Here is a 72089-nt window from a genome sequence, read left to right as displayed (position 1 = left end):
CTCCAGTGGAACGCGAGTCGACTCCGATGGTTGGTAGGTCGACTCCGAAGAAAGCAAGAGTCGACTCTCAGCGGAACACAAGGAAAAAGTCAGAGAGCATTTTTTGGGACTCTGAGATTCGAGTCGACTCCCGCATTGCACGAGTCGACTCCGAGACTCCGCGACCATCAACAGACAGAAAACCAAGTTACTGCCTCTGAGATTCGAGTCGACTCCCAGACAGCTCGAGTCGACTCCAAGGCAGCGCTACACCAAGATGGCAGAAGGTTGTGTTTCACAAACTGAGAGCCGAGTCGACTCCAAGGAAGTTCGAGTCGACTCCAAGACTGGACGAGCCAAAAGACAGAGGATCGGGAGTTCGGGGTCTGAGATTCGAGTCGACTCCCAGGACAGTCGAGTCGACTCGAGAGGACAAAATTCAAAATTGGATCCACGGACTTCAGTGGATGAGCCGACTCCGAAATTGCCAAGTCAGCTCCAGAAGTTGGCGAGTCGACTCCGGGTTAAGACGAGTCGACTCCCAGTCGAGGATGCACCATAATTCAAATTTGGAACAGTGGCCGAGTCGTCTCCAGTAAAGCACGAGTCGACTCCTGCAACAGGCGAGTCGACTCCTGATCGCGCGAGTCGACTCCGATCCCAACGGTAATATTGTCAGGAAGTGCAGACTGTGTCCAACGGCTCTATTTTTGTCTCTAACGGCTAGATTCTTGTTTCCACGCCATCTAAAGCTATAAAAACAAGAGGAGAGCTAGGGGAGAAGGCATGGAAGTGGGAGAGATCATCTAGGAAAGAGATCTCAAAGAGATTACAAAGGAAATCTCCCACAAGCACAAAAGGGCCATCCAAAACGAAATAGAGAGAAGAAGAGCATCCAAGTGAATCCGAAAGCTTCCTCTCCATCCGCGTGCTGCCTCGGGGATCCTCTACTTCATGCCAAATCAGAGGAGGATCAAGTAAAGAAGAAGCCGAGCTCCTCCATCTTCAAAACTCGTTTGAGGGCTTCTCTTTACTCTATTTGTTTATATTGTCATATCTGCTTGTTTAAGAAGCTTTGATTTGTTTTTATTCTTTGTTTTAATATCTTGTAACTTGATTCAATCAAGGGATTGAATCAAGGGGTTAAAGGTTTGTTGGTGAGCCAAAGGGAAAACCAACGGTGTAAGGTTTGTTGGTGAGCCAAAGGGAAAACCAACGGAGATAGGTTTGTTGGTGAGCCAAAGGGGAAAACCAACGGAGATAGGTTTGTTGGTGAGCCGAGGGTAAAACCAACGTGTAAGGGTTTGATTGTGAGCCCGGGAAAACAATCGGGGTTGGTTCTAGTCGGTGAGCCTGGGAAAACCGACCGAGTTCGTTGTGCGCTCGTAAAAACAACAAGTTGGGTTGTGAGCTTGTAAAACAACCGGCTGTAATCGGTAGGATTATAGTGAAATTCCCAAGAGGTCTTGGGGAGTGGATGTAGGTGCTGGGGTGCACCGAACCACTATATGTCCTTTGTGTTTGTAATGCCTCTAGTTATTGTCTAACTAACACACTTACTTACTTAGATAAATTGCTTGCTTAATTCTTATCCGCACATCCTTTAGTTGCAAGCATATTTAATCAAGTCGAAGTCTATACATCAAACCCTTGCTAAGTTTAACTTTCACTGTGCATCTATACAACTTAGCATAGTTACTCATAAAGTTTTAGAAGTAGCATAAAAGTTTTAAAAGACCCAATTCACCCCCCCTCTTGGGTTGTATCTACTGGGCAACACTCAGCGTATCAGCCCATTCCAAGCTTCACGCAATGAAGGTCCCAACCGAAGCCATGCAGTCCCCATGTCCAGCTCGTCTTCGTTCCTTCCGGCCGATTCGAGCAAACACATGTATGAGCTCAAGTCAAGCCAGCATCTTCATGTGATGGAGCTCATCCCGCGTTCCAGCCGCAGCCAAATCCTTCCATGATCTGATTCCTCCCGCAGTGCATCACGGCCGTCCATCCTCCAAGTGATCCGCAGCATCCCAGCTCCAAGCCGTGATCGGAATCCCAGCGGCCATCGTCCGGATCCACCTCCCAAGTGTCCAGCCCGCATCTCCTCTGACCCAGCAATCTCCCAACGCCCATGAAGTCGTGATCGGCTCCTCCCAGCATCCGTAGCTCCATTCCGTCGATCCCACGGCACCCTCCAAGTGATCCCACGGCCCCGAGTCCGTGATCAACGTCCTAGCTGCTCGTGAAGCCCCGTTGATCGCGTCTGCCTTCTTCTTCCATCCCGAAACTCCAGCACCCCAGCCATTCCGTGATCAGCGTCCCTCTTCCGTGATGCAGCAGTGCACGATCCTCCCGGCTTCTTCCGCTCAACCCAACGCATTCACAACAGCCTCCAATGCCCGATTGCAAGCCGCTTCCTTCCGCGATCCATCCCAGCATCAGCGTCCCTGCATCGTGTCCCTTCCCAGATCAGCCATCTATGAAGGAAGCCCCAGCGATTCCATGATCCAAGCAGCATCCCAGCCTCCACCGCGTCCGCCCTCTCCTTCCTCCCATAATCCAGCCATCCACATGCTTGCTGGGGATCTATATAAGGGAGCCATCGGCGAGGGGGGAGGGAGTGCTCCGTTGGGGCCAAGAAATAGGGGAGGAGGAGAGGAGCGGCCATCGGCTGGGAGAGCTCTGTTCCAAAGAAAAAAGAGAGAGGAGGAGTTCGTGCTCTGTTTTCAAACAGAGCACGTTGTTTGTTCTTCTTTTTCTTTTTATTTTTTTAGTTTTATTTTAATTAAGAGTAATGTGTTATTTTTAGTTTTATTTTAATTAAGAGCAATGTGTTGTTTTTAGTTTGAATTTTAATTGAGAGCAATGTGTTTGAGTTCAAGTTTTGACTTTAGAGAGTTTTATTTTGGTGGAAGAGTTTTACTTTAAAGATTTTATTTATGCTGCAATTTTAATTTTTTTTATGCAATACATTAAATCTTCTTTTATGCAATTGATGTTCGCCTCAATCTTCTTAGTTTCATCCATTTTAATTTATGCCAAAGCTCTTCTTTGATTAATTAAAAATATAAATGTTCTTCGAATCTAAATACCAGCTTTTTGTTAATTTCAAAATAAAAAAAAAACATTCTCTTGTAAACCAAAGAATCATTCAACATTCCCGACGTAATGTTTTTCTTTTATTATTCAAAAATCGGCTTTGAATCCGAGTGAATGTTTTAATTTTTATGCAACTTCAATCGCCTCCCTGTGGATCGACCTCTTATGACCACTATTCTTCGAGTTGAAAAGGTAAGAGTATAATTAATTTAAACTTTGTTTGTCGATTCTAACAACGATCTGTTTAGCGTATTTTCAGGTAAACAGGAGATCGACAACAAAATTTTGGCACCATAGCCGGGGAGGCAAATCGAGAAGCAAGAACGATCACGAAGATCAAATCGAATTTTGGATATCCAGAGTGAACGCACTCCGGTAGTAAGTTTTTTTTCTCTTGATTTTTCTTGTTTTGATTATTTTTAGTTAATAATTTCGTAGTTATTAAATTCTGAAATTTGAAATTCGGAATTTAAAATTTTGAATAAAAAAATAAAATTCAAAAAAAAATAAAAAAAAGATTTCCAAAATTCTAAAATTTAAAAATTTAAATTCAAAATTTGAATTTTGAAATTCAAAATTTAAAATTTAAAAAAAATATTAAAAAAATGGCTAGTAATTGATAGGGTGCAATCCCCCGAGGTTATTATACCTCTATTGGAGCTCATTACGGAGTAATCTCTAGAGCTTATTCAACGGGCATTCGGAGATTGACTGACGCATAAGGATTAGTTTTTAGTTTACATTCAAGTTATTCCTATAATTTTTAAAAAAAAACACATAAAATTAAAAAAAAATAAAAAAAATAAATATAAAAAAATAAAAAAATAAAAAATTTTGCTTGCTCATTTAATCAGTACAACCTAATGACAATCCATAAACTTTAAAAAAATTCATTGAATATTTGCTGCATTTAGTATTAAGCAATTGCATAAAATAATTTAAGGGCAAAACCCATTAAAAAGATAAGGTCGGAAAGTCATTACCTGTCCTTAGCCCAAAAATCACCACCTTGCATACATATTCTAAGCCAAATTAAATTAAAATCAATTAGACGTTTGCCTTAGAATTTTCGAGCTCAATTAGGCTCTTGGAAAGAAGCGGCTAAAAGTCACTCCAGTGAGAATTTAGTAATTGGTGATGTCTAGGAAAGTTTTATAATAGTGAGAACTGTTACGGGTATTGTGGTATCGGTGTATCCCTTTTGGCACCACCACACATTCCGGAACTTTTTTGGTCACTGGTTATTGGATCGCTTAACTCGTAAGCTCAAGCTTAATCTGAAAGGGAGATTAGGACCTGTCTAATCTAAAGAGAATTTCAGAAACTTGTTAACCTGATAAATCTTTGTGCAACTAGATTAAAAGCTACTAAACCTTCTTTAATCTCAAAATTAAAGAGCCAATCCGTTGTGTGGTGTTGATTGTGGTCATCTTGGTCTAGCCCTTCTTCTTCTCTTTTAGGATTTTGTTTAGAAGTCAAGTCTAATTAGTTGTGGATAATGTATGCATGGTAGAAGGTCATTAAGGGGTAAGTTAACACCATTTAACCCAGAGGTTGGAAAAAAATACCGTCACATCCAATGAATTATGGATCAACCACCAATCTCTATAATGGGTGATCATATTAGAATCCTGAATGAACTATTCGCTCCTGCATCCACTAGTCCACCTACATGTATAATGTTGCCAATAAATAACGTAGCCCAATTTGAAATTCGGGCTGCAACAATAAACATGTTACCCGAATTTCATGGGTTTGAGAGTGAACAACCGTATATTCATCTAAACAAATTTTTGACAATCTGTCAAACGTTTAGAAATCAAAACTTAGATGAAGAAGGTATTAAATTAAGGTTGTTTCCCATGACTTTAGAGGAACGTGCTGTTGCATGGCTGTATTCTTTTGCTTCAAATTCCATCACATCATGGGAACAACTATCTAGAAAGTTCATGGCTAAGTTCTATCCCATGGTAAAGACTGAAAAAATTAAGGATGCCATCAGAACTTTTAGAGAAAAATCTAAGGAGGAATTTTTCCAACCTTCGAAAAGATTCCATGATCTTTTGGTCAAGTGTCCGCACCTTGGGCTTGACAAGGCTGATCTAGTACATTTCTTTTACAAAGGATTACCTCCAACACATAGGAACATGATTGAATCCATACATAAGGGTAGATTCATGAACCAAACCCTGGATCAAGCCTATGAATTTCTTGTTGACTTAGCTGAGAACGCCCAACACTGGAGTAGCTATGGTGAAGAAGTAAATAGAGATGAGTTCAGATCTAGAAAACTAGGTAATTATGAAATAAAAGCAGACCCAGATCTCAAAAATATCATGTCCAATCTGGTGACTGGAATGAACAACTTAAGTAAATAGTTTGATGCTTTCACTGTTTCCACTAGTTCGAGTTCATATAAGGAGTTAAATTCCATCATGAAAGTGGATCACGAGTCACATAGTTTATGTGTCTTGTGTAACAGTCCGGATCATCTAGTGGAGTGCTGCCCTAATCTGCCCACCATAAAGGTCGAGCAAGCAAATGCTCTAAATTCATATAGTGCCTTTAAGAAGCCCACTCCCAACTCGTTCAGCCCAGTTTACCACCCTGATAATAGGTTCCACCCAAATTTCTCATACAAGCAAAATGAACCTATTCAGCATCAAGGTGGTCTACCAGGTTTTCAGAACAACTTTTCCAAAATAGGTCCATCACAAATGAACCAGTCTTTGGTTCCATCTGTACCTCCTTATAATGCCCCTATCCCACAGCAACCTTCATCATTAGAAACCATGATGGCTAATATGATGAAACAACAACAAGATTTTATCAAGCAACAACAACAGACCAATACAGCCCAAGCCCAGACTAACCAATTCCATACGCAAGCAATTGCAAAACTTGAGGTTAGTCTAAGCCAAATAGCAAACTCTCTAGGGAGTAGGAAGAAAGGTGAACTACCTAGTCAACCAGTGCCTAACCCTAGTAAACAACAAAATCAAGGTCAGAGAGGTCAGTATCAAATCGATTCTAATGAAAATCCGACCTATGAAGTTCAAGCAATTACCACTTTAAGGTCTGGCAAGCAAGTGGACAATAAAGTCCAACTTCCTGAACACGTAAAAGAAAATAAGAATGAATCCAATAAGAACCCTATTCAAAAGAGGGGTCAAGAACAGGACAAAAAGGAAGAACCCATAGAAACATACAAACCTAAGGTTCCCTTTCTCAGTAGACTTCAGGACTCCAAGAAACAATCTAACTTTGATGAAATAATGGAAGTCTTTAAAACTGTTCAAATAAATATACCTTTTCTCAATGTCATACGACAAATTTCCTCCTATACAAAATTCTTCAAAGACCTCACCACGGTCAAAAGAAAAACCAGCATTCCTAGGCAAGCTGTTATGGTTGCACAAGCCTCATCTCTCATTCAATAACAGATTGCCCCGAAATTCAAAGACCCTGGTTGCCCCACCATTGAAATAAAAATAGGAGAGACGATCATCCAGAGAGCCCTATTAGATTTAGGAGCCAGTGTGAACCTACTTCCCTACTATGTGTACCAAAAGTTAGATTTGGAGGAAATAAAGCCCACAAATATTACCCTTTCCTTAGCAGATAGGATGGTGAAGCATCCCAAGGGAATTGTAGAGGATGTAATAGTGAAGGTAAACGAGTTTTACTATCCTGTGGACTTTGTTATCCTTGAGACCGAACCTGTAATACATCCAGACAGTCACACACCTATAATTTTAGGTAGACTTTTCTTAGCCACAGCAAATGCTGTGATAAATTGTCGAAATGGCATATTGAAGTTATCTTTTAGCAACACGAAAGTCGAGCTTAATGTCTTCAACATAAGTAAACAACCACCAGACGATAAAGAAATCCATGAAGTTGACATGATTGAAAGTCTGGTCCAGGAGACTTTCTTACAAACTTATAGTAAGGACCCTTTAGAGGCTTATCTTGCCCATTCCGAGGAAGGGGTCGAGCATGCGCTCCCTAATTCTGTTCCCCTTACGAGCATAGATCGTCATCAGCCGACTGTTTTTTTGCGGACTCTTCCAAAACCATTCTTAGATAATGGTTGAAAAGAAAAATATGAATCTACATTTTGTCTGGCTGAAGACATAAAACATAGCGCTCTTGGAAGGCAACCCAACATGTAAATAGTATAAAAAAAATTCAATAAATTACTAACATGCATGTTTGGGGGTTTTTGCCCTAATTGTCAATTTACCTACCCATATCAGGTAACTTCTCCTCTGTCCTATTACTGCTTTAAATTTTCTTTAACATTGAGGACAATGTTAGATTTAGGTTTGGGGGTGTTTTTAAGCATTTAAAATAAATAAAAAAAAATTAATTTCTGTACAACACACAAGGTATATAAAATCTAAGAGCCCAATGACTAGTCGGAAGTAGTGCAAAGTGAGTTCTTTTTATTAAGTTCCTTTTAGTGAGTTGTAAGCTAATTAGTGCTTTGAATTTCACAATACATCTGACCTGCATTTCTAAGGTATAGGTTCAACATTGTGTTGAGAATATGGTAGCAACCTCGAATCCTGATGAACCATTTTTTTTCATTCACATACGGAAAAAAAATAGTGGATTTAGTCAGGTACATCGAAAAGGGCTACCTATTATCAAAGGTCAGCGGGCTTGTGATGAGGAACCCGAGCATAGGTCCGTAGGGGAGTCTTGATGCCCGACACCTCATACCAACTGGTGTGAGAATTGTCGACTAATTGCTCGCTACATGGAGGAATCATCACAGGAGTAAAAGTGCACAATATATACATTATCATGTTTCTTAAAAAGAAAAATCTGTATATTGACCTTAAGAAAGACAATAGTGTGAAAGTTGTCGTTGCAAAAATTCAAGTAAACTGGAATATTACAGATAAAGCCCATGAGGTATTAAAGTAAACATCCACAGCTCTCGAAATCCTGAAGATAAGATGATTTTGAATCAGCAAATAGGTCTTGTCCGACCAATTCTTGGAAACTACTAGCATTAGCGATATTTTGGAGATCCAAAATCTTAGCTTGTGCATGGTCCAGACTTCACTAAGCACTCAAGTATAAATAAATCTTACAACTTCCTAACGGAAAACTTAATAACTTCAACTTAAATTGCATACTAACCTAGAATTTGGGCTACTTAGTAATTAAAACCTTGTGTGCTTTTGAAATTTTTATCAGTTATGTACTTGAAATTAGACTTTCATTTCATAAAATAAATTTTATTTTGGGATTGAAGTTTGTGGGTAACTTTACTGCAAACCCTCACGAGACAACACTCATCCACTAGGGTAACCTAGGGGTTTAACGGCTTGTTGCACATGCTAAGTGCAATCGTGGTGTTCTACGAAAGTGAGTAGTTATTTTAGTTCATATATATATAATAATAATTAATACTAAAAATAAAAATAAAACTTTTGCACCCTCATTTTATCATTTTCGCACTAAATTGCTAGAAACCAGCAATAAGCTAGTTGGGAGGGTGTGATGAGAGCACAAAAGTGCAATCGTCATACCATCTTAATTAGTATTATAGCTAATCATTAATAATAAAATTAACTAATTAACGTTGTATTTGTGTTTGAGTGCAAGTAATCCAAGAGACCCAATAACATTGGGCTTGAGCTCAGCTCATCCCAGCGTACCAGCCAGTAACAGCTCGTGCCATGCCATGCCTCAGCGTATCAGCCCATTCCAAGCTTCACGCAATGAAGGTCCCAACCGAAGCCATGCAGTCCCCATGTCCAGCTCGTCTCCGTTCCTTCCGGCCGATTCGAGCAAACACATGTCCAAGCTCAAGTCAAGCCAGCATCTTCACGTGATGGAGCTCATCCCGCATTCCAGCCGCAGCCAAATCCTTCCGCGATCTGATTCCTCCCGCAGTGCATCACGGCCGTCCATCCTCCAAGTGATCACACAGCGTCCCAGCTCCAAGCTGTGATCAGAATCCCACCTCCCAAGTGTCCAGCCCGCGTCTTCTCTGACCCAGCAATCTCCCAACGCCCATCAAGCCGTGATCGGCTCCTCCCAGCATCCGTAGCTTCATTCCGTCGATCCCACGGCACCCTCCAAGTGATCCCGCGGCCCCGAGTCCGTGATCAACGTCCTAGCTGCTCGTGAAGCCCCGTTGATCGCATCTGCCTTATTCTTCCATCCCGAAACTCCAGCACCCCAGCCATTCTGTGATCAGCGTCCCTCTTCCGTGATGCAGCAGCGCACGATCCTCTTGGCTTCTTCCGCTCAACCCAACGCATTCACAACATCCTCCAATGCCCGATTGCAAGCTGCTTCCTTCCGCGATCCATCCCAGCATCAGCGCCCCTGCATCGCGTCCCTTCCCAGATCAGCCATCCGTGAAGGAAGCCCCAGCGATTCCATGATCCAAGCAGCATCCCAGCCTCCACCGCATCCGCCCTCTCCTTCCTCCCATAATCCAGCCATCCATGTGCTTGCTGGGGATCTATATAAGGGAACCATCGGCGAGGGGGGAGGGAGTGCTCCGTTGGGGCCAAGAAACAGTGGAGGAGGAGAGGAGAGGCCATCAGCTGGGAGAGCTCTGTTCCAAAGAAAAAAGAGAGAGGAGGAGTTCGTGCTCTATTTTCAAACAGAGCACGTTGTTTGTTCTTCTTTTTCTTTTTCTTTTTTTTAGTTTTATTTTAATTAAGAGTAATGTGTTATTTTTAGTTTTATTTTAATTAAGAGCAATGTGTTGTTTTTATTTTGAATTTTAATTGAGAGTAATGTGTTTTGAGTTCGAGTTTTGACTTTAGAGAGTTTTATTTTGGTGGAAGAGTTTTACTTTAAAGATTTTATTTATGCTGCAATTTTAATTTTTTTATGCAATACATTAAATCTTCTTTTATGCAATTGATGTTCGCCTCAATCTTCTTAGTTTCATCCATTTTAATTTATGCCAAAGCTCTTCTTTGATTAATTAAAAATATAAATGTTCTTCGAATCTAAATACCTGCTTTTTGTTAATTTCAAATGAAAAAAAATATTCTCTGGTAAACCAGAGAATCATTCAACATCCCCGACGTAATGTTTTTCTTTTATTATTCAAAAATCGGCTTTGAATCCGAGTGAACGTTTTAATTTTTATGCAACTCCAATCGTCTTCCTGTAGATCGACCTCTTACGACCACTATTCTTCGAGTAGAAAAGGTAAGAGTATAATTAATTTAAACTTTATTTGTCGATTCTAACAACGATCTGTTTAGCATATTTTCAGGTAAACAGGAGATCGACAACAATAACTTCAACTCGAACTACGTCCTTCATGACTGGATTAAGTTGCCTTGGTGGTTCTCTAGAGATTTTTGCATCCTCTTCTAGATGGATCTTATGTTGGACTTTAGAAGGACTAATCCTCTTGATATCAGCTATAGACCAACCGATAGCTTTCTGATTCTTTCGAAGGATACTTAACAACTTTTCTTCATGTTCTTTAGTCAGATTCGATGCAATTATAATAGGTAAGGTCTTGTTGTCTCCAAGAAATGCATACTTCAAGTTCTCGAGAAGGTCTTTAAGTTCTAGCTGGGGAGGTTTGACATTAGATGGCACTAGCTGAGATTTCGAAGTAGGCAATGATTCGAACTTGGTAGCCCATCTGCTAGTATCCATCACAGGAATGGAATCTAACAATGCGTTTACCTTCTGATTGGATTCACAATCTTGACCGAAATTAACCAAACATCTTTCTAATAGATCAGAATAACTCGACTCTTCAAAAGAACTGCTAATTATGTTCTCGATCATGTTAATTTCTTCCAAATCGTCCATCTCAATTGACTGACTGCTACTATGAAAAATATTGAGTTGGACAGTCATATTCCCTAAGGCTAGAGTCATTATTTCATTTCGGCAACTGATCACAGTATTTGAAGTGGCCAAAAATGGTCTACCTAGGATCACTGGGATGTGACTTTCTGGATTTTTTACTAGTTCAGTTTCAACAACTACAAAATTCACAGGGTAGTAGAACTCATTAACTTTTACAATCACATCCTTCATAATTTCTTTGGGGTACTTTACAGTCCTTGAAAGTGAATCCTAGGTTCTTCGGTATTAAGCATGCAGAATTTTTTTTAAAAAAAAAGCATGGCCGAACCTGATCGGGTTACCTACGTACCCCTTCATAAGGAGGATCAAGCCATACGTAGTTCTGTTTAAGTTTTAAAACGTAGCGGAAAAACCGAATCAAACAATTCAACTCATACATGCTCACAAGATCAAATCTAGAAATCAGCACCTTAAGAACACATAGGATTATGCCGGAATCGTTTAAACAATTATGCTAAAACTTTCATGCATGATTAACTATCAGATTTGAAAGATAAACACTCTATTCCGATTAATCTCCGAATATCCATCGAATGAATTCTGGAGATAACTCCGTGAGGAGCCCCAAAGGAGGGTAAAACCTCGGAAAATCAGATCTAGACCCAGACTCCAAAATAAAATATTGATGTGGGATTAATACCTTTTATGATAGAAGAAACTTGTGGATCTGATCCTTGACTTCGCAGCCATGCACTCGAATGGCCTCTATGAGAAGTACACGCAAAGCCCTAGGTAGATCGTCTTCCGCGGGAGTGCTAGCTCGTGCAGGAACGTTGCAATGGCTGAAGCTGTCTCCTTCTAAACACTCAACCTTTGATTGTTCTTCAAGGATATGGAGGATGGACATGAGGAATAAGGATAAGAAGGGATGGAGGCCCTCAGGAATTTTTTTCAGAATTTTTTGAAACCTCTAAATATTGTATATTTTGAACCCAAGGCATGGGGATCTTTTATAGCCAAAAGACCACCCCACGCCTCACATCTAATTTAGCCAACTAATTTAGCTGATAAAATTCTCAAAAAAATCTAATCTGATAGGAGCTACACTCGGACAACATTATTAAGACGGGCTCCAATTTGCACTATCCAACACATCACCATCACATCAAGAGGCACAGAATAAAGTCTTTAGCTGGTTCCCTATGCTATTTCCCCTAGCTATCTTGGGAATCAAAGCTTTCAACAGGAAGCATCTCCCTCGGCTTCTTTCCCTTGAGCATAGCCACATAGCATCTTCAGGCGAGCGCTTGGTCACCTCGAGCCTCACCTACGCCGCTTCTGGTCGGAAACTTCATCAGCATGTGATAGGTGGAGACCATAGCATGCAAGGCATTTAAGCTTGGCCATCCCAAAACGGCATTGTAGGCTGATGGGACCTTAACGACTAGAAAATTCGTCATGACCATGGTTTCCTGTGGGGCTTGTCCCACTGTGACAGGGAGAGTGATGACCCCTTTCATGGGAACTAGGTCTCCAAAAAAGCTGATCAGTGGGGAGGTGATCCTCCAAAGCTTGTCAACTGGCAAATTCATTCTAGAGAAGGCCTCGTAAAACAAGATGTTCGCCGAGCTTCCATTATCTATTAGAATTTTCTTACATCATAATTTGCAATAGTAAGAAAAATTATAATGGCATCGTCGTGGGGGGTTTGTACCCCTTCCCCATCAACATTTGAGAAGGAAATGACTTTCTCTATTCTCGATCTCTTCATTGATGATTTTCCTAGATAAGCAGCTCGTGCATAGGCTCTTCGAGCAGACAAACTAGCTCTGCCAGCGATTGTTCCACTAGCTATGGTGCTAATGACTCCAGTCGTTAGTTGGTTATCGGGCTTTGCCTCGGAAGAGGGTCACTTCTGACTAGGTTCGGCTCGGCCCCAAGGGTTTTGAACATAGTGCCGAGGTAGCCTCATTAAATTAAGGCCTCGATCTCATTTTTCATTTGGAAGCAATCCTTGGTGTTATACCCATGGTGCAGTGGAACTAGTAGTATTGCATCATGTCCTTAGGAGCCATAGACTTTATCTTCCACGGCCACTTCACAGAGTTGCGATCATAGATTTCCATGAGAATCTGTCGGTGCAGAGTGTTCAAAGGTGTATATCTCCCAAATCTCTAATCAAGGCTTCTCAATCGGTGGGGGGCTTCTTCATACCCTTTGGATTTCTTAGCGATGGGTGTCAAGTCACCCCAGGCCTGCTTATTGTTTTTCTTTTGGTTGGGTCTGCCCCAAGTTAACTCTCGTCATGTCGTTATGGCCTCCTCAACATTGATGTACTTGTTCGCTCGAACCAATAGCTTGGCGTAGTCCCTCGAAAACTTTTTTTCTAAATAAAAAAGTAACCGAAAAGTCCTCGATTTGCTCCTCATGGCAGACATTGCAATCGAATGATTCAGATCGCATACTTCTAGGGTGGCCGCATTATAGCGGCTAACATAGTCTCCTAAGAACTTGTCATTTCATTATTCAATGGTGAAAAGGATGTCTGAACTCCTTTCCAGCCTCTTGCTGCTCATGAAGTGGGCAGTGATAGTCAATTTTAAAAACCACGCAATAGCACATATCTAGTAGGATAGTGATTACGGATATCGATCCACAGGAATTGGGGTATAGTTGTTTTCTAAAAAAAAATTTAAAAAAAAAAGAATTTGTAAAGAAAAGTAAACTAAGAAATTTAATGAAAATGCAACTGAAGTGATATCAGTGTGAGGGGACTTAGGGCAAGGAATTCACCACTAATATCGGAACAAGGGTTATTTGTATTTTAATTTATTCTTGGATTAACACGCAAATTGGCTACAAGCCTAATAAGCATTCGAATAAAATTTAACAAAAGTAATTTAGGCATAATCCATCTTTAGTTAGCATGAAATGTCTATCCTAATTTAAGGTGGCAGCACATCGCATCTTCCTTAAGCATGAACTATCTTATTTTTACTTCAATGATCATGAAGAGCAGTGAACATCATATTTAAAGTAGGGGTGGCAAAATATGACTCGACCCGCCAACCCGATCCGTGTTCGACCCGCCATAAACAGGTTTGGGTTTGGCCTAAACAGGTTCGGGTCGTAAACAGATCGACCTGTTTAACCTGTTTATTAATTAGGTCGGATACGGGTTTTAAATGTCTGACCCGTTTAAACCGTTTAACCCGTTTAACTGTTGGGCAGGTTAAACAGGTCTAAATAGGTTAAACGGGTTAAACAGGTTAAACAGGTCTAAACAGGTTAAACGGGTCTAAACAGGTCTAAACAGGTCGGGTTGGGCAGGTTAAACAGGTTGGGTTGGACAGATTAAACATGTCTAAACAGGTTAAACGGGTCAGGTTGGGCAAACAGGTTAAACAGGTCGAGTCGGGTTGGGTAAATAGGTAACCTGTTTATTAAACAGGTTAAACGGGTCGGGTCGGATTACCTGTTTAATAAACAGGTCAGGTTCAGGTTTGTAATTCCTGACCCGTTTAATAAACAGGTCGGGTTCAGATTTATAGTTTTCTGACCCGACCTGTATTTGACCCGACCTGTTTATGCCTGACCCGACCCGATTGCCACCCCTATTTTAAAGTCACAGAGATTAAATATGAGATGAAAGAAAAATATTTATTTAAGAGTAAGAGGGTTCATACAACTCCAAGAATATAAAAATTAAATACATAAAACTCGTGTCCCTTTGTTAGGGCTGTATCCAGCCCTAGTGAAGAGCTTAGGCTTCTATGGTACGAAGAGTAGCAGCAGCGATGTAGAGGACCTTCATCACGACTCGGTTCTCCCTCCTTTCTCCTGCCGGCTTCTTCTCCCTCCTGAACTTCATTAATTTTTTCTTTAGGAAATCATTCCCAAAATACCCAAAACTACTCTCTCACCCTTTCCTTTTCTTCCCGTGAGAACTTGGCCTATGAGAGCTTTGTTCATGGGGTCCGTCTCCTCCCCTTTTATAGCCTCCACCAGCCCTCACTCCTCCCCTGTTCCGAGTGCGAGATAAAGATGAAAGGCTGGCAGATAACTCTTGATCTTGATCCTTGGATGCGGTGGATATGCTGGGAAGCTAATCCGTGGCGTTGGAGTCCTGCTGGATTTGTTTAGGAAGTAGAGGCGTTGAAGATTCGCTGGGAACGATCGCATGAGGTGTTGATATTGAAACTGATCCTGTTGCATGGGAGGAATTCGTGGATGGTGAAGTGATCCGAACGGGATGAGGATGCAGGGGATTTGCTGCAGATGTTTGGGAGATATCTAGAACGAATCCGGGTGAAGCTGGGATTTGAGCTTATCATGGGTCATGCGGCTTTATTCCAAAACAGGGGAAGAAGTTTGATCCGAAGATCATGGGATCTAGCTTCGGAATGAACACCTAAACCTTATCCTATGGATGATAGGAGCAATCCGGAATGAGAAGAAGCTCGGGAATGGCTGGATTCGGCTGGTAAAAGAGGATGGTGTGGATTTGTAAATGGGATAAGATTTTGATGCTGTGAACAGACGCCTGAGACCTATCCCATGTATGCTGGATGCTTATCACGAACAGGGTGAGCTGCAAGATCTTGGAGAAGGTTGGGATTTGAAGCTTATCCTTGATACTTTGGTTTCGAAAGAGAGCAAGGTAGCGTGTTTGGATGCCGTGAAGCTCGGGAGGATGAAGCGGCGGACGTGGAGCATGCACGCATGAGCTTCTTCCGTGATGCTCGGCATGGCTGGAAAACAGGGAATTCGGATGATGGTTGAGAGGAAATCGTAGACTAAGTTGGGATGCTCACAGGATAAAAGATTTCCAGGAGATGATGATGATTCGCGGATGATGGAATGCTGGGATTTGTTCCGAAGAAGGGATAAGGAAATGAATTTATGAGCTGAGAGGATGAGGATGGGTTGGTTGAAGACGCTGGATTTGGTGAAGGTTGGATTTGAAATGGGATACGGGAGCTGGGAGTTTGATCTGGGATGCAGGGTGTGAGACCCAATAGTTCCATATCGGAAAGACTCGTTCTAGAGCCTGGGCATATGAGGCGGGTGACTCCAAATCCTGCAGATGCGTTTTGGGTGGAAAAGAAAACCGGAGAGGGGTGAAGGACGCTTACGTGAAGCCCCAGAACCGGACAATATCTGGCAGGGGAGCCCCGTGTTCCCCCCTCATGTGGCCCCCACGTGGGCACTAGATGCCTCACGTGCCTCGCAGAGGCGGGGGCGTGATATTTGGTATCAGAGCCGAGGACGGCTCTTGTCCGATGGTGGGAAGGGTGTGAGGCCCAATAGTCCCATATCGGAAAGACTCATTCTAGAGCCTGGGCATATGAGGCGGGTGACTCCAAATCCTGCAGACGCGTTTTGGATGGAAAACAAAACCGGGGAGGGGTGAAGGACGCTTGCGTGAAGCCCCAGAACCGGACAATATCTGGCAGGGGAGCCCCATGTTCCTCCCTCATGTGGCCCCCACGTGGGCACTAGGTGCCTCACGTGCCTTGCAGAGGCGAGGGCGTGACATTTGGTATCAAAGTGGAAAGGGTGTGAGGCCCAATAGTCCCACATCGGAAAGACTCGTTCTAGAGCCTGGGCATATGAGGCGGGTGTCTCCAAATCCTGCAGACGCGTTTTGAGTGGAAAATAAAACCGGGGAGGGGTGAAGGACGCTTGCATGAAGCCCCAGAACCGGACAATATCTGGCAGGGGAGCCCCGCGGTCCCTCCTCATGTGGCCCCCACGTGGGCACTGGGTGCCTCACGTGCCCCGCGCAGGCGGGGGGCGTGACACAGGGGATTCGGAAGTCATGGGAAGAACAAATGATTCGTGAGCTGGGATATTCGGAGAAGGAAAGATGAGCTGGGAGCAAATCCGGATGGGGTTGATCCGAACAAGAGGATCTGGGAGGATCAAAGCTAATCCGGAGGACTCCTTTGATTGGGAACAGGGGAGATTGTTCACGGGTGAAGGAAGATGCCGGAGGATACGTGATGGGAAGATAAGGATGAACTGAGATAGAGGGAGGGCTGAGATCCATGTTTGGGAGTTTGAGGATTCTGCCGATGGCTAAATGCGGCTGGGATCTAGCAGAAGAATATGAGGCTGGTGGTTGTTCGGCTGGGAAGTCATCACGGAATATCCAGACATGGGAGGATGAAATGAACGAAGTGAAGGATGCCTGGTGACGTGGATGCAAGATGAATGGCTGAGATGGGATGAGGCTTTGGGATCCATGCAACTAGATGGTATGCTTTGAGATCGGAGAAACAAATAATTGAAGGGATTTTATTAAAATAGAAAATTGGATTATGTGGAAAAAGTTGGAACGAGTGGGAAAAAAATTAGGTGAACGTGTGAAGAGTCAGGAATTAATGGGAAGCACTGGGTTTTAGAGAAGAGTTCTTGGAGTCGACTCTGGAGGATGTAAATTTGTGAAATGATGCGGTGTCAGTTTAGGCTTTACCTAATTAAGCTTGACTCGACCTGCATACATTAAGCTCAATCAGTAAATAATCAAATCAAACTTGAATTACCTTTGATAATTTATTAAAATGCAATGATGAAGGTAATACATTTTTTTTAGTTAAATTTACAAAATATGTGAATTAAAATAATGATAAGTGCTATGAATAAGATATTAGTTTATGCATTATTTAGCACTTATCAGGCAGCTGATAAGTGCTAAATAATACATAAATTAACCTCTTTTCCATGGCACTTATCATTATTTTAATACACATATTTTGTAACTTTAACCATAAAAGATACGTTACCTTCACCATTGCATTTTAATAAATTAGCAGAGATAATTCGAGTTAGATTAATATTTTGTCATATCGATCGAGTCCAATGTGTGCAGGTCAAGTCGAACTAATTGGGATGATGTCTGAACCCAAACCACATGCACCTCCTGCATCTAAGGATCAAGCTTCCATCCTAGCGGTCCAACTTCTAGATCATGTCCACAGCCCCTGTTCCATGTGCATGGATCTTATCCTAGCTCCCCTGCATCCGCAACAACTAGATTTCCAAGCTTCCCAGCCATCAGCCAAATCCAAACTCCCCTCATCCATGGATTCATCCCAGCATCCGAGTTTGACCCCGGTCGTCCCATGTGAATCTCCCAACATCCCAGCTTCTTCCGCGTGGTAAAATGGCATCAAACCGTTTTCCATATTAGATCACCTGCCGGATTTTCCCAGCATCCAAGCCAATCTCGTCCGCTTCCTCCGCTTGTTCCATGCATCGGTCGTCCATGTTTGATCCCAACCACATCCACTCGCATTCAGCCACGTTCGTTTCTTCCTCAACTTCCCTTAATCCGCATGAATCCAGCCGTCCACAACCACTCCTCACATCTCGTTCGTAATCCATTCTTATCCCAGCATTTCCAGCCAATTCCCAAGCTCTTCAGCATCATCTTTAGCGCCTCAAACATCCTGAATCAAGTCCGGATTAGCCTTGATCCTCCTAGATTCTCTAATCCGAATCAGCTCCATCCTTCCACGTCATTCCTCCCTTCCGCATTCAACGTAAACAGCTCCCAGCTCACCTCCTCTTCATCCCGTTTACGTGCATGCCACAACCAAAGCAACTTCCTTCCGTTACGGATCTTCTCCCAACCATCTCTCAACTAGCCGAGATCCTCACAATCTTCTTCCGGATTCCTCCCAGCATTTTCGGGTATTCCGTGATCCAACTCCATCCGCATTGAAGTCCCACGTTCATCCTCTTCTTCCACTAGTTTCCAGCTTTCCGTGACACAATCCACATCTTCCCCTGCTTCAGCCGCGGATCGGATCAAGCGGCATTTCCATGTGCATCCCGAGCTTCACGGATCGGTGGATGAGTTCCCCTTCTTTCAGATCATCTCCCAACCTATCGATGGATGAGCTCATGCATCATCTTCCCTGCTCCACGTCCGCAGCATTCCTCCCGTTCGGCTTGACTCCATCGTCCACGTCCTTCCCAGCCTTCCCCTGCTTTGGAATAGAGACGAGATCCCCTCAACGTCCACGTCTCCTCCGCGTTGAAGCAGTGTCGGTTTCTTCCGGATCACTTCCTCCGGTTTCTTCTGGATCACTTCCTCCCAGCGAATCCAGCACCTCCCACCGGTTCAGTACCTTCCAAGATCTCGCCTTCCAGCCGTTCGCAAGACGTCCATGATCCACCTTCTGTTTTTGTTCCCATCCGCAAAGCCATCCTAACGTCGAAGATGACCGGGCGTTCCAGAATCAGGCTTTTCCCTATATGGATTAACTTCATCTAGCCATCTATCTTCAGCAGATCAACTTTGCAGGAAGTTGGATTTGAATTTTGAATGAAACCGTGAGGGAGAATGGGCTATAAAAAGGCTATCAACCTTTGGCGTAAGGGGTATTGAATGAAGTGATTAGCCAGAGATCCCTCTGTCATCACGCCATCTTCTTCTTCTCCTCTCTCATGCCGCCTCCTCTCTCGAAGAAGTCAGTCATGCCGTCTTCATCCCGCTGCGCTGCTATCGTCCACTTCTACATGGAGGGTTGATCTCTTCACTAGGGATGGATGAAGCCCTGACAAGCAACAATGGTTCTTGTATTTTTTATTTCTGTTTTTGAAATTGTATGAACTTCTTTGATCTTAATGAATATTCTTTTTTATCTCATATTTAAATTCTGTGATTTTAAATATGACGTTTAGACAGCTATTCTTCATGATCACTAAGTAATTATAAGATAGTCCATGCTTAAGGAAGATGTAGTGTGCTACCACCTTAGATTAGGGTAGACATTTCAAGCCAATTGAAGATGGATTATTCCCAAATTGCTTTTGTGAATTTCTATTTGAATACTTATTAGGCTTGTAGCCAATTTGCATTTTAATCCAAGAACAAATTAAAATATAATTAAAATCCTTGTTGCTATGTTAGTGGTGAATTTCTTGCCCTAGGCTCTTCTACTTATATCATTTTTGATTGCAGTCCTTATTAAATTGCTTAGTTTAATATTCCTTACAAACTCTCCTTTTCAAATATTTTTAAGAAAACAACTGTACCCCATTCCCTGTGGATTGATACCCGCAATTACTATCCTACAAATACGTGCTATTGCGTGGTCTTTAAAGTTGACTATCAGCAGCAAACATCCAGCCGAGCCGCTTGAATCAATGGATTGAGCCCGGCTATAGCCGGTGTACCACAACCAAGCTATTTTCCGAAGGATAGTTGGAAAAGCTCTGTATAGCACTGCATCAGAGGCATCTTGGAGCATCATGAGAGCTTTGAAGCTCTCTAAGTGATCTAGGGAGTTCGAAGTGTCATCATACATCTCTAGCTATGGCATCTTAAAATGAGGAGAACAGACTCCCCCATTATCTTCATCGAGAATGGGGGTTCAGTGGTGAATTCCACATCTCGGTCTTAATTAGCCTGATGCTGCCACAGGTCTTCGAGGCGCTGGCGCATCTCCTCGAGCTTATGGTCAAGATTGGCCTCTCTCCTGGAAGCCCCATCAAGTCGGTGAGAGGAGGAATGGCTAGAGTCCTCCTGCACATGATTCTGTGGCTAGTTGAAGGGGCTGCGTGGAGCCTTGTCGGAGTTGTAACAGCGAGAAGGCTGGTCGGGAGGCATGTGCCCCCACTTCGAGGTGGGAAAAGTCGACTCGAAAATTCCAGGTCCTCTCGGTGATCCTACTTGTGGACCTCTTGCTCTGTGGCCACTGGGAAGCGACTGATTGCTGCATGTGTTGGATCATAGTAGTCAATGCTTGGATCTGTTGAAGTGGTTGAAATTGTTCAGAGGTCACCATCGAAACCGTCTATGGCTCTGGCGGGAGTGGAGCTCTCCGAGGGCTTTGTAAAGAGCTGCTGGATTCCTCCAACATGTTCGATTGGGGATTAGAAGGTGTTGGTTGTGCCCTTCGAGACTTCATAGTGAGGGAGAGACGAAACCTCCTAGGGTGCTCGGCCCTTCCTCTAGCGCCAATATGATGCCGCTGAGAACTGATTGGCCTTAAGTACCGTGATGAGAAGCGCGATGACATTAAGCTTGGCGGTCGACTGCTCTAGTCAGAACTGGAGGAGGCGAGCAGCGCTCGTTTGCTACAGTCAAGATCCTTATTAAATGGTAGCCCTCCGACCTGAAACAACATAGAGCAAAAAAAATTCTCTCGTCGAAACATATTCGGTGGGGGACCGTCTGATGCCTAAGTCACTATTATAATTAGAAAATAGGAGGTTGTCTCAGTCTGTTAGGGCATTCTTCTTTCCTACCCCCTCTACCCCTTATTTTTGTATATTTTTTGATGGAGGAGCCCTACTATCACCATAGAATTAAGGCATGTCGGTTGACCAGAAGTGATTGACTTCAGTAGGGCTCGGACATCGGGCGTGGATGCTTTGCACGTGAATGACATGCTGCCTGTCACATCAGTAGGATCTCGATGATTACTAGGTCTTCCAATTAGGATGCGGCCAACTATGGGGAGCTCCTGATATGCAAATTTGGGAGTATGGTGCTTGGGCCTGTGCAATTGCCGCTCCCAATCCACCATGTATTGGCGTCGTAGCATGTTTTAATTGGTTGGACTTTCTGGCGAGCTGTAGCCGGTTTGGAGGCATATCAAACTGAAAAAGAGGGGGAAAAAAAACTTCTTGTTTGTGCACGCAACTGTCTCACATCTAAAATCCTCTTCCCATCCGCAGATGCCCTAGTCCATGAGGTCATCTTCTCGCACCCGCCTCCTCCTCCCCTGCTTGAGGAAGGACATCCGGTCGCCCAGCTTGTTGGATTCCTCCACCGCTTGACACCCACCCGGACTAGCACCATGGAACACCGAGAGGATTGAACTAGTTCAGTATTGGTGAACGCCAAAGCTCTAGCTCCTCGTGAGTTTCTCTTTGCCGCTCTTAAATGATTTTTAATGATTTCTTTGCCAGATTTGACCAGATCAGTCGAAGAAGAGGAAGAATTTCTTCACTATAATTCTTCACTATAATGTTGAAAAGAATTTCTTTTTTTAGTGTGCCTGAGAAATTTGTTTGGGAGAGAATTTCTTCATTATAATGGTAATTTGCAGTTGTATATTGCATCAAAAGTGCCGAACATATGGTGAAAACTAATGAACTATTCGAGAAGAAAAACAAAGATGAAGGCATTTCAAAATACTTGCTGGGTTTCAGATTCATATACATCATGCAATGAATGAATACAACGCTTATTTATTGGTTAGGGGATTAACGCTTATTTGCACTTGTCGGACACCCCACAAATAGGAAAAAAGGCATCAACTGGAATAAAGGGACTTTGGTGTCCATGTAGCATTTACTAGAATAATTTTTCTAGAATTTCGTTACAAAGTACAATAGGTACCACACAATAGATCCCGTGCCACACATTGGTCCAGACTTGGACCCATCATAAAATTTGGTACAAGGTCAATTTCCCTTTAATCTTCTTCTTAGCTGCTCTTCGTTTTGAAGCGGCGAGTTCAAATACAAATCTTGAGCCCTTCTCTCTCCTCTTGCTCAAACCGTAGCCCTTAGTTGAGGAAGAGAAATCTGGAATGTTCGGTGAGTTCTTTCTCCGAATTTTGATCCTTTCCTCTTCGATCCTTTTGTGTTTGTTGATTCCATATAATTCAATTGTCAGAGATCTTGATTCCCCTTCTTGAAATTTCTAGGGTTTCATGGAGATTTTTGCATTGTTTTACTGGATCAAGGAAACGATGAACTAGGGTGGGAAGGATTAGCTACCATTACTTTATAAAAGCTAGATGTGTGCTGTGTGTGTGTGAGAGAGAGACATATCATTACTTTATATTCAGTCAACCAATAAAACTGCCAGTAAAATATGGATTACTTTCCAGAAAACTGTCAAGCGGTGAACTACTAGATGAAATTTTAGCATCATAGTTTTACATACTAAAGTAAACATATTTTAGAAACTTCCTACAATAGAATGACCATAGTCATTTCACAATTGACACCCTACTTTTATACCCTTTTTCATCCCTCCAAGGCTTGCTTCGCATCTTCTGCTCCTATTCAGAGTTTGAAACTAGGCCCAAGCTTGGATAAACATAAGAGAGAACTTGGCATCGAAGTTTAGCTGAGGCACTCATATGCATGGAAAATCAAGACCCAACGGCATTGTATAATTAAGTAGAGTTTCATGTGGTGTCTTCTAGCTCCTCTTCATTTGAATCCACCTTTCCAGCTCCAAGAATGTAAATACCTGAAATTTTGTATCCAGACAATTTTCCAAACCAAGTGGTTGTTTCATCACATCTCTTCACATGATCTTCAACAGGTTACTTCAGAACTGCACCATCTAAAAATTCAGAACATGTTTTGCACAGGTATAATAGGCTGACAGCAAACTTCTCTTCCATGTCTCGTATGACCGACCAACAACAAAGTTTGATGCATTAGTGACTATTATTAACTAGATATCTCTTCTGAAAGGTCCGTTTGCTTTTGATTTCACTGTAAGACTGTTATTTCCTTTAGAAGATGGTATACCCAATGCATGAGCAAAAATTCTCTTGGCAGCACCTATCTGTTCTTTCTCCAAATTTCCAATGTCAGCCACTCTTCCATTGCTTGTATTTGCTACTGAATTTCTGTTAGTTGAACCACTGCTAACTGCTTTGTCATGCCCCTTCATCTCGATAGAGGTGATAGAATTGTAATTACCGCTTTTGGTTGCAGGCTTATCATATATCTTCCTTCCAGATGTACCCAACTTACTGTTAGGAAATGCTGTTGCTTCTTTACTGTATTCTAGAGTTGAGTCTAATTGATCCTCATTTCCTTCATCATTGGTTGGTCCTTCAGTAGATTCATTTTCCTCAAATTCCTGAGCGGATGTTTTCTGATTGGAAGGAGTAGAACAAATCTTCTGGCCAAGTGCATGTGCAATCATCCGTCGAGCAACCATTGGGACTTTCCTAGACCTTGGAGCAAGGACATCCTTTTCATCACAGTCATTCAGAGAAAAGATCCGTTCGCGAGCAGCTTGATAAGCAGCTTCTCTTTCTTCAAGCGGTGTTGAAGGCAAGGAAATCTGCATCAGCTTCGAAGCTAGAAGAAAATTGTGACACAATACAAATTAGAACAGCTAGGTTAAACATGAAAAAAGAAAATATATAAGAATCTGACTCAACTCTACACCCGCAATGAAGTAAAGGTTAAAACAAAAAAAACTTTGTTTTGTTTAGAGCACCTACAAGAAGAGCATTATCTCAAATAAAAACTTCTGCTGGTAAGGTCATAATTATTTCTAAATTACAATTTTGCAATCCAGAATGTTGTGGAAACAATGAAAAAGGAAATCTCCTAGTCCATATTACTAGATGAAAGGAATTAACTCCAATACTGCCTTTTCTTTTTTCCTTTTTGATGGAAACTCCACTACTTTGTTGTATCATGCATTTGCCATTTCAGTTACCGAAAAGTACAAGATCATGTGTCTCTCAAGAAAATTACAACATGAAACTATAAATGCACCATGACTTGCATCAGGAAAACAGCCCTAGGAATACAAAAGTTCAGGTAGTTCAAAAGTTTTGATGGCCAATTTTCTTCCTATCCTCCCAATAGGCCTCGTAGGAAATAGAGAAAGAACAAAACTAGAAGAAGTGCAATGATCATAAAGAAAATATAATTGCTAACCTTTTAAAATGCCTTCTGAGGCTGTCAAATTTTAGATTTCTTGCATTGGTACGTAGATGAATTTATTTTGTGAATTTCTATACCTTCTTATCACTTAAATAATAAATATAGATCTTTGTTATCTCAATTCATAATTTTCAAAGTTGTCGTGCATAAATTATTGTATGGTATCCCATATACTGACCACCCATCCCTTATTTTTCCAGCTGAACTCTTTCTTAACGCTATATCTTGCCTTACCACTCACTAGCTGCATAAAAAGCAGATACTGATTCTCTCACAGCTTCTGAGTTCATCAAATTATGAATCATTCAAAATCACTTGAAAATAAATAACATAAATACATTACCCAATCAAAATATATCATAACTTAACTAGCAAATCAACTCAAAATTAAAAGAAATAGATCCTGAACCACTGTTTTAAGCCTGAGTTGACTGGAAGAAAAAAAAATATAGCTATTATCTTTAGTGTTGCCGAATATTCATTTAAAAAAAAAAAAAAAATCATCCAATAACTTACGTCTCATCTTTATACCTCTTTAACTTTATATGGTTGCATAATCTAACCAACATAATAAATGTTGCCTACCTGAAAGAGATGCTATATAGTAAAATGGGAAAGGAAAACGCACTGGCATAAAAACATATCTTAATGGATTACTACATGAGTATGAAGACTGAAGAAGAGATATAAGAAGAATTTGTAATTTTTTCCCTTGACTCACCTCACCTAACACATTTTTCAACTCACTGTTTAACAAGCACTAATATAAGCTAGCTTGTGCACGGCACGTGCAGCTGGAAAAAAAATGAGATCTTATTAAACAATCAAAACGATTATATAAATATCATATAGAAGCAAGGTTCTCCATACCCATAAGTACCGTTCTGTATTAGGCATACCGCCCATACTGGCAATACCATACCATACCAATACTGAATTGAGACTCGGTAAATATACCGAACCAACTCCGTTATCAGGCATACCGATACTCCATCAACATGGTGCCAGTATAGCATCCGGTACCAAGATTATGAACCTTGTGTAGAAGTAAACAAATTTTATGGGAGTTAAACAAGAATGTGGCCGTTTGGAAAACAACTCTCATCAAATTCATAAGCAAATATCTTTCAAATTTAGTAGGTAACATTCAACAATAAGTGATACTCATGCTAAATAAGAGCTATGGCTCAAGATTTTTATATGTTGTAACCAAGGAATGCTGAGCCGACCAGAACCGATTGGGTCCGTATTTGTCCCAGTGCGAACCGGGCCAGTTCGCACCGGCCCAAACGCGTTTTCCCCGTGCACGGGGAAGAGCGCCCCTGCGGGCTCCAGCCTGTGTGGGCCACTTAACGCCACAAAGGGGCATTTAACGCGTCCGTGCACGTCCGCGGACGCACGCGTAGTGTGTTTTTTTTTGGGGGATTCCCCGCGCAGACGCCGCACCGGAGGCCGATTCCCCAGCAGGGAATCGCGCGGACGCATTGTTTTTTTTATTTTTTTGGTTTTTTTTTTACGTCCGCGCGCGCGTCTCCGGTTCGGTACCGGTGCTCACCAGTACGTCGGTACGGTCGGTCCGGTGAACCTTAGTTGTAACAATATATGCATCATTCAATTACTAAAATATTGAAAAAGTTCATTAATTTTGACTCCATAATAATGCGGTAATGGTTGTATAAGATTTTATACAAAATATTGTTATTTTGTATCAGATGCTAAACACTTTTGATTTGTTTTCTTCTATTTATGTTTTACTTTATTTTCGAGTTTATTGCTATTATCATTTACTTTATATTTTTAGTTTCATTTAATTATTTCATTTGTTATTTTTATTTTTTTGAGTTTTTATATTTTTATTGCAGATATTATTCTATGTTTTTAGTTTTTCTATTGGGGCTTGTAATTAATGATCTAATTATTAAATATATTTTATTTTTGCTTTTGTTTCAATTCATATATTAGTCTATCTCATTTCATAATTTTTATTTTTAAATTATTAGTTGCATATTTCAATTAATATTTTATATTTTCAATTTTGTATTTTCATATTTCATTTTATTTTCTATTTTCTGATATAAATCTTTTCATTTTTATTTTAATTTATTTTGTTAATCTACTCATTTTGGTAACTTTATCTTTTCTCGCTACTTGTATATGCAATAATTTATTTCAATTGAAAAGTAAAAGAAACTAAAAGATAATCAACAACTTGTTGCCTTGCATTAGTTGTTATTATTAATTTTACGGAATGTTAACTGTATGTGCCCTTTTTTAGTGTACAATATAACAGTCGTTGCCTGAAAATGCCATAATGCTGTAATTAGGATCGATGAGAACATATCGGGGGAAAATTAGTTGAGGCTGTAATATGGAAGATGTGATCAATCATTAGATACAGAACAAATGTTTTCTTCAGTCAAAGAGCAAATGCACATAGAGCAAGGCAATGAATAGCAAGATAAAAACTTTATAATTAAAAAATTATTTATCGTAATAATTCTTTTATGCAAACTGAAACAGGCATATAGTTATACAAGTTTAGGAAACTAATTTAATCCATTTTTATGATTAAATTTATTACAGATCAAATGGATCGATTAATAAAAGCTCCACATCAAGAATGAAAAAAAAATCATATTCTTGTGTAGGAACCATGATAAGAGACCAGCATAATTAACACCATCCTTGAAGGTTCATTTGGTGAATTGACCACTGAAGAGCCCAGATCATGACTTGAAATAATGACCATATGACATTATAATAGACATGATTGCAGTTTAGTTCCCATTACACTATTCACACACACATAAAAGGTATTTAAACACCAGAAATTGATGAGCTGTTATCACGTTAAAATGACTGTTACATAATGGTATTTGACCTATTTAAATCTCCATCAGTTTAGATATAGAGACATACAAGCATACCAACATACATGCATATGCACAGTGAGTGAATCAAATGACACCATTACTTTACCTCTACAATCCACCATTTCCCATTAAGAAGGAAATTGCAGATACTATCTGGCCAGTTCAACTATGGACTTGGTATCTATGAATAAAAAAGTAGCTGCTACAAAGGCCAATATTTGATGAATAATAATCACATAATTAATGTCATTTTTAGATAATGCCTGATTAGTAGAATAAATATCATCTTTTAAACCTGACATGGAGAATTAAATCTCTTCTATCTTAGTGTAACCAGATAATCAGTAAAATGTCACCACATACTCACGTTAATAAAACCACCATCGTGCCTACTAAGAATGCCTGGTTATAAGAACTCTTTGATGATATAAAGGGGAGGAAATCACAAGATTAGTTTTGTTAACCTAAACATGAGCAATGCCTAAATAAGATAGAAGAAGAAATCGAGTGATTAGATGAAAAAGCAGGGACTAAACAAGAAATGAGAAGGTGATGTGAATACTGAGCCTCATAAGCTGCACCATGGGAAGAGGAAAGCAACAGCATAGCAACATGTGGAACCAAAATTTTAGAACATTAGTGGGATAAGAATTATAGGAAATAACAATGTATAAGGAATTTAATATGTTCTTACGGGCATGAATTGAACAGTAAACATAGTTTGGATGGAAAGGATAATAAGTGTCACTTTTAGTATTGGTAGTAGGAACACCTAATAAAAGATATTCAACCCATTGATGTCAAATTTAACAAATACCTGGAATAACTAAACCACCAAATGCAGCTTTCTACCCTCTTCAAAAAGTCAGAATTCTAAAATCTAAGCCGAGTGTCCCTGCTGCATCAGACAAGGTGGGAAGGGATGTGGCAACAACCCAGCCATAAAGCATCTTTACCTTCCTTTTGGTTCATTGTTTGTTCAAATTTTGCAAATCAACAACATCTAGCAATCCGAGTACTAACCAGTAAAATCCACAAGTATTCTTAGATCTGAAACTATGGTATCCACACCCCTTTCCCTATTACTGTTTAGGAGAAAAAGTTCTTCTTGGTTAGTGCACTAAGATGACTCAGTTCCGAACTTGTAACTTGGACATTAGGTCCAATCCACTAAACAGAATTTGGTAGGTCTTATTTCCTTTTGAATTCTACAATACACATTCACCTGTGTCATCAAGTTAAGCTTGGTAAGAGACTTTACAAAGAGGTAAATACCCTAGAATGGCGCACAACTACAAAATACAACTTGCATACCCCATCCAATTTACTTTGGGTCAGCAGACGAATCCAAGTTTTCCATTTAAATTGTACTACGCCACATTATTTGTCAGACCAGGCATCTTCTAATGCCAGAACACCACCTCATTTAGGTGCTCTTTAAATGTGTCAATGCAAAAGCCAGTCCACTAATCATGATCAGATGATACAGAAAAATCTGTTGAATCTACGTGTCAACTGGCTTACAGAGATAATGAATCAGAACAAGCCGAAAGATTTGAAAATGATATAGAAACGTATGCACAAAACATTCCTTTCACACATCAAATCTCTATCATACGAATGACAAACAAATGAAATGTTTCCTCCATGGTAAAAGTAAAGATGGAAAAAATGTTACCAGGAGTTTCTTTTCTCTTCAAGATATGATGTGATGATGCGGGAGACTGATATTCATCATACTGCCACAAGATATCACTAACAAGTATTGATGGACTGCAGTAAAAATAAATGATGATCAAGAAAGTGGGATAAATTAAATATATAGCAAAGTTGACACTAAAGGTAGGATTGCTCAGTGACCAACAAAGAAAAATCTTAATGTATGACAGAGCAGAACCAACAAATACAGAAACTTTTGAAGAAGGAAAAAAGATTACGTTGACTTCAAATGTGGCAGAAGAGAAACAAATAGATGCATTTGAAGAAAAGCTAAAAGAGCATTCAACAATACAAAGTGCATATTCAAATTCAATCAAGTGAGCAAAATTATATATATGAAGAACCAATTAGTATGGAGAAAAATAAAAACAGCAAGCATCATCACTTGTGGAGCATTAAGCAGATCAACAAAAATATCTTCTAGCAATTATAGTAAAGTTACTTATATTTCCTTGCAAAAGTTCCATGAATTAGCTCATGAAACAGTAAAAACCAAATTCATGCACTCATAGCATCCATGTCAGATACATCATGGAGATCTACAGAAAAGTAAAGGGCATAGTATCCCAATTCCTGAAAGTTAGCAGTCCTTACCTATGGAAATCTGCAACCAGAGTCCTGAGTTTAAACATGTTAATTTCCATTTATATCATAAGCTGGCCAACTCATAGAGTAAGTTATTTAAACCAAGGTTCGCCATCTCGGTACCGAACCCCGCACCAGTGCCACACTAGTACAGTATGGATATAGTACGGTACAGAATTTTTTTGGCATACCGAGTGTTGATACGCCACCCGTACCGGATACCGGTACGGCATACCTTGATGTAAACCATGGTATGTCGTACCGAACTGAACCGGACAATACAAAATATATTGTACCATCCAATTCGGTATCGATACATGGTATAGAGTGTACTGACACTCGGTATAACGAACCAGCCCGTACCATACCATACCAATACAGTGATAGCGTGAAACCAGTACGGGACCCAATACCAAGATGGCATACCTTGATTTAAAACAGACAAATTTTGTCAAGCATTTGGGAAGTTATGCATAAAAATAATTATGAAAGTTATGCATGAAGATGGTTCCAAGGGAAGTCATGAATGGAGACAATTACCAAAATAGGTTATGCATGGAGAGAACAAGTCTGTACCAATATGTACCACTAACCATACTGTACTCTACTAGTAAGGTACAAAACCAAGGTTCGATTCAATATATAAGCTAGACCGGTCCATACAATTACAAACCAAGCAAGAAATGGACCCGTGCTGTTGAATTATAGTTAATATCATGGCTAGGAGTGAGAAAAACTGGTCGGAGCTTATCTTTTTCGGACCTTGATTGGGACCCTTCACTAGGAAAACTATCTAAGGATCCTCTACACCCAAAGTTTGAAATGCCAGTGCAGCATATCACCCTATATCTTGCATAGATTATTCCATATTATCCATATGGACAAATATGTATCGTCCATGCCAGTGAACCAAGATTAGTGGTGTACCATTCTGGCATACTGAAACGCAACCAATAAGTCGCTCCACCATTAGATCCAAAACTTTGTCTATACCTTACTTCTACTAACTTCCATGCCAATAATGCTTCTTAAGCCTCTTTTATCCTTTTATTTTATAGTAGATTAGATAACTAGATTCTCAAATATTTGTTGTTTGTAATATTTTAGCCCTCTCAACTTGTTTGTGATTTGTGTTCTTTCAGTCTTCTCCAATTGCTTGTATTTGTAACCTTTTAAAAGGTTATCTTTTCTGGACCTTGATTGAGACCCTTCGCTAGGAAAACTATCTAAGGATCCTCTACACCCAAAGTTTGAAATGCCAGTGCAGCATATCACCCCATATCTTGCACATATTAGTCCATATTATCCATATCGACAAAGATGTATCGTCCATGCCAGTGAACCAAGATTAGTGGTGTACCATTTTGGCATACTGAAACCTAACCAATAAGTCGCTCCACCATGAGATCCAAAACTATCTATACCTCACTTCTAATAACTTCCATGCCAATAATGTTCCTTAAGCCTCTTTTATCATTTTATTTTATAGTAGATTAGATAACTAGATTCTCAAGTATTTGTTGTTTGTAATATTTTAGCCCTCTCAACTTGTTTGTGACTTGTGTTCTTTCAGTCTTCTCCAATTGCTTGTATTTGTAACCTTTTAAAAGAATGCATCATGGTTCAACTGATAGTTGCTTTTATCATTTTATTTAACCAATCACAACGAACTTGAAATCATCTTCATTGAACCATAAATAAAAGCCTGAAATAGAACCAACTAATCAGTCCAGTTCTACTAAAAGTCATAATTGTGACATACTAGGCATTCCAAGAAATTCCATGGGAAACCATTTTGTATCTTCATCTTAAGCAACAACTTGAGTTAGAGACCTTCCTCTACACGGCTCTCCTGGGAATTGACTTTAATAAAGAACAGCTTCAAATTGAATGATGTTTCTTTGAAACTTAGTATCTAAAGTTTTCTACCAAAGAGCATTGCCCCTGCACTAACATCAGTTTGGCATCTTGCTTCAACAACCGCTTCATATAGACTTCCTTACTATTACTATTTTTTTTCTTTTTTAGAACTCAACTTCCCCACTTCAGAACCAAACTCATTCCCACACCCATTCAATTCACATAGGTAAGTGCCAAAGTGAAAATCGGAATGTATGTATCAAGGTTCATAGCCTTGGTACCAGACTACGTACCAATCAAAGAACAGTATGGTACCGCACCAATACCCTACCAATAACCAAAAAACAAAAACTTTTTTTGCTTTCAAGGTTTTAAGGTTCCTTTAATTAGTTTTGAGTTAAAAATAGGTTTTTGTGAGCAATGTCTAAATGTAATATACTTCAATTTTTTAAGCTACATGCCTAAAGGAGGGTGAGACTATATAACACATATTAAATTGACTAAGTATAATATGAAAATGTAAACCACTTAAACAAAAATTGGAAATGCAACATACATGCAGCTATTCAATTCCAAGTCCAATGTTAATGTCCCTCATAACTATCTGGTTACATTCATAGTTGAGCCCTGGGACTTTACTTCAACCTTATTAACGTGCCTAAACAGGATCTTCGTAGCCTATCTATACCAAATAGCAATATTGATATAACTGCCTTGTCCGGTACAGCAGCAGAAACCCAAAAAAAGACTCAGCAAGGTCTGATCCATGGTCTGACAAAGGCTAGAGTGGATGGTACCTGCTCGAACATGGAGACTCCAAGCCCACATATCCATATGGGTCATAACTAGCCATGGGAGGATATGATTTGGTATAGCATGATGATCTTGTGTACCAGGGGAATCCTGATATATCCAAGATTCCTAATCAACACACAACCTCATCAACCAAATCAATACCATGTCTACCACCTCTAAGTCTCCCTATATGCCATGGCTTCCTTCCTAGCCATATTGGTATCTTAGATGTAGGTCGTAGTTCACATAAACAATGAATTTGGTCTCTTCCGGGTCAAATGGTTTCTTTGCTTCTTGTGGATCAATTCAAAGGTTGACTAGTTACATATGCACCCACGAGCCAAGACTATCTGCAAGAGGATCATGATTGCATTTTTTCGAGTATGGGGCTATTCCACCATAGTCATTCTGGCAGCGGGCCACTGCAATAGTCAAAGCTATCAAACCATTATATAAAGTAATGCGGGTCGGGGATAGCAAGAGGTATCCCCAAATGGGCTTCCTGTATCCCATGATGGAGAAGGCAAAGGCTCAGATCATGGAGGCAAATCCAACCCATGCCCAGAAGTACATCAACATCATTGAGCGGTGGTGGAAAGCCCAAATGGATAGGAAATTGCATCTAGCAGGTAAACGATAACATTGATAATTATACTGATGGATGTATTTGTATAATTATTTTAAGACAGTCTCGCCTATGTGCAGCATACTATCTGAATCCCCGGTTTCAGTACGAGAATCGAATTGGTATGGATAATGAACTTCTGGATGCTCTGCGTAATGTTATTTACAAGATGGAGCCTGATCTAGAAGTCGCCGCATCATGCATAGAAAAACTAACTATGATTTAGTAGCATGTATAAGTATATCGGATCTTCTATTATTAACATAGTACAACACGCTTCTTTTTCACAGACCAAATTATTTAGAAAGGTAGCTACAGCTTTGGACAGCGGCCAGCTGTCGTAAACAAAACAACTATGAATTCAGGTACAATACAAATCAGCAAGGCATTTTTGTAGCTGAATTATCTTCAACTATAAGGCCATCATATATGTACTTATCTTCAATATTTTTGCAGCTGAATGATGGATTCATTTTGGCGGATCCGTGAAAAATCTTAAGCGGATAGCTATCCGGATCCTCTTCCACACAGTCTCCTCGAGTAGCTGTGAGCACAACTGGTCCACTTTCGCCCTCATCCACAGCAAACAGAGAAACCGTTTGACACAAAAGCGCCTCAACAACCTTGTTTATGTACACTACAATCTACGATTGAGGCTAAAATGCTCTCAGAAGGAAGGAGGGCTCAAGTATGCAAATTCCATCTAAAGGACTTTCACGGATGATGATGATAATCCTATGCTCAGCTGGTTTATGGGCCAGCAGCAGGAGCCTAAGCTTGATGAGCCAGGATTGCCTCCACGACCAGCCGGCTTCATAGCCAGCGAGGTTAGGATCGATCCACAGCAATGGGTTGAGCGCAACATTCTACGCACTTCTACAACTGATAAGCCGCAGCCAAAGAGGAGCCAGTCACCACATAATTGGTACGACACACCCTCTCAGAGAGATGATCGAGAGATGCTCGGACGAGGATGCTCTGGTACCCAGTCGACTTAGTCAGGAGGGCGTCATTCCCAGCAAACGAGAAAAGAAAAGAAAAAGGCTCCAATGGAGAGTGTCGATGAGACCTGAAACAGCAGCGATGAAGGTTCTGGTGATGATGGATCTACTAGCCATGGAGAGAGTGGAGAACAGTATGGTACTAATATGAGACAGCCGGAGGCAGGTATTAGATACACCGGTGAGTTCCAATTTACACATGTTACACAAGATAGGGACCACAATAGCCCATCTGATAGACTCTGGTCGGATACCATTGCATATCGAAGACGGACTCCTTGAGATCGTTCATGAAGACAGGATGCAGCTGCAGATGATCTCGCATGTGGAGTAGGATTCATAAATGTATCAAGTTCCGAGTCTTCCTATTATCCGTGGCCTCAGGCAGCCTATGGATATGGTGCATTGGAGTCATCTTCTGGTGGCTACTACCTTGCACAGTCTAAAGGGTCTTACGGGTCGGATTTTGCTGTCGGCATATTCGGATGGGCCCCTCCACAGCCATATTATCAACAACAGGACATCTCTTAGAGCTATAGCTTCAGCAAAAGATCCAAGAGTTCTTATAACCCGACGCGCATTCCTCAAAAATTGAGCATACAAGACTGCAATGCTGCTTCGTTAGAGGGATGGGTTGATCTGCCTCCTTATTATGCTAATGATCCAAATATCGATGAGAAGCATCACTACTCGACCCAATTTTAGATATCCGAGAGTGCTTTAAATGTATGTAATTGATTGTATCTTAATTTGAAGATATTTTATGTTCTTTATCTCAAGTTTTGAATTATTTGAAAGTAATAAGATACATCTAGTTTAAACCTTAAACCTAAACATAGAAACATTAAAAAAAGATCCAAAAGTGAGAAACTCTCCAAAAAAAAACGACGCCCTTACCAGTCGAGCCCACCGGTATGTTGGTACGGCGAACCTTTATAGATAATATAAGTTGAATTACAAAATGAAGAGTGAAACCTACTTGCCACCAACAAATCATCCAAAGAAGATTCCAACTTCAAGAAAAGTAGCAGCCAAAGCATCTCGTTAGACCCCATGTTGTGACATCTCGTAAATTTCAAAACAACTGGCCCATTAAGGGTCTTAATAAGAAATTTAAAAAAAAGCATGATCTTAATCATTTTGGGCACCTTAATTTAATTGGATTAGGAAATTGATACGTATGATGCATGTTGGAAAAAAAATAAATAAATAAAATGAAACATATGAAAATGAAGTAACAAATCAACATAAAAATTGGTGTCAAAATAGTATATAAAAGTAAAAATGTAATAGAAAAATAAAAGATATGGTAAAACTAAAACAGTAAGACCACAACACGCAAAAAAAAAAATCACAAAGACATATCACAAGATATAATAAACTGAACTTATTACACAGTAAAGAATAAAACATATAAACTAAAAACATAAAGATAAAATATAAAAAATAAATAATAAACTGGAGATACAAAGGAGATGAGAAATACATCAACATACAAAACTGGTAAAAACTGAAAAATAAAACAAAGAAAAGAAAATAAAATATGGAAATTGATTGCACATTTGAATGTAAACATCAGCCATAATTTAAATCATGCTTCATTTGGCTTCTAGCTGCAATATTCAATAAGGATATGAAGCCGATAGAGATTTGAGTTTTCGATACGTTCCTCTCCAAAATAAGGATCTGATTTTCGACAAGATGGGTACAGGTACAAGGATATTTCTATTATAAACCGGTACCGGGCACCAAACCGGTTCTCTGGTGGGACGAGTCGATATGGGCCCACGCCGCATCGTGCCAAGCCCGTACCAACACAGTAGAAGAGGCGAGGGAGAGGGAAAACGAGAGAGAAAAAGAGAGTGGGGATGAGTCGATATGGGCCCACGCCGCATCGTGCCAAGCCCGTACCAACACAGTAGAAGAGGCGAGGGAGAGGGAAAACGAGAGAGAAAAAGAGAGTGGGGGAGGGAGGGAGGCCAATAGAGGCCAACGCTAGGGCAGAAAGGGGAAGCCGCGGCTGTTCCCTTGTTTCGTTTGAAGCAGAGATCGACCATTTTTTTAATTTCGCGTGTTTCAAGTGAAGTCAGCAAATTGCTTGCCGACTTCACCTAAAAATCGCAAAATTAAAATATTTGTAATTTTTAAGTGAAGTCGGCAAGCAATTTGTTGACTTCACTTAAAAATCGAAAAATTAAAAAAGCGGCTGACACCTGTTTCGAATGAAACAGGAGAACGGCCGCGGCTTCCTTTTTCTACCCCGGCGCTGGCCTCCATCAGCCTCCCTCCCTCCCCTACTCGCTCTCTGTTTTCCTCTCTTTCCTTCTCCTTCTCTGCCTTCGGCAAGGATTTTCGTTTCCGTTGCCAGAACCATATCGATGGGCCGCCGGTACAGCTCGGAACAGCCAGAACCATCCGATTCGGGACGGTTTCGCCGACCATGTAGAGAATTAAGAAAGAAACAAGAAACTACAGAGAAAGGACAAGAGACAAGGTGGCAATCTATAGTTAGGCACCATAGTAAAAAAGTGATCCAATTTTGATGCCCGTTAGAGGAGAAAATGAAACTTGAGATATTAATATAATAGTAACAAAGGTTCACGCATATTTAGGATAATGAAAGTCAAAATGATGCAATCATCAAACCCAAGTTTTAGAATGGCATTAATCAAGAGCTTAATTATTATTTGACTGCTTTAGTTAATTGAGTCACTTGAGCCCACTAGCATGAACTTAATTGAGTTGGTTCCGTGTAATTTTCATCATTTTCCTTACATTTTCTATCCATTAGGTCAATTGCCTGAGTGGCAAACAACATTTATTTTATTTTAGTCTTACTTGGCCAGCAAGTCATATCACATGGCCATAAAATCACTACCTTGAGAAACAAGGAACATTATATGCTTAAAGTTTACTTGTCCTACTAGTCACCTTACTTGGCCAATAGAGGTTAAACTGGCATGAAGTAAGGGCTAGCCTGCAGTTCTATCCTAATGGAGGAGTTATTTTGTCATATGCCACTTTTAAGCTATCAATAAATAAGTGGCTGCCCCCTCCTTAGGATGGTATAGCATTGATGAATGAAATTGGTTTTCTTCTGGTCATATAAATTTTCCTTCGTGAGACAATGTGAAGAGTGAAGGTGATTCAATCACTGGAATTGAAATTCCAAGATCAGCATGCAAATTGAAGGTAACCTAGAGTGAAGAACCCTTCCCTTGGTGAAGTTCTCTCCAAAAGCTGTATTATTATGTCAAAAGCCGCCCCTTCATACAATGACATGACCCCTACTTTGTTCATTATACCCTGTACGAAATCATACTAGAAATAGGACCTAATAACAAGAAAACACGCTAGCATTATGCAACTACAAATACAGCAACCTAGCTAAAATTTCATACATACTCCGATGAAAAATTTATAGGAAAATACAGCAAAAAACTTTGAATCTCATTTGCTCACATGCTTACTCATGAGTTGGAAATAAAATCAAATATTTGTTTGTCGAATTCTCTGCCCACGAATCAACTGCCTCCTGGGAAGCTTGGCATGGTCCAACTAGTCCTAGTATTGTTGGCTATGCCTTGTGTTGCATCGCTTTGTTTGATGCAAAGTGGGTGTGAGAACCTTCAGAGTGATTCTAGGTACAATAGAAACAAGCATGTATCAAGTTAGAAACAAGTCAAGGCATCAAGCCCTTGTTCATTGTGAAAGAATTTATGTCCTTTCTTCCTTGCTTATGAAAAATAGTAGAGTTAACTCATCTTATAATAAGATAGTATTGTTGACAAAGAATCAAGGAAAAAGTACCTTGAACAACAATGGTTGTTCACAAGTTGGAATTTCAAAAACTTAATCAATTCTATAAAGAATGGAACCTATAATCCAAATAAATGTGTCCATCAAATATCACTTATGAAAAGTAACAGGAACTACTGATAACAAATAATAGAGTTTGCAGTAAGCTTCACTTAGACAATTAATCATTAATTTTAGATGTCTTACTTGGATTTTCAGACTGCAATCTATAAAAATTTTGAACAATTATATACAGCAACTCACCCAAAAAGGCTAGCTAAGAAGATGTTATTTGGGTTCATTTGCCTTGTATGCATACCCAAGATCTCCTTGGCAAACAGTCGATGTGAGACTAAACATACACAGGTCTTCACATACTCTCTCCATTTTAATCTCTGGCATTCTTCGCTAGGCTAAGGGTCCAAATCCAATCACAAACACCATGATCAACCTGCAGCCAACCTCAATGGGTCTATACTGCATTGTCCCCTAATCCATATGAGCCATGGGCAAGTTCCGCTCTGATACCCTTTGTAACAACCGAGGACCTTACCCAAAAAAGCTAGCCGAGAAGATATTATTTGAGTTCCTTGGTCATATATAAGTACCCAAGATCTCTAATAAGAATAGCCAATGTGAAACTAAACACACGCCCGTATGGGTCCTCACAAAGTATCTATGGGGAAGTTCCCTAATACAAATATTAAAAGTAGATGTATATCATCTAGTAACTCAATCATGAGGTTTTAGTTGACCACAAATAATCTAGTAGCAATAATGGTAAATTTCTATAAAGCTTTTAAATATTGGCACAATGTAAGCTTACATATATGTGACGAGAGTTGGCACAGGCAATGCATATGCTATAGAGCCAAATAACCCATAAGCGGAGCCTCATGCACTGCTCAAGAGTTTGCTTTTAACAGTACAATAGGTTAATAAGATGCAGCATTATTGACTAGTAAAACATTAATCGTTGACATTTTGATTAATGGAAACTATCTCAGTTCCCCTAACAGTAGGATGAGGTACATAGGCAGTCACAAGTACAAATTCTAAATTTCAATATGTACCCAATTTCCAAATATCAACTTGATCAAATGCACCTTTCTTATCCTTAGAATGAGTCCACTTAGTCAATAATCTCATTGGTCTGCTTCATTCTACCCAGTCTTCTTCTATTAATATCTACATCGAAGCCTTATTGGCTTCTCTACACATGGCAGTTTCTAGTCTTTTCTCCAATCCAAAGTCTTCCCAGATCCATTCTAGAATGACCAATCCATCCCATAATAGAGGACTTATTTTGTTTATCCATCTAACAAGAAGCAAGAAGTCAGATCTCAATGGTTTTTTACCTGAAATTAGTTGTTTTCTTGCAACAACAAGGCTTAGAAGGAAATTTCTTGATGAGAGGGGAAAAATAAATAGAAGACTGCTACCAACCACAATCAACCCCATATGGTCCAGAATGATCACGTACTAAAAGATTTAACTCCAAGCTATTTTTTTTTGTTTTACCCGTTACGTTAAAAGATATGCTCTGGAATATGAGTCATAGAACAATGCAAGGTTCAAATGGTTATATATAGTATAAATAAGGACTAATCGAATCGAGCTCATCGATTTACCTAGGTTAATTTGTGGCCCAATAGAAGAAAAAAAAGACGCATTTGTATCTTCGAAACCCATTTTAAGGGGCATTGTGCGAGAAATCGTTCATTACTATTCCCATGCCAAGCAAGCCCATCTTCGATGGGGCAGCCAGGTCTTGCATTTTGGACATTTCAAACATAATGCTCAAGGGTCTATCTAATCACATCTCATGATTCGCTTTTTAAGTGCACCTATTTTTGTTATTCCAAATCTTTAAGTTATTCGGAATAAAGTTGGAAAATGCCATTCTGCCTCACATTGATCCTATTTCATTATGTCCATCCTTCCAGTTTTTAAAGAAGATGGAAATCCAGTGATATTTCTCATTCCATATAGACCATAATTATGTCCAAAGCATAGTTTCAGAAACCACCATAATGGGACAACACAACTAGTAGCTTATTGGTCTGGCATGAAACCAGCACCCAGTACAAGTGCTGAGTTACCAAAAAAGTATCAGCCACACAGGTCCACACTGATGGTACTGTACCAACTGCATCGGTCAGTATTGATGATTTTTGGAAGCCGCCATTTTTGGTAATACAATTGATACCTGTACCATACTGTTCCAGTAATAAAAGGTATGGGGTATTAGTATTTAAAACCTTAGTCCAAAGCATATGAATATTGTTTTACTGTAAGCTATCACATATATGTACAACAATTTTTCAAAACGAAGACATAAGAATACGCACACCTAAAACCATTTTATGCAATAGCATATAAATGATCATACCACGACAAGAACTCCCACCCCATACCCAAAGTGGTAAGTAGATCTAAAGAGGATTTGAGTCAAGGGGAATAGAAAGAAAGACAAGTAGTTCAAAAGGATTAACATATGCTTGCTGCAACACAAAATCTTGGCATTGTCCGCATATGTGGTGTATTTAGGCGGAAGGAACATATGGTGGATGGCTTTGATCCCATCAATGACAATTTGCAATAGATTTGATAAACATACATCTTAGTTACGTACTCTTCTACAGTCATTCCCTGGAGTTATTGTGACAGGTGCGACTACTAATATAAGAGTATTTATTACGTGAATTGCAAACACTAATGGACAAAAGCTCAAATTAAAAAGCATGACTGATGAAGGCTCACGAAGTAAAGGGAGCTTCTGCATTATAATATTAGAAAAGTAGCCTTTAATTTAAAGAAGTGGTACAATATGATTCATGGAGCCAGATCCAAATAGTTGGAACATGGTTTTAGTTATAATTATGGATGCTAAAATTCTGGAAGTATGAGTGCCGCAACATTTACATTCCTTTCTATTGATAAGAACCATGATCATTGATCAGCATTCGTGATTCTGGAAAACTAAGCACATGGCACATATTAGAAAAAATGCTTCACGTGATCAACGTCAGGTCTTTAATAAAATATAACTTTACAATGCAGAGTTTTCAATCCTGCGGTTCTCCAACAGACACAATACCATATAGTGGCAATGATTCAATTACTCATAACAATACAAGTTTAAAAAAACATGCAGATGACTAAATTGCAGTTCAGAACATAAAGACAATCCCCTCACAAAGAGCTTGAACAAGAATCCCAGAGAAAAGGGTCCCATCACAGAACCAAAACAACTACTAATACTAAAAGCACAGCAAAAAACAAGCATTACATGAAAAAGGCAGTATGACCATAATTACAGAAAGCACCAAAGCAATTAAAAGTCAACAATTTGCAGAGAGCTATGTGCCAGGAATGATTTCATCATTAGACCTGAAGAATATAACTCTAAGAAATGAATACCAAATAATTTATTAGGAGAGTAGTCCTTTAACATACATTGCTGTATCTGGGCATCGCTCCAAAACTAAATGGCGGTCCTCTCCTTCACCAACAGATTCATGAGCAAAGCTGGGAAAACAATTATAGTACAAATCGCAAGTCAAGAGCATCTAATTTAAAAGAAAAAAGATATTTACAGAAGTCGATGCATTTAGAAAAACGAAATAACTGAAAAAAATAAGAAGATTTGAGATTTGAAGTCATACCCATAAATATCTGCAAGACGATGCAAAAGCAGGCGATTATATGGGCTTGTTGGTTGAAGCTCTAAGACCCCATCTGGACTGCATCAAGTGGAAGAAAAACACCAGTCAATTTTACCAATTTCAACAAAACAGCAACAAAAAAGCAGGAAAACATGAAATTACTATTAAGCATTCCAGATTAGCAAAGCTAAGCTTCAAAAGCTTTAGCTTCAATCAGGCTTGTCAAGTTTGGGATTTGGCAATTTTGACAGTATCGGGAGTTTTAATACAAGCATCGCAGTATAGATCAAAGTAAGAAAAGGTGGTGGGTGGGGGAGAGAGAGAGAGAGTGAACCTATGTACAATATATGTTTATAGGATAGAACCTATGTACAAAACATAATATATAAATGTTGAAAATAAAACTATAATTGCACATATCTCATCAAATTGTTTGTAAGATTTGAGTTCAAATCTCAAGAACCAAGCTCAAATCTTATGGATCCACTAATGAGGGTGGATGGGGGAGAAGTGCAAGGTGTACTCTATGTAGACTCTTCTTTTTCTCTCAAAAAACTGTCTCCTAAAACCAAAAATCTCTTAAAAATATAAATAAAAAATCATAAATTTTAGGCACTCAATGTTATTAAAAATTGTGGAAAGGTATCTTTGATCTCAAGATGATGTTTTTAGAAGGCTCATGAGCAGGCACAATAGCACTCAAGCAATTAATAGTCCAGGTAATGAATAAAAAGCAAAAATTGAAATTAAGATTTACTGAAGATTTGAAGTAGATTTTTCTTCATTTACTCATTTTTCTTGACTTAATAGAATATATTTATTAGTGTAAAACATAATGAATAATCGCTAAACCAAGGAAGTCCCAAAGAATTACTTAAATGAGTAATTCACATAGTTCGAAGATGCTATTATTTGAGTTAGTTTCCTTTTACTAACTCAAAAAAAAAAAATTACTGTTTATCTAAATAGTTACCTAAATATACTCAAGTAAATGAAGAAACAATTGCAAAAAGAAACAATGAAGCAAGGTTTTAAGTACCGATACCGAAACCCATATCATTTTTCTATCAAAACAATATAGTACCCATACCAGCAATATGTATCGAAAATGATAGCTTCAAAAGGAATGAAAAATTGTCACTACTAGTATGTATGATACTGTCAGCACATATTGGTATAGCCCATGTATACTCATAAATAGCATTTCCACATCATGGCACCCATACTGGTGCTGATTTCGTATTAGGACTAAACAATACCGGTCAATATCTATCCTACTATATGAAGCAAGCTCCTGAAATATGTCCATGCATGAGGCATGTTTGATCGTCCGCATTTCCCTATCACACACTTTCCCATCTCATGCATCCCCCACTCCTATTTTATCTTTTATCACAAGAACAAAGATCTGAATCCTTCCTTTAGAATTTATTTATTATTTATTTATGCAAAATTTCTTATTAAAATAAAAAATCAAATATTCAAATCTTTCTTTTAGTATTTATTTAATATTTATTTATATAAAAATTATTTTTAATTAAAAAATAACAGGTGCATCACATGTGCTAAATTCTACTAAACAAAAATAGCATCAGTGATTAGTTTTCACGAGAAATTGGCAAAACCATGAAAATTGTTAAAATGTTATGTCAAAACTAGTTGAGCTAAACAAAATTTATCAAAACTATCAAAACCTGAAATTAAGGGTTGGTTTCAGCCTGGTCCTGGCTAAAGGAGTTCAGTTACAGCAACCAGAACCGATTTATACAGAAAACTCAAAACCTTGAGAAAAAATAACAATAATAGCATACCTCATGAAGTCATCAAGAAGCATGACACAAACATGAGTCACGAGATTAAAGGACACCAGGTTGGACAGCAGGTTTAACAAGTGATAATGAACATCGGGTAGAACCATAAACAGCAAACCAGCAAAAAATCCAAGATGGAAAATTAGGTACTGAGGTTGTATTGAATTCAGAGTAAGTGGTAGGCCCGAACAGTGGTTCTGGTGATTCAGCAGAAGTGAAACACACCCTACCAATCTAAAACCTTGATATAACCAATAAAAATTGTACTTTTAATAATTTAACAGACATGTTGTTAGTTATTGGTCGATAGCAAAATCAGAAACCACCATTTAGAAAGAATGGCACATTTGTCTACTTCTAAATTGAAAATCCTGGAATCTTTTAAAAAAGAAAATGAGATTCCCCCTTACAAGTAAATTTTCTTCAAAACAATGCTATCATTCTGGAGCAGATTCAGTTGGTTTGTTCTTTATGATCATTATAATCGTCTAGACTCTCACATATTACATCTTTAGTGGGTTCTTGCATTTATAATTGCATGTATGTTTAGACCATAAGGCATGAAGAGGCCTTGTTGTATAGAAAAGATTTCATTTGGTATATTATTTTAAAAAATGACCAAATTCAATTTATTCCCATTGTTACTATACACATCTTCTGCCTCATCTCACTTATCAGCCATTTCTTTAGCAGCCTCACATCAGAATGTTAACTAATAGTTTCTTAATAGCATTGTACATTTGCATGTTGCAGCAAATTTAGAAATAGTTGCAAGATAGCATACAAATTAAAATATTCCCAGAGATAGCAATCTATCTTTCTATAAGATTCATCTCTTCTGACTCATTGCATCCTCATTCCGCTAAAAGTGCAGAATTTAAACCACTTCTTTGACATTCCTATAGTACTTACTGAGCATAGCCCACTGACTCCTTTTCCTTTCATTCCTTGAAAATAATATCTACAAAATCATCTTATATTGCCCATAATTTGCAAAGAAGTCAGTGCCCATAATTTCAATCATATATCTCAGCCCAGATATCATAATATCAGCCAATATTGGAATTGGGCTTACAAATAATTATTTATATGTTATTTTAGTAAATATAATATTTCTTAATCAGTTATATAATAAACTAAATAATTATGAAATAACTAATAAATTTTGAAAAAAAAATCAAACTAATAATGAGCTTTATATAATAACATAATATTAATAATTATAATGATATGATAAATCTAACTTGTACCAAAATATTAACTATGCAATAAGTTATCTAGATAGTTAAACAGAGGATAACTATCTTTGTAAAATTTAATGTTAAATAACGGCAGACAATGCATTACCATTGATATACATATATAATATTATTTAATTATATAATTATTTAGATACTCAAAGATATTATAATTTTAAAATTAATTTAAATAATTGACATGAATATTATGTGCCAAATAAAGTCATTTTAACACAGAATTGTTAGTTTATGTCATGAAATGTTAGAAAAAGTTGCATTTTCATTCACTTAAGCATAAATACAAGGATATGCAAATAGTTAACAAAGAACAAAATATAATAATTTATGAATTGTCGTCATGAAATTATGTTAGAAAAATTAATTTATAACATAAACTATTATGTGAGTTTTGCTTTCATTTCGGTCGATGTAATGACCTAGGACCTCATCTAAAAAGGCTACTAGAAGGTTATGCGAGGACCCATGCAAGCACTTGTTAAGTTCCACATTGGTTATGTGATAAGTAGGTCTTGCATACTGTACAGAGCAAGGAACCAAAATAATAACTCTTAACTTGCCATTTTTATTAACATAGGCCCCTACAAATGGTATCGAAGCAGACTTGGTCTATGACCTATGTGGACTAGGGGCATTATAGTACTAGGCCTTTTAGGGCTAACCAGAAGCCAATCTAGGTGTTTGTAATTGGATTTATAATTGAACCTGTTGCCCAATGAGGATGTCAGGGCTTAAACAGTGGAGTATATAAAGGCCTGTGAGGATATGTGTTTAGTCCAACATCATTCGTGCACTGGAGAGACCTTGGATACTTACATAGGAGAAAGTAATACAAATTACTCCTTTCAGCTAGCCCTTTACGTGAGGTTATAGGTCGTTCCAATTGAGATATCAAGATATCAAATTGGGAGCTTATACAGGGCCAAGGAACCTAAATGACACCTTCTAGATAAACATTTTCGGATGTGGTCCTAGGTCGTTAAAGTCGAGATATCAAGATACCGGAGTATCTTAGTTATCTTGGGTGAGATATCAATATAGAGAGTTCTAGAACTATTTAAAAATAAATAATAATTTACAGTATTAGTTTATATGAAGAAAAACATTGGCCAATGATATTGCTTTCTCGATTTAATCTCAGTCAATATTTTTGCTTACATGACAAAACATCTCTCCCAATAAATTCAAATCATCTCAACCAATACATCGGATTTTACTAGTTTATATAGACTGAGATTTTTGGGGCCGGTACTTTTGAAATCTTGTATTGAATGGTGCCTGATGCTGTGAGAAACAAGTTCTTGGTCAGGATCTCGATCGAGACAAACACCTTGAGAAGAATCATTGTAAAAAATTTTCATTCTTGCAGTAATAAAACTTAGGCTCTGTCTAATTGTTAAGAAGCTAACTGAAGACAAAGTTAAGTAGAGGGGAACCTTCTTTTCTAGATCCTAGAAATGGCAGGAAAATCCAAAAAGAGAAAAATTAGGAAAACATAAAGAGCCATGATTTTCTTCATGAAGGCTTAAAATTTTCTTCTCCTAAAAATAGTAACATATTATCTTGGCCACATAGTCGTATCATGTCAATATTTCTACTGACATAGCAAAATATCTCGCCCAATATATTCATATCATCTCGGCCAAAATATCAAACTTCATCAGTTTATATTTGCTAACTTTTAGGGTGATATTTTTGATATCTCATACTGGAAGGTGTCTAGTACTGAGACAAGCCGAATTCTTAGCCAAGATGAAAACCATGAGAAGAATCGTTGAAAAGAATATTCATTCTTGTAGTAAAGAAACTTAGGCTCAGTTTGATTGCCAAGAAAACAACTAAAAACAAAGTTAAGTAGAGGTGAATCTTCTTTTCTAGATCCTAGAAATGAAAAGAAAATCCAAAAAGCAAAAATTAGGAGAACATAAAGAGCCATAATTTTCTCCATGAAGGCTAAAATTTTTCTACTCCAAAAATAGTAAATTTAAAAAAAGATAATAAAATGGCAAGTGAATCAAGATAAGAACTTCTAAACCACTTACAACTTGGCACTGCAATTTTGTTGACTCAACCAGAAATAAAATTTCCCAAATTTCTTTTTAGTTCTTTTCTTTTCTTGTGTTCATTTACTTTTCGTTTCTTTCAATATCTTGGCAGTCAAATAGAATCTTAAGCATATCCTGAAAATGAGGCACTTCTAAAGATTAGAGGCATGCTTAGAGATCATTATGTTGTGTAGGTTCACTTTCATTGAACCATGTTTACAAATCTAATAATGAAAAAGCAAAATCAATTTATGAAAATCCTCATCAAGAGTATATATGGATTTCACAATAAGCTTACAATGGAAGGTAATTTTAAAAGAAAGAAGAGGTTAGCGCTGAACCTAGAATCTATTGTTAAAACAGGGAAAAGAAAGTGAAGATAACTTTTGAAGGTGAAGTTTGCACTTTTTGATAGGAGAAAGCCACGGATAAGGTTGATTGTTTAGTTACCAGGGAGCAAAACATGATATACATATAGATGACATCTGCCTCAACAGCCTCCATTATATCATTTCATGTTTTTCATATTTTGAAGAAGTGCCTTACCCCAACCATAAGCATTAAGACCTATATTAATAGAATAGATTCCTGAAAGAAAGGGAGAAGATAATAGCCACATCTACATGCTCATTTCATACTTCTAAACAAAATCAATGTAAAACATTTTACTCTAACAAAATTGATACAAACCTTCAGCAATACTCGTAGGGATATTGAAAATATTTGATATGGATTTAGGAAACATATCAGAGGCTCATATTCTATGCTCCTATTTTGCATGTTGTACAAAGTTTTATGTCAGAAGAACCCATTGAATGCCAAATTTTATTTTCCAAGTTATAGTAAAAACATACAAATTGCAATTCATATTATATCCAAGTGCTGCAAACCCGATATAGGGAACCATATCGATACACTACCAATTTGGTATAGTACAATCGGTATGGTAAGATACACACTCCATACTGAGCCAAGATCTCAATATTTTTTTCTCACTCCTAACCATGTTACTGTCTGAAACCAAGTAGTACATATCGATACTGGGCAATACAAAGCGCTTCTGCTTAGTTCAAACTAAAGTACGCGGTACTAACCGAACCGACGTACCGGTGAAGACCGGTACCGGTTCGGTACTAGTTGGAACCAGTATCGAACTAGTTCAAAAAAAAAAAAGCGCGGACGTGCGCGCGTTTGCGTTATGCCACAAAGTGGTATTAAATGCCACTATGTGGCATTAAAAGCCCACACGAGCTGCCCCGCGTGGGCTTGCTACCCCGTGCGACGAGCCTGCGCGGAAAACCACGCGCTGCGCGTGGACGCTTGGTTCGCACCGCATGGAACGTGCGAGGGCGCGAGTCAAGGACGTGTTTCCCCACTCGCGCCCATGCCCCCGCGCACGGTGCACTGCCCCGGCCTCTCTCTTTATTTTTTTCTTTTCTTTTTTCCCCTTCTCTTCTTTCTGAGTCGTTCTCTTTTCTTCCCCTCTCTCCTCTTCTCTTCTCCTCTTTTTTCCCCTTCTCCCGCGAGCAAGAAAGATCTTCTTCCCCGCGAGGTGCTCGGAAGGAAGAAAGAGGCCCGGTAGTCTTCTTCCCCGCAAGAGAGGTCTTCTTCCCCCCTTCGACAGGTAGTCTTCTCCTCTTTCTATTCTTCTTCATCTTCTTCCTCTTCTTCTTGCTCTTCTTTCTTCCTCTTCTTCTTCTTCCGCGCGAGTACCGGTGCGAACCGCACCTTCTTTCTTCCTCTTCTTCTTCTTCCGCGCGAGTACTGGTGCGAACCGTACCTTCTTTCTTCCTCTTCTTCTTCCGCGCGAGTACCGGTGCAAACCGGTGCGGTTCGCACCGGTACCGGGCTTGTACCGGTGCAAACCGCACCGGTTCGCACCGATACAGGCAAGGAACCGTTCGGTTCTGACCCCAAATTTTATGGCTGTACCATACCGATGCCGGCCGGTACTGGTACGATACAGGCTGAACTGGTCAGTTTAGCAAATCTTGGTTCAAAACAATACGGACTAATTTGGCTTATATACTAAATTGAACCTTGGTACCACACTGGTACCTTACCAATTACCAGAGATACTATATGATCAATATGAGGTGGTACGGGTTAGTACAGCAATCCTTGATCATATCATAAAAAGATTAGGTTGAATAATTATTAGCATATTTTCCCAAATACCAAATAGATACTAAATTTGTGAGATTCAAAACCAAATAAACAAAATATCCTCTTCAAGAAACACAAAAGGGAAAAAATGAACAAAACTACTAGCTTAAACTTAAAAGAGTAAATTGGGGGAAAAAGGGAATTACATATTAATTTACATATGTGCGTATACATTTTATCTATGCAGAAACCAAATGGATAAACCTCCCCTTGTCCTGATTACCTTGTATCATCTTGAAGAAAATTAACTAATGCTTCTTCAGTAGAAAGGACAAGGTGCTTGCTATATAGATTGTCCTTGATAAGAGAAGCCAGCTCCTCCACCTACAAGTTTATTAATATGGAAGGTCGAAGAGAATATCAAAGTTTGCTATATAAAAACATTATGTAGAATAACAAATTCTAAGTGAAACCGAGCTTATGAACTGCAAAATAATATAATTGAAAATATACAACACACTGAACTGTGAAAATAGTGAATTAACCTGCATTTTTTTTCATGCTTCTTGAACAAGTATTGTGCCAATAGCAATAGATCATGATGCATTCTAGGAAGAAGAGGAATGACAATAACATGTTGTGACTTGTTAAAAAAATAATGGTGGGCATCTGTCACAAAGATATATTAAATGAGGATCTGAGGTCTTGATCATGATGCACTTGTCCAAGGCAAGTTGAACATAACTGCGGTCGAAGGCTTGGATGATCTTCAAATGGTTACTCATGTTTCAACTTTTATAGCATCTATGAGATGAAACATAGATGTTTCCTGCTGGCATATTTAGTTGTTCTATTAGGTTCATTCATAATGATAATTTGTTTGCCTACAGGCTGCCATCTCACAATCTCAATTTTATAGTTATTGTCCTTTTCATTCAAGCTAGACTGAGAGAGAATTTTAATATATAAATTAATTATTGTCTTGAGCAGCAGCAAGTGTTGTCATCATCATGAGACCATCAGCAGGACCTAGCCACAGGTTAAACATTAGTATCCACAAGAATATCTCAAATTGCACTATCCGCTTTCTTTTATTTTTTTCTTTGATACTACACCGAGTACTAATACATTATGCAACCTTTCGATCAGCAATACAAAGCCCTCCACTGAAATTTTTTGTAATAATTGGGAGCTACTTAATTTGCAAATATCATATGAACCATGACAACAATCACAGAATATATTAAATCTCCTTACATAAACCATAGGGCTGTGATATAGACTTACATATTTAGTCACCCAGCAAGCTTGACTCCCCACTGAACTGTTAATTTCATAAAAAATCCTTACATGTACAGTGACCATCATGCAAACATTTGAAGCATTACTACATAAATGCAGGGAGAGAAATTGCTTCAATTACGTCTCCTCAGCAAATATTCAAGATCTAAGCACAACTGTCATTTCAAAGACACTTATGATCACACATTAATCATCAGTCATTGGCTCAATGTGGTTAGGACCAAAAGTATGTGCCATAGTAGTCTCATGCAGGACAGCAGCAAAAGTCGACTCAGGCACAGAGAAGTGGATATCGAGTTTTTTTTTCTTTGAAGAGAAAAAAGAATTATTGGAACATCTAGAAAGTGGGTGCTGGAATCAACTTTCCAGGGCATGTAACACAACCTAAATAGAAGTTTCCTGTTACACCAGTAAATGTCACATACAAGAAATTAAGGTCCTTTCAAGCCAAATTCAGGTCCAGGAGGAGTTGCTTTCTAAGTGCCTCTCATAAACACCAGCTCTGGCACCGCGATTAACACTATGTTCAAAATATGACCAATATCTACTCAAATAATTGCAGAAGCATATAATTCATCCATCCTCTCCAAAGCAAAAGCCTAACCATAACTAGGTTTTCTATTTTTTGATCGAAAAACCAGAAATTTACCAAGAAAATGCAAAATTCCAAGAGATACGTCCATTTAAGCGTTTCAATTACAAGTGAGCACGGTGCCTACCAACATCAAGAACTCAAAATACGCTTGAGAAGTCAATGCTTTCAAGAATTTAATCAACTGGATAAAAAAATCTCGTGTACTTTCCAAACCGTAATCACCGTGAAAAAAAAAAAAACAACCCAGAGCACCAAAGATTATTTAATTATTCCCACTATCATAATTCCACGGAATTCTATGACCTACTTATGTAGAAATTAAGAAAAATCTCCATTCTTTGTTTTCCAATTGGTTTGCAATCGAGGAGAAGAAAGAGGTTGCTTTGCTTACCATCGCGAACTGGGTCATCGCCATGGCGTGAAGCGTCGGTTAAGCTGAAAGAATATGAAATTTTCTTCTTCGAGGCGTTGAACGGAAGCACTCCGCCGACGGGAAAATAAGAAGAGTCCCAAAACCCTAAGGAAACCTGAAGTCCTTCGATCGCGGTTCTTTGCCTTTTAACGGTTACGGTAAAATTCCAATTGATGTTACGATTACGTGGCAGCCCGCCTCGTGGGAATCGGTTTATACAGCGGTCCGAGAATAAAATTTCTACTGGGAGAAAAATAAAATAAAATAAAATAAAAATTTAAAAGAACGAAGGTAGATGTGTCTTGTAATGTTGACAGTCTTGCATAATTAGAAGAAACTTATTATACAATTGCCCTTTCATAACCTCCATGTGCTAATCTTTTTTTTTTTTTTTTTGGTGAATGTGCTAATCCTTATTATGAAAATTTAGATGAAAAGAATCAATATTCCATATTGGCTACTAATATTTGCACCTGTTTTTATGTATATTAGGCTTAATTTTGTTAAGACCGAGATGTGAAGGTACACACAGATATTCTCCTCTAAATTGGTATCATAATAAGTGGCCCACATTTGATTAAAATTAAGTTGTGATGTATATGGTAAAATGAATCTACTTGATTGACATTAAACCAAAAGGTTGACTTATCAATTTGCTCTTTTTAACACCATTAGCATGAGCATTGGTCTATGTTGGAATAAAGCACATTATATCAGGTTATATTTGCTTCACATGAGTCCATAAAAGTATTGCAGAAGAGCCTAATGCATCTTGACACTCATTCTGATTTACATACATTATACTTTACAAAATTGTATGTTTATCATTTTGGCATAAAAAATTATTGACACTCTCACAATACTCAAATGGTGAGTAACCTTCATTCATACCCATCTCAACAACCTAGCTAAAAGGGTAAGTGTCACATAGGCAAGGTAAAAGTACATGGAGATCATATGACCTTCGCTAGGCTGGATGGGGTGTGACCATGATAAATCCTACCTATGGAGATACAAACCGAAGGGATAGAATTCGGCCATGATGTTGATGAGACAGATCAAGACTTGGTCCTAACAATCACGACCACAACGTATATGAAGTCAGATAACCGGTAGGAGTGGATCGAGGCAATCAAGTCGGTCTTAAAAATAGTTCTAAGTATGGAAGACTATGTTATAAGCCGAAGTGAAAAGAGATCGCCAATATAAGATATTTAAATAGGCTAATGCTAAAAAAATATAATTATTGGTCTGACAGTTGGCACAGAGCAACTATTTGACAAACATACGTAGTGAGGATGATAGTGTTATTTCGATGATTAACACAACCATTGAGGAAATATCAAATTAATAATGCAGTTTAACGCGATACATCACTAATGAATACGACACCCTCGATACATTCATGATATATTAAGAGAATGAGATCAAGACGTCTTTCAATGATTAACAACGAGATAAAATTTGTAATAAAAAAGTGATAGAAAACTCTTAAATATAATTCAACAAAGTTTCAAATGAAATATACTCTTAAGGGCAAAACAGTAATTTTTATTGTTAAGGGTACGTAGCTCTATCGTGGCATACACTCAAAATTACTTGAAATATGTTTCATTGATTATATGAACTAGTCTAACCTTAAGGTGCAGAAAAGTGTGGATTGAGTCGACCCCAGAGGAAGTGGAGTCGACCTTGGCACACCTTGGAACCATCTGGCACACCTCTGCAAAAATGGCACAGGTGAACAGTGAGTGGAGCCGACCCCAAAGAACCTTGAGCCGACCCCAGTTTGAAGCCTCAAGAAAATAACTCTCTGGATTTTACTGAGAGGATCGATCCCAAGTTTTCTTGAGTCGACCCCAGCTGGAGCCGACCCCAGGAACACTTGAGCCGACCCCAATGGAGCCGACCCCAACTAACCATGAGCCGACCCCAAGGATATGTGTTCAAAACCATATCTCTGGAATTCCTGAGAGGGTCGACCCCAATGAAACTTGAGTCGACACCACTATAGCACGAGTCGACCCCAAGAAAGCATGAGTCGACCCCAGTGAAAACAGCCGAAAATACAAGGTTCTATGGTCCTGAGAAGGCCGACCCCACTGTAGCAGGGGTCGACCCCAGAGAAGGTTGGGTCGACCCCACCCCAAGTCTAATGAACAGTAAGTTGAGTCGACCCCAGGAAAGCTTAGGTCACCCCAGCACGGGCAAGGGCATAACGGCTAGTTCTGCAGAAGTACTTTTTGAGCTTCCAACGGCTAGTAACGGCTAGTTTTTCAAATCTAACGAATGAAATGTGACCAATAGAGGTTGGAAAGTATTTAAGAGACACTATTCATCAGAGGGAAGTATCTTTTGCAAAAAGTTAATAGCATATTCAAGAGAAAGCAAGCTCAAGTGCTCTTTATTAAGGTTGTTCATTCAAGTCTCAAAAAGGAGGTGGTTGAGCAATCTGAGTGTGCATTCAACAGCTCCACCAACCCATTGTGAAGTGAAGTAACCTTAGCAAAGAAGAGAAGAGCATCCTCAAAGCGATAACTATTTCTCATCTCTTCTCTTAGTGTAAAATTGTTATATTTGCTCATCTAGGAGTTTCAAATTCTTTCTTCTTAATTACTTTGTAAGGTTTGTTGGTGAGCCCGTAAAACCAACGGTGTAGGTTGTTGGTGAGCCCGCAAAGCCAACATAGGTTATTGGTGATCCCGGAAAACCAAAGTGCAAAGATTTTTGGATTGTGAGCCCGAAAAATAATCCAACTGTAATCCGTGGAATTATAGTGAATTTCCAAGGGGACGCTTGGTGAGTGGACGTAGGTGCTTAGGAGAGCACCGAACCACTATACTTCTTATGTGTTTGCATTGTATATTGTTCTAACTTCACTACACCCACTCAATTAATATTAACTAAACTACTCACTCATCAATTGATTTGATTAAGGGATTGAAAAATTTAGAAAAACCAATTCATCCCCCCCTCTTGGCTTGTCATCTTGGGCAACAAGTGGTATCAGAGCAAGGTGCCCTCATAGTATTTGCTGATCTCACGATCAAGAGTCAAAAATCATGGTGTTGCCCAGATAGACAACCCAAGAGGGGGGGTGAATTGGGTTTTAAAATAATTTTGCAATTAAAACGTTGTGGATGACTAATTAATGCTTTACCAAGATGATTAATTAATTGCTATGTGCTGTGAATAAAATGAGAGTAAAAGAAAGAGACAAACAATCACAAACACAAGGCTTTTATAGTGGTTCGGAGCTAACCCTTGCTCCTACATCCACTCTCCAAGTCTCACTTGGGAATTCACTATAACCCCTTGGATTACAGCCGGTTGTTTTACAAGCTCACAACCAAACTTGTTGTTTTACGAGCTCACAACGAACTCGGTCGGTTTTCCCTGGCTCACCGACTAGAACCACCCCGATTGTTTTTCCGGGATCACAATCGAACCCTTACACGTTGGTTTTACACTCGGCTCACCAACCAACCTCTACATCCTTGATTCAATCCCCCGATTGAACCAAGCAAAGACAAGATGGAAATAATGACAACAAACAGAAAAACAGAGCTTCTCAAAAGCAGATAAATAACAATATAAACTAGAGAGAAGTTAAGAGCCCTCAAACACGTTTGAGTTGGAGTAGAGTAGGGCTTCTTGAACTTCGGGTCTCCTCTTGAATGTCTGGTCGACTTGAATGCAAGAGGAGATCTCTTTCAATGTTTGGGAAGAGGTAGTTGGATGGAGTTATGGCGCTCTTCCCTCTTTTCGTTGAAAAACTACTTGCAGAGAATGAATGCTTGATTTCTTTGAATGGAATGGTGCGTCTCTGCCTTGCTACAGTCCTCTGTGGCTATTTAAGCCATCCCCCACGGAAACTAGCCATTAGACACCTTTTTCTGCCCGTTCTGCACACTCTGCACAACCTGACAATATGTCCGTTGGGGGTCGGAGTCGACTCGCGCGATCAGGAGTCGACTCGGCTGTAGCGGGAGTCGACTCATGCTTTTCTGGAGTCGACTCGGCAACTGTTCCGGGTTTGAATTAAAGTAGCCTCTTCGACAGGGAGTCGACTCGTCTTGACCCGGAGTCGACTCGCTAACTTCTGGAGCTGACTTGGCATTTTCGGAGTCGGCTCATCTCATGAAATCCATGGAGCTAATTTTCAACTTGGCCCACTCGAGTCGACTCGACAATCCTGGGAGTCGACTCGGCGCTCAGAGCCCGAACTCCCGATCTTCTGTCTTTTGGCTCGTCCAGTCTTGGAGTCGACTCGAACTTTCCCGGAGTCGACTCGGCTCTCAGTTTCCGAAACATAGCCTTCTGCCTTTTTGGTGTAGCGCTGCCTTGGAGTCGACTCGAGCTGTCTGGGAGTCGACTCGGCTCTCAGAAACAGTAAATCGGTCTTCTGTCTTTTTGGGGTCGCGCTGTCTCGGAGTCGACTCGCGCATTGTGGGAGTCGACTCGAATCTCAGAGTCCGAAAACTGCTCTCTGACTTTTGCCTTGTGAACCACTGAGAGTCGACTCTCGCTTTCTTTGAAGTCGACCTACCAACCATCGGAGTCGACTCGCGTTCCACAGGAGTCGACTCGAATCTCAGGGTCGAAAATCGCTCTCTGACTTTTCTGTCTGTAACTCCTTGGAGTCGACTCATACTACTCCGGAGTCGACTCGGTAAACATCGGAGTCGACTCGCGCACTTCAGGAGTCAACTCGCTGACAGGTTTTGAGTTGATGCTTTCTGCTCGTCTGTCTGTTCTCAGTCGGAGTCGACTCGTAATGATCCGGAGTCGACTCGAGCCCGTGCCAGTGATTCTGATACGCTTGGAGTCGACTCGTAATACTCTGGAGTCGACTCGAGTCTCAGACTTTGGTTCAAACTGACTTCTTAACTTATCCAAAATATTATGAACCAAGTCTAGAAACACTTTAGACAAGATTTTCACTGAAACACTCAATTGAATTCATTAGTAAACAAGAGATATACTCAGATGCTTTGAGCTCATCAAAATCAAATAGGGTTATGATCAATCACTCCACAATCTCTCCCTTTTTGATGATGACAAAACATTGAGTATATGTAAAGTGAATTGCTCAATAAACAAGGAAATAAAATCCATAAATGAATTCAAGTGTCTGGTTATTTGATTTATCCAATCTTGAAAGGTGTGAAACAATAAATTTTGGAGTTAAGGCTCCCCCTTTCATTTGGAATTATATAAGCCTTCATATTATGCAATCAATTGTTTGGCTTATATATATTTAATGATTTAGCTTTCTTAAAAATTCAGATTCTCCCCCTCAACATATGCATTCAACTTTGTTTTGATTCTCTGAATTTCCTTTTAATGCATTGAAGTTTTTGAACTGAAATTTTTTGGTTTTTAGAGGGAAAATCTGACAATTTGTTCTTGAGTTGGATTCAACTAATCTCCGAATATCCCTTGAATAGATTCTGGAGATTACTCCATTAGGAGCCCCAACAGAGAGATAATGAGCCTCGAGGTACCAAATCCACTAAGAATAAATTATGTTTGAATTCTCATTTTGATTCCTTTTATGTTGATTCCATTTACATATCTATTAAGTATTTCTCCCCCTTTTTGTCATCATATCAAAAAGGAGGTAAGCAGAACAAACAATCACTTAGAGATCAAATTGCACACAATTGAAGAGAATATGTCTACTCATTGTATTGATGTGTATGTAAATACATTTGAGAATACAATAAGTAAAGCAAAAAAAAGGAATACATGTCAAAATAAAGCAAAAAGCAGCTAAGGTCTCCTCGAGGATGTGGCTCCTCCTCTCGAGGATGTGGCTCCTCCTCTCAATCTGTTCTGCTCCATGAGGAGGGTGACCGCATCTGTAACATGCCCGAGCTGAGAGATAATGGACGAAGTGGCCCTGCTATGTGTAGTGGAGAGCTCGGTCACCGACTTCTGAAGTGCGTCCAGCTTGTCGATGAGCACGTTCGACAAGCGCTCGGCCCCCTGAGTAGTGGTGCTCATGTCCTTCCGGATGTCATCGCGCATCTTCCGAGTGATGCCCGTGACCTCACTCATACTGGAGAATTGAGCCTGGATCAGGCTCCGGACGTTGTAAATCTCTTCCCGCACATGGGCCGTCATCTCAGTCACGGCTGTCAAGGAAGGGACCAACGCTGACGAAGGTGCAGGAGTGGGAGCAGGCACTGAACCCCGGAGCTCCCGAAGTAGATCATCTCGCAGATCTCGGACAATCTCCTGCCGCAACTTCCGGAGCTGCTCAGGAGCGATCCGGACCTCCATGACCTGAGGAGCTGAGGAGGAGGGTCCGGCTGAGGTGGTAGGAGCAGAAGTGGAGGGAAAGTCAGGATAATCTGAGTCTGGCTCAGGACTAGGGGACTGTCTGGTGGTATGTATGGAGGTGGAAGACTTCCTAACCCAGGTCCCCTCTACCTTCCGAAACCCCATCCTGTGTAGGGTCCCCGGACGCATGCGATCTGTCCATCGCAATGCGCGAGAGGGTTCCCCCTCAGGAATGGGAATCTCGGCCTCCCTAAACAAAAGGGTGAACATCATGCCGTAGGGGAGGGTGAGCCTAGGTCTATCTAGTGGCTCACATAGATATCTATAAATAAGTTTTGGAAAGTTGACTGGGGTGTCCTGGAGAATATAGAACATAAGGGCGAGGTCCCTCTCAGAAACAAAGTCGAAGCGCCCAATCTTCGGAAAGAGGGACCTAGACAGGATGCTCAGGAGGATCCGCACCTCAACTGGAAGTGAGCTAGCAGATACCTCATCCAAGGGGGACTGGGGTGGATGCCCTAGAATGGCCGTAAGGGCCTCAGTCCTATCCTCAGGGTGTGCGGGTGCCACCCCAACTTGGGGAAGATGGAGGACCTGAGCAATGATATCCTCCGAAATGAATAATGGGACACCGGCTACCGTGCCCTCTATACCCCCATCGCCCCTGTGGATGGTACCGTAGAACTCCCTAACTAGTCCAGGGTATGTGGGGAGATCTAAGGTGAGGAAATACTCTAAGCCCTGGGCCCTAAGTCTCTCTCCTATCGTAAAGCCCTCCCGGGAGAGATAGTCGAAATCGACGTATCTCCCGGTGGAGACCGCCTTCCCGGCGCACGGCCTCGAGGGAACCGCCCTCGGCGGGGAACGAGCCGGAGGTTGTGGCCTCGCGGGATCGTTCCGAGCCTTGGAACGTCGCTCGGTGCCGGTTGCAGGTTGGGGCCTCTTCCGGCTTGGGACAACGGTTTTACGAGGCATGGTCGACCTAGAATGGAGTAAAACGCTAATGGACGGTGAAAGGTCGACGGGAAAAAGCTTAGGGACGGCCGGAGACGATCTAGGAGTCGGCTCTAGGGTTTTGAACAGTGGCGGCGGTGAAAATAAGTGTTTTCTAAATGATGGAGTTAGGGTTAAAAAGTCGGATCCCGACTACGAGTCGACTCCTCTGAGTCGCGAGTCAACTCGACCTCGAGTCGACTCCAAAATAGGCGCGAGTCGACTCTCCTTATGTGCCTGTTAACCTCGAGTCGACTCCCGTCTGTATGCGAGTCGACTCCCCCTCTGCTGCCATCGATCTCGAGTCGACTCCCGCAAATGCGCGAGTCGACTCCCCCTTACGAGCCGACTCTGAAACTTGCTCGAGTCGTCTCGAACTCTGGCACGCACCTAAAAATCATGCTATGTTCGTGCCGAATGAGGGAAAATCACTAAATTATGATCTGATTTGATGATCATTGAAACGAAACTCTATATTAATCACAATCTAATCATCAAAATCAAATGAATCTAGTGGAAAATACCACTAGGATGGATCAATCACTCCTAATCCCCTCCTAAGCATACTAAATCTCTCTTCACTTAGGGGTTTTGTAAAAATGTCAGCTAATTGATCATCAGTACAAACAAATTGTAGTGTCACATCACCATTCAGTACATGATCTCTTATGAAGTGATGTCTTATCTCAATATGTTTAGTTCTTGAATGCTGAATTGGATTCTTAGTTAGATTAATGGCACTTGTATTATCACAATTAATGGGTATTTTATCTTGTTTAATGCCATAATCTTCTAATTGTTGTTTGATCCATAAGATTTGAGCACAACAACTTCCGGCTGCAACATATTCAGCTTCAGCAGTAGATAATGCAACCGAGTTTTGTTTTTGCTAAACCATGAGATTAAGTTTTCTCCTAGAAATTGACAAGACCCGCTGGTACTTTTTCTATCAAGTTTACATCCAGCAAAGTCTGAATCTGTGTATCCTATTAATTTTAGGCTAGATTCTTTAGAATACCATAAACCTATATCTTAGTTCCTATTAGGTATTTAAAGATTCTCTTAACTGCAATTAGATGTGATTCCTTAGGATTAGACTGATATCTAGCACACATGCAAACACTAAACATGATATCAGGTCTACTTGCAGTAAGATACAATAAAGATCCTATCATACCTCTATATAGTTTCTGATCTACAGATTTACCTGATTCATCTTGGTCTAATTTGCATGATGAGCTCATGGGGGTGCTGATTGACTTGTTCCCCTCCATATCAAACTTTTTAAGCATCTCCTTGATATATTTGGCTTGATTGATGAAGATGCCTCCTTCAGACTGTTTGATTTGAAGCCCGAGGAAGTAGTTCAGCTCTCCCATCATGCTCATCTCAAATTCACTCTGCATCAAATCAGCAAATTCTTCGCAGAGGCGATTGTTAGTAGCACCGAAAATAATATCATCAACGTAAATCTGCACTAATAACATATCTTTGTTTTGCTTTTTCAGAAATAGTGTTGTATCTACATTACCCCTAGAGAACTCATGTTCTAATAGGAATTTACTAAGTCTTTCATACCATGCTCTAGGTGCTTGTTTCAAACCATAAAGTGCTTTGTTCAATTTATAAACATGATTAGGGTATTGATGATTTTCAAAACCAGGGAGTTGTTCTACATATACCTCCTCATTAATATATCCATTTAAAAATGCACTTTTTACATCCATTTGAAATAGTTTGAAGTCCTTAGAGCATGCATATGCTAATAATAATCTAATAGCCTCAAGTCTAGCTACAGGAGCAAAGGTTTCATCAAAATCTATACCTTCTTCTTGATTATAGCCCTTTGCTACTAGTCTAGCCTTATTCCTTATGACAATTTCATTTTCATCAAGTTTATTTTTATAAATCCATTTGGTACCTATAATTGGATATTCTGAAGGTCTTTCAACTAGATTCCATACTTTGTTTCTAGTAAATTGGTTTAATTCTTCTTGCATTGCATTTATCCAATTTACATCTTTTTCAGCTTCTTCTATGCGTTTAGGCTCAAAATGTGAAACGAAAGCTAGATGATTGTTTAAGTTCCTAAGGGATGCTCTAGTCCTAATAGGTTGAGACGGATCATCTAGAATTAATTCCTTAGGATGCCCGTGAGCATACCTCCAAGCTTTAGTTAGCCCATGATCTACTATAGTCTCTTGGCTTGATGATGCATCTTCAATTAATTTTTGACTGTTATCTTGTAATGTCATCTCGTCAATCTTTTCTTCAAGAATTTCCGTATCATCATCAAAATTAACTCTCTTACTAGAAGAGATATCGCTAGAATCATCGAAGACAACATGTATGGATTCTTCTATAACTAGGGTTATTTTATTAAAGACTCTATATGCTTTACTAGTTGTAGAGTACCTTAAGAATATGCCCTCATCAGATTTAGAATCAAATTTTCCTAGATTATCTTTCCCATTATTATGAACAAAACACCTACATCCAAAGATACGAAAATAGTTTACCTTTGGTTTTCTGTTTTTCCAAAGTTCATAAGGTGTTTTCTTTATAATAGGTCTCAATAAAACTCTATTTAATATATGACAAGAAGTATTAATGGCTTCTCCCCAAAAGTACTTAGGGAGGTTACTTTCACATAACATAGTTCTAGCCATTTCCTCTAGAGTTCTGTTTTTCCTCTCCACAACTCCATTTTGTTATGGTGTCCTAGGTGCAGAAAAATTGTGTGTTATCCCCTTTTTACTACAAAACTCATCAAATAAATGATTTTCGAATTCGGTACCATGGTCACTTCTAATAGCTATTACTGAAGTATCTCTAGCATTGGTTACTTCTTTATGAAATTTCTTGAAAACTGAAAAAGCTTGATCCTTATGAGCTAAGAACATGACCCAAGTGTATCTAGAATAATCATCTACAATAACTAGACCATATTTATTTCCACCTAAGCTTGTGGTTCTAGTTGGTCCGAATAGGTCCATGTGTAGTAGTTCTAGAGGTCTAGAGGTTGAGACACAATTTATAAATTTAAAGGAGTTCTTTGATTGTTTGCCAAATTGACATGCTTCACATATTTTATTCTTTTCAAATTTTAATTTTGGCAAACCTATCACCGAATCTCTTTTAACTAGTTTAGATATTGTGTCCATGCTTGCATGACCTAACTTACGGTGCCATAACCAACTAGCATCATTGTCCTTAGTTTCATTAACAACTAAGCATGGGTTGTGTTTGGCAAGATCCTCAAGGTCTACAACATACACATTTCCACGTCTTATTCCTTTAAAAACTAAACTATTGTCATTTGGGTTTGTTACGATGCATAGTGATGGTTTAAACATAACATCATAACCTTTATCACATAATTGACTAATGCTTAATAAATTATGCTTAAGATCGTCAACATATCTAACATTATCAATAAAAGTAGAAGGGGTAATTTGTACTTTACCTATACCAATGATGTGACCTTGGTTGTTGTCTCCAAAAGTCACAGCACCTCCCTTCTTAGCTTCAAGGGTGAAGAATTGATCCTTGTCACCCGTCATGTGTCTTGAACAGCCACTATCCAAGTACCAGCAATTTTTGTTGACCTTGGCTGCAAGACACTCCTACACAAGCAGATCATATAATTTTAGGTACCCAAGTTTTCTTGGGTCCTTCATGGTTAGTCATGTTGGTTCCTTTTGGAACCCATACCCTTTTGATTTTTCTTTTAGTTTTTCCTTTCCTATAGTCACATACATTTGCTTTATGTCCTACAGTTCCACAACAAAAACAGGTTATTTTCTTAATTTTACTTTCTCCTGCTTTAACAAAGAAGTTACTAAGAAGTTTTTGCTTGTTTTTAGGTTTGTATCCTAGACCTGCTCTATTGAATACAGCTCGTTGACTATTAAGTATCATATTTAATTTTTCAGAACTATATGTAAATTTTTCAACCAAGGGTTTGTATTTCTCAAGTTCTTTAGTTAGTGTCTGTTTTTCTGCTTTTAGATCATTTAGTTCTTTTGTGATACTCTCATTTATATGTTTATAGTTTTTGGGTTCTAATGTTTCTTTGTTCAGCATTTCATTTTTTTTAGTTAAGGTATTATTCTTTTGTATCAAGATTTGGTTGCTTGTTTTAAGTTCTGCATTTTCTTTGGTGATACAATCCTTATCCTTAACTAACTTATCGTATTTATGTAGGTAAGATTGATTAGCTATTTTTAGTTCTTTATTCTTAAGATTTATGGCCTTATATTCAATCATTAATTCATTAAATGCATCATACAATTCATCAAAGGTAAAATCGAGATGCGTGTTGGATGTTACCTCATTTTCATTGGCCATGAAACAGAAATTGGCCTTTTCTTCTTGTTCCTCATCCGATGATGAAGATGATGCGTCGGAGTCCGATAAGGTGGTGACAAGGGCTTTTTTCTTCTTGTACTTGCTGCCCTTCTTTAGTAAGGGACACTCAGCTCTGATGTGCCCCGGCTTCTTGCACTCATAACACCCAATCCCCTCATTTTCCCTTTTCTTACCTTTATCCTTGCGATAGGAATTTGAGGGGCCTCTCCTTTGATGATAGGACTTCTTGTGGTTGATGAATTTTCTGAACTTGCGCACAAGAAGAGCCTCATCATCATCTCCCTCATGATCTTCTTCTTCACTGCTGCTACTGCAAGACAAATCTTTGTTAGATGATGTAGATTTGAGAGCTATTACCTTTTTCTTATGGGAGGACTCTTCTTCGCTGTGCTGCTTCATTGTTAGCTCGTGAGTCATTAGGGATCCAAGGAGCTCTTCAAGTGGAAGCTTGTTCAAGTCCTTAGCTTCTTGGATTGCCATCACCTTGGCTTCCCATGACCTTGGTAGACAGCGAAGAATTTTCCTGACAAGATCACTGTTAGTATAGTTTTTGCCAAGGCTTTTTAGGCCATTGACAATGTCAGTAAACCTAGTGAACATGCTAGTGATTGTCTCATTAGAATCCATCTTAAATAGTTCATACTTATGAACTAATATATTTATTTTGGATTCTTTGACTTGATTCGTGCCCTCATGGGTCACTTCAAGTCTGTCCCAAATCTCTTTTGCAGAATTGCAAGTAAAGACTCTATTGAATTCATTCCTATCTAATGCACAGTAAAGCACATTCATTGCTTTAGAATTGAGTTGTGCCTTTCTCATGTCATGTTCATCCCAATCCTTTTCTAGTTTAGGTACAGTGACACCCTCTACATAGATGGATGGGATGTATGGTCCATTTACTACAATGGTCCACATCTCATAGTCTTGGGCTTGGATGAATATTCTCATCCTAGCCTTCCAATATGAGTAGTCGGATCCATTAAAGAATGGGGGTCTTTGGGTGGACTGACCCTCAATGTGGGAAGATCCAAATGGGGTTGTCATTTTGATCTTTTACTCTTAGGGTAGAAGAGTTTAGGCTCTGATACCACTTGTTGCCCAGATAGACAACCCAAGAGGGGGGGTGAATTGGGTTTTAAAATAATTTTGCAATTAAAACGTTGTGGATGACTAATTAATGCTTTACCAAGATGATTAATTAATTGCTATGTGCTGTGAATGAAATGAGAGTAAAAGAAAGAGACAAACAATCACAAACACAAGGCTTTTATAGTGGTTCGGAGCTAACCCTTGCTCCTACGTCCACTCCCCAAGTCTCACTTGGGAATTCACTATAACCCCTTGGATTACAGCCGGTTGTTTTACAAGCTCACAACCAAACTTGTTGTTTTACGAGCTCACAACGAACTCGGTCGGTTTTTCCTGGCTCACCGACTAGAACCACTCCGATTGTTTTTCCGGGATCACAATCGAATCCTTACACGTTGGTTTTACACTCGGCTCACCAACCAACCTCTACACCCTTGATTCAATCCTCCGATTGAACCAAGCAAAGACAAGATGGAAATAATGACAACAAACAGAAAAACAGAGCTTCTCAAAAGCAGATAAATAACAATATAAACTAGAGAGAAGTTAAGAGCCCTCAAACACGTTTGAGTTGGAGTAGAGTAGGGCTTCTTGAACTTCGGGTCTCCTCTTGAATGTCTGGTCGACTTGAATGCAGGAGGAGATCTCTTTCAATGTTTGGGAAGAGGTAGTTGGATGGAGTTATGGCGCTCTTCCCTCTTTTCGTTGAAAAACCACTTGCAGAGAATGAATGCTTGATTTCTTTGAATGGAATGGTGCGTCTCTGCCTTGCTACAGTCCTCTGTGGCTATTTAAGCCATCCCCCACGGAAACTAGCCGTTAGACACCTTTTTCTGCCCGTTCTGCACACTCTGCACAACCTGACAATATGTCCGTTGGGGGTCGGAGTCGACTCGTGCGATCAGGAGTCGACTCGGCTGTAGCGAGAATCGACTCATGCTTTTCTGGAGTCGACTCGGCAACTGTTCCGGGTTTGAATTAAAGTAGCCTCTTCGACTGGGAGTCGACTCGTCTTGACCCGGAGTCGACTCGCCAACTTCTGGAGCTGACTTGGCGTTTTCGGAGTCGGCTCATCTCATGAAATCCATGGAGCTAATTTTCAACTTGGCCCACTCGAGTCGACTCGACAATCCTGGGAGTCGACTCGGCGCTCAGAGCCCGAACTCCCGATCTTCTGTCTTTTGGCTCGTCCAGTCTTGGAGTCGACTCGAACTTCCTCGGAGTCGACTCGGCTCTCAGTTTCCGAAACATAGCCTTCTGCCTTTTTGGTGTAGCGCTGCCTTGGAGTCGACTCGAGCTGTCTGGGAGTCGACTCGGCTCTCAGAGACAGTAAATCGGTCTTCTGTCTTTTTGGGGTCGCGCTGTCTCGGAGTCGACTCGCGCATTGCGGGAGTCGACTCGAATCTCAGAGTCCGAAAACTGCTCTCTGACTTTTGCCTTGTGAACCACTGAGAGTCGACTTTCGCTTTCTTTGGAGTCGACCTACCAACCATCGGAGTCGACTCGCGTTCCACAGGAGTCGACTCGAATCTCAGGGTCGAAAATCGCTCTCTGACTTTTCTGTCTGTAACTCCTTGGAGTCGACTCATACTACTCCGGAGTCGACTCGGTAAACATCAGAGTCGACTCGCGCACTTCAGGAGTCGATTCGCTGACAGGTTTTGAGTTGATGCTTTCTGCTCGTCTGTCTGTTCTCAGTCGGAGTCGACTCGTAATGATCCGGAGTCGACTCGAGCCCGTGCCAGTGATTCTGATATGCTTGGAGTCGACTCGTAATACTCTGGAGTCGACTCGAGTCTCAGACTTTGGTTCCAACTGACTTCTTAACTTATCCAAAATATTATGAACCAAGTCTAGAAACACTTTAGACAAGATTTTCACTGAAACACTCAATTGAATTCATTAGTAAACAAGAGATATACTCAGATGCTTTGAGCTCATCAAAATCAAATAGGGTTATGATCAATCACTCCACACATGGCAACCCAAGTGGGATGTTCTATGAGCGAGGGGCAATCCACAAATAGACCTTCCTTATTTAATGGCACTAATTACACATATTGGAAAGATAGGATGAGGATATTCATTCAAGCTCTAGATTATGACTTGTGGAGTATCATAACTAGAGCACCACACACACCCACAATTAGTATAGAGGGCACAATCATTCCTAAACTTGAAATGGATTGGAATGATAGTGATAGAAGAATAGCACAATTAAATGCTAAATTAATTAATGTACTTTACTGCTCACTAGATGTAAATGAATTCAACAGGATATCTACATGCTCCTCCGCCAAAGAAATTTGGGATAAACTAGAGATCACACATGAAGGAACTAATCAGGTTAAAGAGTCAAAAATATATATATTAGTACATAGGTATGAATTGTTTAAAATGGAGTCCAGAGAGTCCATAACTAAAATGTTCACTAGATTACGGAAATCATAAATGGACTATGGAGTTTAGGAAAGTCTTATACTAACTCTGAATTAGTGCGAAAAATTCTCAGGTCTCTACCAAGAATTTGGGAGGCCAAGGTAACCGCAATTCAAGAAGCAAAGGATCTCAATACACTGCAATTGGAAGAACTTTTAGGATCACTCATGACCCATGAGTTGACCATGAAGCAAAACTCAGAAGAGGAGGTCAAGAAAAAGAATACCATTGCCTTGAAGTCTACAACTCCAAAACAGAAAATTGAATCAGAGGAGTTTGATGATGAGGAGGAATATGATGAAGAAGGAATGGCTATGCTCACAAAAAAATTCAAAAAATTTATGAGAGGGAAGAAGAAATTTTATAAAAGGAAGCCCTTCCTCAAAGGTAACTCGAGCAAGAAAAAGAAAAAGAAATGCCAATTTGCTATGAGTGTAACAAACCCGGGCATTTCAAGATAGATTGCCCGGAATTGAAATGGATGGCAAGAAAACTTAAAAAGAAGAACCTCATGACTGAATGGAGTGAAAGTGAGGAGTCAAGTTCGGAAGAGAAAGATCAACAAGAGATAGCCCAAATCTGCTACATGGCCAATGACGATGAGGTAGATTCTGAACTTGAATGTGATTTTACAGTAGAAGAATTACATATGCATGTTTAGAACTTATGGAAGAACATAAGAAGCTAATCAATAAAAATAAAGTTCTAAAAGATGAAAATCAATCTCTTATCAAGGAAAAACTGAAACTATCTAATGAGTATGAAACATTAACTAGAAGTTCACAAATAAAATTAAAAGTCTAATTATTGAAAATTTCAAGCTAAAAGATGATGCAGAAAAATACAAATCCTTAGTGGACAAGTTTACACTTAGCTCAACTAAATTAAATATGATTCTTGATAGTCAAAAAGCTGTATATGATAAAGTAGGGTTAGGATATAAAACAAATAGGAAGTAAAAATACTTAAAGAACATATTTGTGAAAGCCAAAAATGAAAATATAACTTGTCATTGCTGCAATAAAGTAGGATACAAAGCATATGAATATAATTTTAGAAAGCTCAGCTATAACAAATTGAGTGAAAAGAGTAAGCTAAAATCCAAAAAAAATTGGGTTCCAAAAGGAACATCAAGTACTAACCCTAAAGGACCCAACATAGTTTGAGTACCTAAAGTACATTCTTGATTTTGATTGCAGGTGTGTCTTATAGCCAATAACAAGGATAGACAACGATATCTAGATAGTGGCTGTTCAAGACACATGACAGGTGACATTGAACAATTTGTTACCTTGGAATCTAAAGAGGGTGGAGTGGTAACCTATGGAGACAATGGAAAAGGACTTATCATTAAAAAGGGTAAAATTTGTATCACTCCATCTACTTTTATAGAAAATATTTTATTAGTTAATGGTTTGAAACATAATTTACTTAGCATAAGTCAATTTTGTGATAAAGATCTTAAAGTCTCATTTGAAGCTTCAGTATGCATAATCACAAATCCTAAAGATAATAGCATTGTACTTATGGAACATAGGCATGAAAATATTTATATGGTAAATCTTCATGACTTAGCTAAGAAAAATGGATTATGCTTAATCTCTAATGAAGAAAAGAAAAATGAAACAAGTTGGCTATGGCATCGTAGACATGCTAGTATGGATTTAATATCAAAATTAGTCAAAAAGGATTTGATAAGAGATGTTCCAAAACTGGTTTTTGAAAAAGATAAAAGCTGTAGACCATGTGCATTAGAAAAGCAAACAAGATCATCTTTCAAATCAAAGAATGTAGTGTCAACTACTAGGGCTTTTGAACTCATTCACATGGATCTATTTAGACTACTAGAACCATAAGTCTAGGAGGAAAAAAGTATGGACTAGTAATAGTGGATGACTTTTCAAGATATACATGGGTCTTGTTTCTTGCACATAAAAATGAAGCATTTTCAGTCTTTTTGAAATACTATAAAAATGTTATAACTGAAAAGAATTTTACCTTAGTTGCAATTCGAAGTGATCATGAAACTAAATTTGAAAATCAACACTTCGAAGAATTCTGTAATAAAAATTGTATTTCACATCAATTTTCAGTACCTAGAACGCCTTAACAAAATAGGATTGTTGAAAGAAAAAATAGGACCTTAGCAGAAATGGCTCACACAATGTTATGTGAGTCAAATCTTCCAAAGTACTTTTGGGCTGAAGCTATAAATACTGCTTGCCATATTTTAAATCGTGTTTTAATACGTCCGATAACAAAGAAAACTCCTTATAAACTTTAGAAGAATAAAAAACCAACTGCTAGATATTTTAGAGTATTTGGACGTCGATGTTTTATCTTAAATAATGGCAAGGAGGATCTAAGCAAATTTGATGTCAAGTCAGATGAAGGTATCTTTTTAGGATACTCTACTTCTGGCAGGGCATACAGAGTCTTCAACAACAGAACCCTTGTAGTTGAAGAATACGTAAATGTTATTTTTGATGAGTTTGATAGTGAGTCCCCTAGGAGAGAAACTATTCTTGATGATGATGCAGGAATTATTAAGTTTGAAATGATGAATCTTAATGACGTGCCAAATCAAGAAAAGAAAGATGATCATGCTCCACCACAATCTCAAGACTTGCCAAAAGAATGGAGGTATGCACATGGACATCCCAAAGACTTAATTATTGGTGATCCATCATAAGAGGTAAGAACTCGATTCTCTCTTAGAAATTTGAATGACTATCTTGCTTTTGTTTCACAAATAGAACCTAAAACTTATGAAGAAGCTGAGCATGATATTTGGATTAATGCTATGCAAGAAGAATTAAATCAATTTAAAAGGAGTAATGTATGGACATTAACTGAAAAACCAAAGCATAATTCTGTAATTGGAACAAAATGGGTTTTTAGGAATAAGTTAGATGAAAATGAAATAGTTACAAGAAATAAAGCTAGATTTGTAGCTAAGGAATACAATCAAGAAGAAGGGATAAATTTTGAAGAAACATTTGCTCCTGTAGCTAGATTAGAAGCTATTAGATTACTTCTAGCTTTTGCATGCTTTATGAATTTCAAATTATATCAAATGGATGTAAAAAGTGCTTTCTTAAATGGTTATATAGAAGAAGAAGTATATGTAGAGCAACCCCCTGGTTTTGAGAATCATGAATTTTCTGATCATGTATTTAAACTACAAAAGGCACTATACGGATTGAAACAAGCACCTAGGGCATGGTATGATCGATTAAGCAAATTTCTGTTAAATAATGACTTTAGTAGAGGAAACGTAGACAAAACACTTTTTCTTAAGAGAAAAGACAAAAATTTGCTAGTGGTACAAATATATGTAGATGACATCATATTCGGTGCCACTAATGATAATCTTTGTAAAGAATTTGCTGAATTAATGCAAGAAGAATTTGAGATGAGTATGATGAAAGAACTAAATTTCTTTCTTGGATTACAAATCAAGCAAACTAAGGAAGGAATTTTTATTCATCAAACTAAGTATACAAAGAAAATACTAAAGAAGTTTGGAAATGAAAATCACAAAGAAATAGGCACTCCAATGAACCCCACTAGTAAGCTAGACAAAGATGAAAAAGAAAAAAGTGTAGATATGAAACTCTATAGAGGCTTAATTGGATCTTTACTTTACCTTACTGCTAGTAGGCCTAACATAGTATTTAGTGTGGAAATATGTGCTAGATACCAATCAGACCCTAAGGAATCACATCTAAGTGCTGTCAAAAGAATCCTTAGATATCTAAGAGGAACCACAAATATAGGATTATGGTACTCTAGAGACTCTTGTCTTGATTTGCTTGCATATTCTGATACGGATTTTGCTAGATGCAAATTAGATAGGAAGAGCACTAGTGGGACATGTCAATTCCTAGGAAGTAACTTAGTATCATGGTTTAGCAAAAAGCAAAATTCAGTAACATTGTCAATAGCTAAGGCCGAATACATAGCAGCCGGAAGTTGTTGTGCTCAAGTACTGTGGCTCAAACAATAACTAGAGGACTATGGAATCAAACTAAACAACATTCCAATAAAATGTGATAACACTAGTGCCATTAATCTTACCAAAAATCCGGTTCAACACTCTAAGGCGAAGCACATTGAAATAAGGTATCACTTTATTAGAGATCATGTGCAAAATGGGGATGTATGTATTGAGCATGTGAGTACCGAGAAACAATTAGCTGACATATTTACAAAACCTCTAAGTGAAGATAGATTCTACGTGCTTAGGAGGGAATTAGGCATATGTGATCCCTTTGATTGAAAACAAATGAAAGGAACAAGTTGTCTCATGATACTCTCCTCCCATTTTGAAAATCCCATGAAACATTAGTAAAATTATTCATTTATAGACTCCTTACTCATATATCAATGTCCCAAAAAGATTTGGTAAGGATCAGAAAGAAGGAAGAATTTTTTTAAAAAAAAATTTGGAAGCCTGAACTGGGGCCGACCCGAGCCAAAATGGGGTCGACCCCTCCTTGAGTCGACCCAAGCAAAAGCTGGGGTCGACCCAACGGCGGAACCTCCATTTTTAAAGGGAACCCGTGAGCCATTTTAGGGCATTCTTTCCTTTTGTCTCCTTCCTAAATTTCTATTTTCCACTCTCCAAAATCTTTCAATCAACTCCAAACAGTGTTATATTGCTTCCCTAAGCCGTTAGATCAGGACCTAAGGAAGCATTTGGTGAAAATGGGACCCAAGCGAGCCGTTGCTAAGAGATCCGGAAGAGTCTCAAGGCCAACCATTGTAGAAGGGTGTTCTAGAGAGTCTTCTACAGTGCCTCCATAAGGTGAGACACGTGCTGAGCATCCTCCACCTCCTTCCCCTTCAGTTCAACTTGCTAAATATGCGGGGAGACCGGTAACCACGGGAAGTAGGATCCATTCCGAAATTTTGGATCAAGAAGGGTTCCGGTTGGGTGGTTGGATCCAAAGGCAAGGATGGGAGTATCTGTGCTCCCTAGATTTAGTGACCTATCCAGGCTTAGTTCGTAAGTTCTTGTTGGGAACCCGCCCATGCCGCTGATATTTCAAAAATTTTTCAGATGGCAGCGGAATCGGCATGCACGAGTTCGACGTTCATCGCATGAACGTTGTTTCGAGACCTTTCGTAATTAGGCAAGAATTAAAACTTTTAAAACTAATAGGAAGATCAAATCTTCACCTTGCGCGGGTAGATGATCACCGCGAATCTGAATTCGTGGTTTTGAAAGAGGGTTCATTTGAAGCCGTTCAAACGTCCGGCCTCTACGGGTATCCACACGAAGTAGAGAACCGATCAAAGCTTTCTTGTCTTCCCGGGGTGCTAGCTCCCTTGCAAAGACTTCCTATGATGGCTGATCTCTTCTCTTTCTTTCAACTCTTGAAAGTGCTTGAGAGGAGGAAGAAGAAGAAGGAACTCAAGGAAGAAGAACACAGCTTCTGCAGCCTTCTTTCTTTTCCCTGCGTTGGAAGAAGGATTGGAGGAAGAGGAAGACACCAACGCTTGGACCTTGCTCTCCCTTTGCTTGCGGCTGAACCAAGAGAGGAGAGGGGAGGGTGGCGGCAGCAAGAGGAAGAGGACTCCAATGCCTAGGGCACCGGCCTCATGGTGCTTTTTATAGCCATCAAGGGCTCCTCCAAAGTAGGAGCCCTAGATGGTTTTCCAAAGAAAGAAGGGGGGGCGCCGGCCCCTCTCTTCTTCAATCCGCACCATCCAAGATGAGAGGGGCTGATGCCCCTCTTACTTGGTTAACCTAATCCTCTTCCAAAGAGGATTAGGTGCCTCTCTCATGGTTTAATCCTAATCTAATTAGGATTGGCCAAATTGGGTTCAATCTATGCTAGTCCTGATCCAATTAGGACTTGAATGAACCATGACTCAATTGAACTCTT

The 72089-nt window shown here is 39.4% G+C and overlaps 1 protein-coding gene across 1 annotated transcript; it reads right to left on the bottom strand.

Moving 5' to 3' along the window:
- Positions 1-22704: 22704 nt before the first annotated feature.
- LOC103696367 lies at positions 22705-51139 on the bottom strand. The gene is made up of 6 exons (XM_008777962.4): positions 50992-51139; positions 48987-49087; positions 41486-41563; positions 41277-41348; positions 29113-29207; positions 22705-23964 (listed from the first exon to the last, which is right to left on the bottom strand). The coding sequence occupies exons 1-6, from the start codon at positions 51013-51015 to the stop codon at positions 23327-23329; spliced, it is 1008 nt and encodes a 335-aa protein (XP_008776184.2). The 5' UTR covers positions 51016-51139; the 3' UTR covers positions 22705-23326.
- Between the last annotated feature and the right edge of the window lie 20950 nt (positions 51140-72089).

The sequence above is a fragment of the Phoenix dactylifera genome, unplaced genomic scaffold, assembly GCF_009389715.1.
Source record: "Phoenix dactylifera cultivar Barhee BC4 unplaced genomic scaffold, palm_55x_up_171113_PBpolish2nd_filt_p 000160F, whole genome shotgun sequence".
NCBI lineage: Eukaryota > Viridiplantae > Streptophyta > Magnoliopsida > Arecales > Arecaceae > Phoenix > Phoenix dactylifera.
This window is presented reverse-complemented; position numbering and strand designations above follow the sequence as displayed.

Bases quoted from the DNA above. Each gene is read 5' to 3' on its own strand.
- LOC103696367 (XM_008777962.4), bottom strand. From the start codon at position 51,015: ATGGCGATGACCCAGTTCGCGATG. The intron at 49,088-50,991 runs GTAAGCAAAGCA...ATAAACTTGTAG, and splicing joins CGATGACCCAGTTCGCGATG to GTGGAGGAGCTGGCTTCTCT. The intron at 29,208-41,276 runs GTATGTTAAAGG...TTTTTACTGCAG, and splicing joins CGATGCCCAGATACAGCAAT to TCCATCAATACTTGTTAGTG.